Source organism: Gopherus evgoodei, chromosome 2 (assembly GCF_007399415.2).
Source record: "Gopherus evgoodei ecotype Sinaloan lineage chromosome 2, rGopEvg1_v1.p, whole genome shotgun sequence".
In the NCBI taxonomy this organism is placed as follows: Eukaryota; Metazoa; Chordata; order Testudines; family Testudinidae; genus Gopherus; species Gopherus evgoodei.
Window position 1 is genome coordinate 226,511,383 of NC_044323.1, and position 72,089 is coordinate 226,583,471.

The following is a 72,089-nucleotide window of genomic DNA, read 5'->3' on the forward strand; positions in this document are numbered from 1 at the left end:
AAGGCTCGGCACACCACTTCTGAAAGGTTGCCGACCCCTGATGTAATGTCTTATGATATAGTAATAACATGGTACTTACATCACTGAACAGTTAAAGACTAGAGCCAGCTGCTACGATCACATACAACCCTTACTTTGCAGTTTTCTTTTTCTTTTTTAAAGTGAAAATACTAATTGTAACTGTTAAGGATGTTGAAAACTGTATTACTGAAAAAATGCCTGCCTTAAAGCAGACAAGTGCCTGGAGAAAGCTGTGCCAATACCGTAGGTTGAGGAAGACTGAAGTTCTTGTTAGCTAGTCAAAATCCAGGCAGATAAGCAACATAATTCTCATGGCATTTAAAAAAATTACTTTGTTTCATTTTCTGTCAGTTTCCTTCCTGGGAGTGTGAAGATGACAAAGTTAGATTATACCTCAGAACTACAGTGACAGAAATATATAAGTTGTTGCTGACTGACAGTTTTTCCTTCCAAGTACACAGAAACAGCAAATCCTTTGATGGGGAGTGCAAATTATACTTATTAAAAAAACAAAAATCCCCCACATCCTTGAAGTGACTGCTGTTATACACTGTTAATAAAAGCTGGTCTTCTAAAGACTATTACCACACAACTGTTATCTGAAAGTACTTTTTCCAAACACTGACTGTTTGAAGTTTATTTCACAATTATAGAAACAAAGATTTTTACACTTTCCCACTATGGAAGTCATTTCAACAAAGCTCAAGATTTATTACCATAAATGAGTAAACTAAGTAACAACATCTTGATTTTTTATATTAAACAACATCCACTTATATTCTTCAACATAAAGAAAAGCAAAGCGTTAAAATGATTGTTTATAAAATTTAAGATACCCAGGCCTTAAATATATGGCTTCATTATCAACATCCTATACAGTACGTTTTTAAAATTATATCCATTATGCATCAAGTAGTAGCTATATATAAAAGACGCATTTTAACAGTTTAATGAAGTGCAATACACTTCATAGAGAGAACACATTTAACAACTCTAATTACAGTATATAGTATTTTTCAGCAATTCACTGTGTTGTAATTATACAATAATACTTACAAGGTGGGAGGTAAAGACCAAGTCTTCCAGCCCTCACTATGGCAATGTTCCCAGTGGCATCAATAGTTTTGCCTCAGTAATGGATGTAGGATTTGGCCAAAAATGTACAACCCAATTTGTGCTTATGAACAAACTGAATGTATTCAAATAGCAGGTCAAAGGCTTCCGGCTGAACAAAACATTTAATACCAGTCAAATTTTTGGTTTGAACAAAAAAATTAGGCATGTGTTTGAAATTAATTAGTGTCCGGAAACTACATAACTAAAGTCACGGCAAAAATGTAGGTCTCTTATTTCTTGGGGGTAAAATGCAGACAAGAAAAAACATTTTGTTTTCAGTAGCTTAGCAGTGTTTGTAGATGTCTTTCCTCCGTCTGGGAAAGAAGAATAAAATCTAAGTAAACAAAATGAATTCTAGGAACGTGCAGTACTGATATCAAATGTGCAATCTTGATATTTGCTATCCCATAGGTTTAACTTCTATCCCTTAGTAAAATAATGGAACAAATATTGAGAAAAATCACTTTTCTGGGTTCATATTCAACCTAGCACATATGCTAATCCTGGCAGGAATTCTGAGTAGCCATGTCTAACAGTGAAGAGACTCTGGCTGCAAAAACATCCACATAACCTCCCTTCAATCTGAGAGGGTACAAAGGTCTGGCACAGCCCAAGAAGCATGTTGCACTAACTAGGGAGATGTGTTGATTCAAAGGAATCCTGGAAGTAATTTTGAGCATCATGATCCTATTGATCCCCATTGCAATTTAGCAGTCCTCCTTGGTGGAAAAACCTGAAGGAAGGATCTCTTCCTGGAGCACAGTGGGCCAGACTGATGCAAGGTGTAATAGTTTACATTTATTTGCACCAGATTTGGTGAATCTAGCTCCTAAAGCAGTGGTCTCCGACCTTTTTATGCACAAGATTACTTTCTGAATTTAAATGCAACCCAGGATCTAATCCGCCCCTTCCCCAAAGTCCCTCTCATTCCATCCCCCTCTCCCTCCATTGCTTGCTCTCTCGTACCCTCGCTCATTTTCACTAAATTGGGGCACAGGGTTGGGGTTCAGTAGGGGGTGTGGCTTTGGGCTGGGCCTGAGGGGTTCAGAGTGTAGGAGGGTGCTTTGGGCTGAGTCTGGGGCAGGGGGTGGGGGTGAGGAGTGCAGGAGAGAATATATGGTGCTGGCTTCGGGAGGGGGCTCAGGGCTGGGGCAAGAGCTTGGGGTGCAGGAGGAGGTATGGGGTACTGGCTCTGGGGGCAGGGATCAGGAGTTTGGGATGCAGAACGGGTTATGGGGTGCTGACTCTGGGAGGACGCTTAGGACTGGGGTGTGGGCTCCCGACTGGTGGCACAATGGGGCTAAGGCAGGCTTCCTGCCTGCCCCAGCCCCATGCTGTTCCCGGAACATGCCCCTGTGGCCCTAGGGAGGGGAGGGTGCGGGTGCGCACATGCTGCCCCTCTCTGCAGGCACTGCCCCCGCAGCTCCCATTGACCACAGTTCCCCATTCCTGGACAATGGGAGCTGTGGGGGATAGTGCCTGCAGGCAGGAGCAGTGCACGGAGACCCCTGCCCTCCCTTCAGATGTGGGGGCATGCTGGCTGAATCCAGGAGTGGCGTGGAGCCGGGGCAAGCAGGGTGCCTGCCTTAGCGGCAGCCCCACTTCACAACCAGACTTTCAGCAGCCAGAGATCGCGATTAACTGGGAGAGTCTCCAGGATTGATCAGTTGATTGTGATCTACGGGTTGGTGACCACTGCCCTAAAGGGTAACAAGCAGCAGCATAGCATTACTGTATAAAGATAAATCTGGTTAGATATGACTGGATATTTGGACAAAATTAGCACACAATGCAGTAGATCCAATATTAGTATTCAGTTTTAGTAGAGCATTTGATAGTGACAATGTGTTTTAATGGAAAATTAATTCAAGCTGACTTGTACACTTGAGGACAAAAACTGGCTACACATTGTAAACAAAAGTTAACAGTGGACTGTAATGTATAAAGTTGGGGAAAACACTGTGGGATACAACAGGGAACAGAGCTAAAACTAGTCTAATTTTAATATCTTTGTTAGTGAAGTTAACAGCTACTAAACCAGAGGCACTGCAAGTGGTACAGGAAACAACAGGAAAGGACCTGGAGATTAGAAATGTGCACAGACAATTTTGGAAGAGACAAGTTTATACTGAGAAGAATCATTCAACACACATGACAGAGAGAGGGCCAAGAAGCAGGAATAATGGAAGAACTAGGGATTACAGTGGTAAGCAAGCTAAATATGAGTTTGCAATGTGAAACGATTGTAAAAGGAGCAAATGCAGTTTGGGGTCATGTTTCTGAGCTATGAAGTACAACATTTCTCAGTACAATTTGGGGGAAACCAAAACAGGAATATTGTACTCTTCTGGGCACCACACTACCAGAAAGATGAATTGGAGGATGTCTAGAGAAGAATAGTTGGGGGAGGAGGAGTGACTTATGAGCAAGCATTAAAAAGTTAAAATATATGTATATATTGGCTAAGAAGAGGGCATGAAAGTCTCCAAATAGCTGAAGTGTGCAAACATGAAATGGAGAAATATCCTATTTAGTTTGATATGCTGAGATGTATGTAGTTACTGGGGTGAGGGGATGAAATTAAAAAGAAAATTCAGGCTATCTGGAAATAATTTCCCAAAATAAGATGTATTAGGTACCTCACAACATCAGACACTTAAAACTTGATTGAACAAAATACTATAAAGTAAGCTAGGAAGGAATCCTATATTGATCATCCATTTCATCTGTCTGCCAAAATTCTCTTTCATCTCTAGTTTTCTGTTAGCAGGACACCATTTCAGCACAGTTATTCTATTGCTGAACTTGTATCATCAGTTTCTATTATACCATGAATTCTCAAAATTGTAACTTCTGTGAGATATAGAAGTCCTTCTGTTTCAAAGGTTTGACAGGACCCATTTTCATATTCCTAGAATATTCTAGGGCATGTGTGGAAAGTCATACATGTCCTATTTTCTTTTTAGACAGAAGCTGATGTCTCATGATGGACATGCAATGAAAGTAAAGAAAAAACAGTTGGCAGTTTCTCACTATAATGACTAAGTTATTACAATTCCATATTACATTCATACTGCAGCACTTAGGAAATAAAAAGTAGTTAATACCAGTGTTGTAGATGAGTCTGGTCAACAATAACCATAATTTGTGTGCAATATCTGCATTGCTTTTCCAGTTGATTATTCTGGAGCAAAGCAGAAAAATAAAACAAGACACTTGAATTGCCCATGTAAAATGCATTGTCAATATTTCTAAAAAAATTTAGCAAGCTACACAAGACAAAACCCATGAGGGTTCAGTGTGGGAAAAATATGCAACATGAAAACAAGAATTTTAAAATGGAAATGTTATGTACTTTTTTTTAAACCTCAGTTTCATGAGTCGGCATCTAAGATCAATTTACACACTAATAAATGTGAGCTACCACCAAACTGTGATGAGTGGAAAACACAGGTCGAGTGACAAACAGCTGAGTCCCCTTAGTTTCTGTGATGCCAACCCATTTTTGGAGGGAGAGGGCGTATGAGATAGCAAGTGTTTTCTTTCCTGACACTATTTCTAAGGTTAAAAACTACCCTGGAATAAATGCTATAACTAGTCTCATTGATATGTATTCATTTGTAGATGAGAACCACACTCTTCACATGCAGTAGCAATGTTTAAATCATTAACATTTAAAGCTTTATCCTCGCTAATACTCATTCCCCCATCACATGCCTCTTGTGTTTTACATGTACCAGATATATATCAGGATATCTTAATATACTTTCAACAAGTATTAGGAATACATCATATCCCAAGCATACCAATCTGGTCATGTTTAAACAGCTCATTTAACCAAAATGAGTTTAATTAGCCACATGACTGCTTTAAAAATGGTGCAATCAAATAAAAAACAACAACATCTTAAAATTGTATTCTCAGATACATTCTGACACATTATCTAGCTGTTTCATTCCCTATAATCCCACCAGTGTATGATTTACTTGAAAGATTACTGTTTATTGTGAAATATACTACTTAGTCCTTGTACTTGGTATACATCTGCAACACAGTAGGTGTAGAAATAATGCTTTTGAACTGGGCATGTGAAAAGATTAACACATTCTACCAAAGTTGATGCTGGTGTTTTTATACAGAAGGCATCTCAAATCTTGTCAATCAACTGGCGGTAGGTGTTTGTCAACGAACTGCTTTACATCCATCATCTCCTGTTCAAGAACAAAAATTATGCATTAGACAACTGTTCAACTAAGATATTTTTCAGCAATTAGCTATCTTACTATCTTAATACATTAGTATTTCAATACTGCAGTTACTACAAGCAACTGAGCTACAAATTGAGCACATAATTAGACTTCTTATACCTCAATGTAATACTTATCCCTCTGCAGAATTCAACTAACTGGGACAGATTAGTTCATCAAGAGCATAATACTCTTTGAATTTCTTTACTCAGAGGAGGCAAAAGGAGTCAAGGATGAAAGAAAGCTCCTCTCTCCATAAAGTGCTGAGAGAATCTAGCTATCTAGTGTGGTTATAGAGATCCACATAACCTGAAGAATGCCACACACTGTTATTCATTAATTAATCCACCATAACAAAGAGAATCTTGATTAGTGAAAGTTTCCATCATCGAGAGCTGAAATAATGAATATTGTGCTCCCCATTGGCCTGTTGGGGAGCGGTAGCAACCAGAGCCAGAGGGGCCAGAGAAGCAGCCCAGGGAGCTGAAGGCAGAGCAGCAGCAGCAACTGTCCGGAGCAGTCCAGAGCTGGGTGTGGTGAGCAGCTGGTGAGAGTGATGGGGACCCTGGGCAGGGGGCCCAGCACAGGGAGACGCCTCAGCCAAGAGGCTCCGCAGGCCAGACTTGGAAGGGGATCGTAACCCTGACAGGGTGGGGGCAACCCTGGGAAGAAGGGTCCTGCTGCCTAGAGCCTGAGAGCGTGTGGCCACCGCCAGAGCAAGTGTCCAACCCGCAGCATCCCTGCGGCTCAGCCAGGGCCTGAGAAGGAGGCCTGGGACCTACAAGGAACAGACTGAACTGCCCTGACATTCTAGAGACACAATTTGTGATGTTCCCTGCCACAGAGCGGGGTAATGTGTTTCCTTTAACCTTTCCCATTTTTCCTTATTCTTTTTTAAAATTAATTGTTAAACAACTAGTATTTGCTTTAAATTGTATTAAATAATCAGTGGGTCAGGGAGGTGCCCAGTGCAGAGAGTACACCCTGGAGTGGGGACACCCTAGCCCCTGTCCTAGGTGACCACAGAAGGGTTGAGCCCCCCAGAAATCTGGGGCCCAGCCTTGTCAGGCTTACAAAGATTCTGCCAGACAGGAGAGTGGAAGGGGAATCCTCAAGGGCAGAGAGGCCTCTGGGTAAAGGAAGTGGGAGCAAGGACTCAGATCTTTTCGCTAGCTCACCTCACCGAGGTAGCACAGAAGCCAGAAAAGTTCCCCACAATAGCAGGACCATTTCCCCGCTTACATGAGTTTCTGTTGCTGGGAAATAGGGCAGACTCCATGACCTTGTGGCAGCTCTGCTTCTGCCACTGAGTAAAAGAAGAATTAGTAGTAGCCTGAGCAGAGCAGTAAAAGCCTTTAGAAAGACTACTTCTTTTCTGCTTTTTTCATTTTTGTTTTGTAATTAACATCTTTTGATTTATTACTCTTAATTCCTTCTATCCTTCCTACGCCAACTCCCTGAATGGAGGCTAGCAAGGTTTTTTCTCCCAGAATAATACATAGCGTTTACATTGTGAGAATTCAAACCCCTCTTCCAATTCACTTGAAACAATGTAAACAAGTATTCTGCAATCATTCTGGGAAGAAAAATCCTGCTCACCTGCAGGAAAGGAGAGGGAGGAAGAACTAAAAAAGGCCCGTGAGGTTTTTTTTTTTTAAAAAAAAAAAGCATTGACTGTAGGGAATTTAACAACTCATTTTGTTTCCCGTAGTTTTCATTTTTTTTCATTAAATGAAAAACAAGAGTATTTTAATAAATTCATTATAAGAACTGACTGGTGTGGACAACATTTTTGAAAGAAATTTATGTTAACTAACAATCAATCCTGGCCTCATGGTTTGTTCAGCCCAGGGTAATTATTAAATTATAGCAGCATCCTCAAATTATTAGTCACTCAAAAACATTTGTTTTCCTTGAAAATGAGCATTGAGGTTCACCTTTTTTCCTGCTTTGAGGGAACATTTAAAGGAAGAATTCTCTGAAAACAATTCCTGTTTTCATTTAGAAGATTACCTCAATACATGAGCTATGCATCATGCCCGAATAAGTCTTGAAGGTTACAGTGACTGGATTTATCAGACTCTTCAGCTTCTCAAAAGTGAGGGAACCAAACATCAGAGGAACCAAAGGGTCACAGTCCCCATGGCACTGAAGAATAGGAATATCTTTGTTTACACCACTGATAGCACCCTGTCCAAAAAAAAAAAAGGGGGGGGAGGGGCATGAAATCGCATAAGATTAGTTCATTCAAGGTAAAATGAGGCTATAGAACAAACAATATAATGATACTGAGCAGAGTTTGGACAGAAAAAGAAACTGAATGGTCTGCAAGTTCATGTTATTCTAAATTTTATATATCTAATTATCTACCATGTAATAAAATAGAATAATTACAAATATGTTAGTACTATTTTCAAATAATCATTTAATTGATTACAAAATTAGAATTCTTTTAAAGCACAATTTCTGGGAAAGTAAAATATCTTCTAGAACTCAAAGGCAAAAATTGTGTATAGAATAAGTTAATGGACTGTAGGAAGAGAATGGGTGGTAAGGCAGTTCATTTCCTAGACGAACTTGGTTCTATCCTACAGGCTTGACTTATGACACCGGGAAAGTAATTTAAAATCAGAATTTTTGTAGGTGGCTGTCAAGGTTTCTCCCCCCACTTTGAACTTTAGGGTACAAAAAGTGGGGACCTGCATAAACACTTTTAAGCTTAATTACTAACTTAAATCTGGGACGCTGCCACCAGCCAGAATTTAGTGTCTGGCACACTTTTTGTTCCCCCAAAACCATCCCTGGGGAACCCAGACCCAAACCCCTTGGGTCTTAAAACAAGGAGAAATTAACCACCCCTCTCCTTTTCCCCCCAGACTTTCCCCTCCCTGGGTTGCCTTGAGAGGCTTCACACCATTCCAAACTCCTTGGATCTTAAAACAAGGAGGAATTAACCATCCTCCCTCCTTTCCCCCTACCAAATCCTGGTGAGTTCAGACTCAATCCCTTGGATTTTAGGGCAAGGAAAAATCAATCAGGTTTTTAAAAAGAAAGCTTTTAATTAAAGAAAAAAAAGTAAAAGTTCTCTGTAAAATCAGGATGGAAAATGCTTTACAGGGTACTCAGATTCATATAGACTAGAGGGACCACCCCCCCTCAGCCTGAGATTCAAAGTCAAAGCAAATAGAGGTAAAAATCCTTCCAGCAAAAAAACACATTCACAAGTTGAGAAAACAAACATAAAACTAATCCACCTTGCCTGGCTACTACTTGCAATTTTGAAACATGAAAGACTGATTCAGAAAGATTGGGAAAGCCTGGGTGTATGTCTGGTCCCTCTTAGCCCCAAGAGTGAACAACAAACAACACAAAAAGCACAGACAAAGACTTCCCTCCACCAAGATTTGAAAGTATCTTGTCCCCCTATTGGTCCTCTGGTCAGGTGTTAGCCAGGTTTACTGAGCTTCTTAACCCTTTACAGGTAAAAGGGACATTAACCCTTAACCATGTTTATGACAGTGGCACTAACTGTGCATTCCTTATTTCCCCGAGTGCCCACTTAGACACAACCAAGGACCAAGTTTTAGAATTATAGAGTAGTCAACTGCCACTGAAATCGATAGCCATTGAGGATGTTCAGCAACTCTAGCAGCAACGTAATATTGTCTGGAGGAATGAACACTGGAGGGCCTGAGTTGTGATTCTGAATCTGCAGATTAGCCACTTATGCAAGACCACACACAGTGAATATCTTTCTGTCTCAGTTTCCCATCTGTAAAATGGGGATAATACTGTATCTTGCAAAGGAATTAAGATATATTTGTGAGGCACTCCGATACTACTGAGTACTCAGCTTCCCCCCTTCAGGAAGTTGTTTACGATGGGTATCGTATGCACTCACACTGATAACACTATGATAACACTGAACTTTCCAGTATATCTTTGAATTAATGTAATTACAACAGGGATAATGTATTCAATTTACACACTGCTTCCTCCATGCCCCCAAAATATTCTGTACTAGAAGGAATTCAGACAAAATACATACCACTTGAAATGTTTGTACAAAAACTATTTTAGGCCATAAATACCGTTATTTGAAAAGTAAAATTAAGTAATGAAGTAAGTAACAGCTTTAAAAAGAATGTTTAGCAAAAATATTTAATATAAGCAAAACTAAATTGTTCTCAAATGCTGACATAGGCAAGCATCTTCTGGATTGATACCAATATATGTGACGTGTTATTACTCATTACCAATGCAATTTTGGCTCTTGACGCTTAAACTAGTAGCCACCTCATCTGGTAAAGGTTATTTAAATATACACATGCCATTCAATTTTTATAGACTAGAAGCATACTAAAGAGAATACTTCCTCTCCTGCCTGTCCCCATTCATAAACTCATAGGCCTGGTCTACACTAAGCGTTTATACCGATTTTAGCAGCATTAAACCGATATAATGCTGCACCCGTCCACACAACGAGGCCCTTTATATTGATATAAAGGGCTCTTTAAACTGGTTTCTGTACTCCTCCCCGACGAGAGGAGTAGTGCTGAAATCGGTATTACCATATCGGATTAGGGTTAATGGGGCCGCAAATCAAGGTATTGGCCTCCAGACTGTATCCCACAGTGCACCACTGTGACCACTCTGGAAAGCGATCTGAACTTGGATGCACTGGCCAGGTAGACAGGAAAAGCCCCGCAAACTTTTGAATTGCATTTCCTGTTTTCCCAGCGTGGAGCTCTGATCGGCACGAGTGGCGATGCAGTCCCAAATCCAAAAAGAGCTCCAGCATGGACCATACGGGAGATACTAGATCCGATCGTTGTATGGGGAGACAAGTCTGTTCTATCAGAGCTCTGTTACAGAAGACGAAATGCCAAAGCGTTTGAAAAAAATCTCCAGGCTATGATACAGAGTTCACAGCACAGTGCTGTGTGACAAGCGTAACGGAAACCCAAAGAATCAAATGGACACTCATGGAGGAAGGGAGGGGGTACTGAGGACTCCAGCTATCCCACAGTCCCCGCAGTCTCCGAAAAGCAGTTGCATTCTTGGCTGAGCTCTCAATGCCTGTAGGGTCAAACACGCTGTCTGGGGTGGTTCAGGGTCTCTCTCGTCAATTTACTCCCCCCACCCCCGTGAAAGAAAAGGGAAAAAAATCATTTGACTTTTTTCAATGTCACCGTATGTCTACTGCATACTGCTGGTAGACGCGGTGCTGGGGCACTGAACAGCAGCATCCTCTCCCCATCCTACCCCGGTGGCAGACGGTACAGTGCAGTAGGACTGGTAGCCGTCCTCGTCATCATCCCATGAGTGCTCCTGGCTGGCCTCAGGTGAGGTCGGCCGGGGGCACCTGGGTGAAAATAGGAATGACTCCCGGTTATTCCCGGAAGACGGTACAGAACGGCTGGTAACCGCCCTCATCATAGCAACTGGGGGCTGAAGTCCATCAGCCCCCCCACCTTTCATGTCTAAAGAAAAGATTCTGTACTGCCTGGACTATGATAGCAGATGGAGGTTGCCTCCCTCTCATTTTATCTCACTAAAAAGTCAGTGTTTCTTATTCCTGCATTCTTTATTACTTCATCACACAAATGGGGGGACACTGCAACGGTAGCCCAGAAGGGTTGGGGGAGGAGGGAAGCAACGGGTGGGGTTGTTGCAGGGGCACCCCCTAGAATGGCATGCAGCTCATCACTTCTGTGGGATCTGACACGGAGAGGCTGTGCTCTCTGGTTCTCTAGTACACTTGCCCCATATTCTAGGCAGGACTGACTATTTTTAGATACAACATAAAGGAGGGAATGACCCCGGGGGGTCATTCCCATTTTTGTCTTTGCGCCCCCGGCCAACCTCAGCGAAGGTCAGCCAGGAGCTCCCATGACAGCAGCAGATGGTACAGAATGACTGGTAATCATCTCTGCTACCTTGCAAAGGCAAATGAATGCTGCTGTGTAGCGCTGCAGTACCGTCTCTGTCAGCGGCATCCAGTACACATACGGTGACAGTGACAAAAGGCAAAACGGGCTCCACGGTTGCCATGCTGTAGCGTCTGCCAGTGCAATCCAGGGAAAAAGGGCACAAAATGATTGTCTGCTGTTGCTTTCACGGAGGAAGGAATGAGTGACAACATTTACCCAGAATCACCCGCGACACTGTTTTTGCACCATCATGCATTGGGATCTCAACCCAGAATTCCAATGGGCGGGGGAGACTGTGGGAACTATGGGATAGCTACAGGATAGCTACCCACAGTGCAACGCTCCAGAAATCGACGCTAGCCTCGGTACATGGACGCACACCACCGAATTATTGTGCTTTATGTGACCGCGTGCAGTTGACTTTATACAATCTGTTTTACAAAATCTGTTTATGTAAAATCAGGATGATCCTGTAGTGTAGACGTGCCCACAGACTTTAAGGTCAGAAGGGACCATTCTGATCATCTAGCCTGACCTCCTGCACAATGCAGGCCACAGAATCTCACCCCCTCCCCCACTCCTGTAACAAACCCCCAATCTATGTCTGAGTTACGGAAGTCCTCAAATTGTGGTTTAAAGACCTCAGGCTGCAGAGAATCCTCCAGCAAGTGACCCGTGCCCCATGCTGCAGAGGAAGGCAGAAAACCTCCAGGGCCTCTGCCACTCTGCTCTGGAGGAAAATTCCTTCCCGATCGCAAATATGGCCATCAGTTAAACCCTGAGCTTGTGGGTAAGACTCACCAGCCAGCACCCAGGAAAGAATTCTCTGTAGTAACTCAGATCCCACCCCATCTAACATCCCATCACAGACCACTGGGCATACTTACCTGCTGATAATCAAAGATCAATTGCCAAATTAATAGCCAAAATTAGGCTATCCCATCATACCATCTCCTCCATAAACTTATTAAGCTTAGTCTTAAAGCCAGATGTGTCTTTTGCCCCCACTACTCCCCTTGGAAGGCTGTTCCAGAACTTCACTCCTCTAACTGTTAGAAACCTTTGTCTAATTTCAAGTCTAAACTTTCTAGTGTCCAGTTTATATCCATTTGTTCTTGGTACTAAGCTTAAATAATTCCTCTCCCTTATATTTATCCCTCTGATATATTTATAAAGAGCAAGCATATCCCCTATAAACCTTCTTTTGGTTAGGCTAAACAAGCCAAGCTCTTCGAGTCTCCTTTCATAAGATAGGTTTTCCATTCCTCGGATCATCCTAGCCCTTCTCTGTACCTGTTCCAGTTTGAATTTATCCTTCTTAAACATGGGAGTCTAGAACTGAACACAGTATTTCAGATGAGGTCTCACCAGTAACGGTACTAACACTTCCTTATCTTTGCTGGAAATACCTCAACTGATGCATCCTAAAACCACATCAGCTTTTTAAGGGCCATATCACATTGGTGGTTCATAGTCATCCTGTGATCAACCAATACTCTAAGGTCCTTCTCCATCGCTGTTACTTCCAACTGATGTGTCCCCAGTTTGTAACTAAAATTCTTGTTATTAATCCCTAAATGCATGACCTTGCACTTTTCACTATTAAATTTCATCCTATTACTATTACTCCAGTTTATGATATCCCAGTCCTTCTCAGTGTTAGCAATACCGCCCAGCTTTGTGTCGTCCCCAAACTTTACTAGCACATTCTCACTTTTTGTGAGAAGGTCAGTAATAAAAAGATTAAATAAGACTGGTCCCAAAACTGATCCCTGAGGAACTCCACTGGTAACCTCCTTCCAGCCTGACAGTTCACCTTTCAGTACGACCCACTGTAGTCTTCTCCTTAACCAGTTCCTTATCCACTTTTCAATTTTCATATTGATCTCCATCTTTTCCAATTTAACTAATAATTTCCCCTGTGGAACCGTATCAAATGCCTTACTGAAATCAAGGTAAATTAGACCCACTGCATTTCCTTTGTCTAAAAAATCTTACCTTCTCAAAGAAGGATATCAGGTTGGTTTGGCACGATGTACCTTTTGTAAAACCATGTTGTATTTTGTCCCAATTACCATTGACCTCAATGTCCTTAACTGCTTTCTCCTTCAAAATTTTTTCCAAGACCTTATATACTACAGATGTCAAACTAACAGGCCTATAGTTACTCAGATCACCGTTTTTCCCTCTCTTAAAAATAGGAACTATGTTAGCAATTCTCCAGTCGTACAGTACAACCCCTGAGTTTACTGATTCATTAAAAATTCTTGCTAATGGGCTTACAATTTCATGTGCCAGTTCCTTTAATATTCTTGGATGAAGATTATCTGGGCCCTCCAATTTTGTCCCATTAAGCTGTTAGAGTTTGGCATCTACCTCCATATCCTCATTCCCGTTGTCATCCTACCATTATTCTTAAGCTTCTCATTAAAGACTGAAGCAAAGTATTTGTTTAGATATTGGGCCATGCCTAGATTATCCTTAACCTTCATTCCATCCTCAGTGTTTAGCGGTCCTACTTCTTTCTTTTCTTCTTATTTATATGGCTATAGAACCTTTTACTATTGGTTTTAATTCCCTTTGCAAGGTCCAACTCTACATAGCTTTTGGCCTCTCTCACTTTATCTCTACATGTTCTGACCTCAATAAGGTAGCTTTCCTTGCTAATCCCTCCCATCTTCCACTCCTTGTAGGCTGCATTTTCTTAATCACCTCTCTGAGATGCTTGCTCATCCAGCTTGGTCTACAACTCCTGCCTATGATTTCTTTCCCCTTTCTTGGGATGCAAGCTTCTGATTCTGCAACTTTGACCTGAAGTAATTCCAGGCCTCCTCCGCCTTTAGATCCACAAGTTCTCCAGTCAGCTTTGTTCAATATCTTTATTAATGATCTGGAGGATGGTGTGGACTGCACTCTCAGCAAATTTGCAGATGACACTAAACTGGGAGGAATGGTAAATACACTGGAGGGTAGGGATAGGATACAGAGGGACCTAGACAAATTAGAGGACTGGGCCAAAAGAAATCTGATGAGGTTCAACAAGAACAAGTGCAGAATCCTGCACTTAGAAAGGAAGAATCCCATGCACTACTACAGACTAGGGACCGAGTGGCGAGGCAGCAGTTCTGCAGAAAAGGACCTAGGGGTTACAGTGGATGAGAAGCTGGATACAAGTCAACAGTGTGCTCTTGTTGCCAAGAAAGCTAACAGCATTTGGGGCTGTATAAGTAGGAGCATGCCAGTAGATCAAGGGACATGATCATTCCCCTCTATTCAGCATTGGTGAGGCCTCATCTGGAGTACTGTATCCAGTTTTGGGCTCCACGCTACAACAAGGATGTGGAAAAATCAGGAGTCCAGCAGAGGGCAACAAAAAGGATTAGGGGGCTGGGGCACATGACTTATGAGGAGAGACTGAGGGAACTGGGATTATTTAGTTTGCAGAAGAGAAATAATGAGGAGGGATTTGATAGCTGCTTTCAACTATCTGAAAGGGGGTTCCAAAGAGGATGGCTCTAGATTTCTCTCAGTGGTAGCAGATGATAGAACAAGGAGTAATGGTCTCAAGTTGCAGTGGGAGTGGTTTAGGTTGGATATTAGGAAAACACTTTCACTAGGAGGGTGGTAAAGCACTGGAATGGGTTACCTAGGGAGGTGGCGGAATCTCCTTTCTTAGAGGTTTTTAAGGTCAGGCTTGACAAAGCACTGGCTAGGATGATTTAATTGGGGATTGGTCCTGCTTTGAGCAGAGAGTTGGACTAGATGACTTCCTGAGGTCCCTTCCAATCCTATGATTGCTCATTTAATGTTGTAGTTATGTTCCTGAAAAATGTGAATTTATGCAAAACAATGTTAAGTTAATCCAATTTCCCTATAAGAATTAATGTAAATGGAGAGTGGGGGGCTAGGTTCCAGGGAAAAAAATTTTGCCGGACAAAAGGCATTATATACATGTACAGTATAAGTTTTAAACAATTTTAAACAAACAGTTTAATATTGTACACAGCAATGAATGATTGCGAAGCTTGGTTGAGGTGGTGGAGTCAGAGAGTGGAATGTTTCCCAGGGAATGCCTTACTGCTAAATGAACTAGCACTCGGCTGAGCCCTCAAGGGTTAATATGCTGTTGTTAATGTAGCCTCACACTCTACAAGACAGCATGGACTGAGGCAAGAGGGCGGAAACACAACAGATGCAGGGCAGTAGCTGCAAACACTTCCCTGCAAAAACTGAACATGATGATGAGCCCACGCTATCCAGCTGGAGCGCACCACTCCCTCCTCCTGACAGCACATGCAGGGCTGCACAGGCGCTGACCTTCCAAAGTGCTCTGTGTGTGTGTGTGCACATGAGTGAGTGAGAGAGAGGGAGAGAGACGTGCGTTGCCCCTGCAAATACGCTGACCCTACTTCAAGTACATTGCCCTTTTAAGGGGATCATCCAGTTCAGATGGGAAGCAACAGCTTCCAGCAAGCTCCCTCCTTTCTATTCCAGAGCCCTGTCCCCCTCCTCCGCTTTGGGAAGACAGGTTACCAGCGGGGTGGGGTGGGGGCAGAGGGACATCCCGATATCAGCACCTCTCTCCCCTCCTCCCCCAGAAAGCAGGAAGCTCCAGGGAGCAGCTCCAAGGCAGAGGGCAGGGCAGGAGCAGCACGACAGTATGGGGAGGGACAGCTGCTGAGACACATACCTTACAGGGAATTTATGGGAGCTGAATGGGGACGGGGGGGGGGGGGTTGCCGGACCCCTTCCCCAGTTCTAATCCCCACAAGGAGGGGCTGTTCTTCCAGAGAATCCTGCAAGCAGTGGACAAAGCAGGCAGTTGCCAAATGACATTATAAGGGAGCACTGCCCAACTTTAAACAAGCATGTTCGCCAATTGTTCAGCAACATAACAAAATAATAACGTTAACCGGGACGACTTTAAGTGAGGAGTTACTGTACTATAGACCTTACAGTGGCACTGCTGTACTGCTGCAGCTGCACCACTGTAAGTAACTGCTATATGCCGGCGGGAGAGCTCTCCCGCAGACATAGCACTGTCCACATTGCCACTTTTATCTTAAAAACTTACATCAGTCAGGAGTGCGTTTTTTCACACCCCCGAGACACAAGTTTCTCTGAAAAAAGTGGTGGTGTAGACAAAGCCTTAGTCTATGGACATATTTAAAGAATTACCGTACATAATTTCTATCTAGTAGGGGATGGGGGTGGGAGGGGTTAGTCTGTGGATACAGTGTAATGAAAGTGAAAAAATATGTTCCAATGTTCAACTTCAATTAGCTCACTGAAGACTGAGTTATGTTTAAGAAAGTAGTACAAATACCTGTGGAAGAGAGGTCCGTAGTGGAAGCCAACTACTGAGTGCTATGACTCCTGCTAATTTCTGATGTGTTGTAAGAGCTGTATACAACGACAAGGCACCTCCCTAATCAAGAAATATAAAAACTATTACAATGGTAAAGTTAAACATTTAAATTAAATATTTATCACCATTACTTCAGAATTTGTGGCCCTTTATATTTACAAACAATATTTTCCAGTTTCAACTGATGGCTCTGAAAAGTACTTCCAAAAATATCAGGTGACTCCATCCTTATTGTGTTTCAACTATTCTAGATCAAAATCTGTTCTGTTTACAAGTAAAATGACAGCACTGTTCTAACTGATAATTGCAAACTAAATCTGAAATCTTGTATTCTTTCTGACTTGTGGCAGCATCATTTCTGTTGTTGTTTTAAAAGGAGACTACAGAACAAATTTGTTTAATTCCCTTGATGATATGCAAGCCAAAAGAAAATTTCACTTCCTGTGATGACAGTTCTCTCTTTCTTAGTCATTTGTCTGACCTAGACACTTTATTGCATTATATGGTTTTAAGGTACACGACACTTTCATTCCTCTACCTGTTAGCATCTGAAGGCAAAGGAAAAGGAAAAGCAGGACAGCTGCTTTGTTCACATTAGTTTTCGTATATTCTTATTAACCAATTTATCACAGGACAACAAAAAGTCTACCGCAGACCTTTGACAACTCATTCAGGAAATAATCATTCCTTCCTTCTGAAGTTCAGATCTTCTATTAACTACATAAAATAGAGACTCAGATTAAAATTTATTTCTGTAATTTGGAATAAAAAAAGCAGATGCCATACAGAATCAAAATGACATGGAAATTTTAGAACTAATCCCTGAAGTTACTATTCATCTTAAACTTAAATTATTTTAATATTACTTTATAGTAGTTTTGAAGTATGTAAACTCATTTTTCACTAAGTCGATTTTTAGAGTCAGAAAAAAATTACTTTTGTGGCCTTTTGGAAGTAAGTAGAAACTAAAGGCCTTATTTTCAGAAATGACTAGCACCATCTGCTCGTTAACAGGATTTCCCAGTTGCAAGGAGACCACCTCAACTTCCCTCAAACAAAGAAACTACAACTCCCTTCCTGACAAGTACCTTACCTGAGAAAAGCCTCCCAAAATTATTCTGTTAGAAGGAATTCCATTCTTCACTTCCTGATCTATCAGTACTTTAACTGCAAGTCAAATGAAGTCCAGTAGTTAATATGCAGCAGTTCTGAGGGGAGTTCAGAAAAAAGTGGTATAGGTGGTAAAAGGCAGTATTAATCTCTCCTGTGTCAAGGGAAAGCTGGCAGAAGGGAAGTTGATGGAGTATTGCCCAAGCAAAAACACTTTGGACCAAAGGTTCAAGGTCAAGAACTCTGGTGCTGTAGACACCAGCAGTTCATGCAAGGTCAGAAGTGCTGGTACAAACAGAAACTGTTGGGTCAGGGTCACACAAAAGTCCGAGTGCAGAATCGGTGGTGACTTCTGAGCATTTGGAGTCATAAGCATGCTTGTGTTGCTTCAGTGGGCTGTACTTTCTAGAAGGTTCCTAATTTAGTGGGCGATAGGCATGCATGTGGGAATACAAAGGCTGATAAATGAGCCACTAAATTCACCCACACAATTCAAGAAACTTAAAATTATTTGTTTAACAAAGCCATGTACCATAAGCGACTTCACCATTTTAAATCGTCATTTTAAGTCAGTTTCTAAGTTGGCTAATGAGAAAACCACTGAAAATGAAGTAATTTCATATATGTACACGTATTTTATACATTATATATATCATCTGGCAAACACCCATTTAAAAAAATTGGAAGATACATTAAAAATACTCATAAATATACCATGCTCTGCTGCTTGCTTGATCCCAGCTTCATCTTCCTGTGCATCTGGCGAGAGTCCAATAATATCAAACCTTAAAAGAAAAAACACAATTATATAACTTTATTCATGAGGGAACTAACACACCTTTGTACCCTGACATAACCATTCAAACAGTAATGAGAAGATTTACTAATGATCACTTTTTACACACTTTGTTTTATCATCCTATAGATAATTAAGAATAGGCTCAACCTTGTGTTAATCAGTTTACACCTTGAAAACAGTAGTTATGCAAGTATTCACATATCAGAGCCCAGAAATGACTGATCTTAAAAGTTTAAGCATATTTAATTTTATTTATTTCTTTTATTTACTCTAATCGTTTATGGCACAAGGAATTAGATACTCAACTATACAATTTTTATTTTAGTGGCTGGACTATATAGTAGAGCTGCACCTGTAATTTATACTAAACACACTGAGAAATCTTTTAGTGGGAATTAAAAACAAACTTCAACTTCTCAACCAACTATAATCTCAAGAATTTTGCCCTCTTCTATCTTGTCAAAAAAAAAAAAAAACAGTTCAGTGTTTTGATATTTAAGAGGCAGGCAATACATTCTTTGTAATATTTTTGTCCAAATATTAGCAGGCATATGCTGAGAATTAAACAATTCTTTCAGCTAATATAGAAAAGCTAAAAAAATTGAAGAAAAAAATCAAGGGAAGATTTACATAACATTTCACATTCTCACTTTAAAGTAAAAAAATATGGGTTTTAATATGAATTTTCTATTGGAGCTTCCATTCTAAAAGAAATCAGAGACCACTTTTTTGTAAAGTTTAAACAGTTAATTGTCCACAAAACAATACCACCCATTACTAGTAGTAAATACTAATTCCAGGAATTTTTGTTCCTGTTTTCACAACAAATAATTAAAGGAAAATTACTTAACTTTTAGTAACTGGAGTATGAGTTGTGGTGTTTACATGTGTTCTATTTCTGATGTTTATGCACTCCATGTGCTGGAGATTGGAACATTTTAATCAGCAAGGTCCACCGGCGGCATCTATTCCTTTGATGACCTCAAGCCCTGTCCCTTCCCCGCAGTACAGAAAGGGGGCAGAGCAAACAACCAAACCTCACTTCCCATGCCAGTCTCAAGCCCAGGCTGTTAGACTCAGCAGTAGCGGGTCGTGAAACACATCTCAAAGAACTCCTGTTACTAAAGGTAAGTAACTTTCCTTTCTAGTTTGAATGCTTGTTTGTGTGTTCTGCTTCTGATGACTCCCAAACAGTATATAATGAATAAACTCTAATGCTCTCCTCTAATAAAATAAAGACTGCAACGTAGCCCTCTCAAATGGAGCATCTGAACAAGGTACCTGAATGACAAAGTAATCACTAGGGAAAGTATGTATAGTATTCCAAATAGAAGCTCTACATATATCAGCGATGGGTATTCTCCCAAAAAGAGGCTCCAGAAGTGGTCTGTCATAGAATATTAGCTAACATGGCCTGAGTTCCAAATTGACCACCCCATAAAGTAACTTTATGCAGTGTCATACTCAGTTAGAGATTCTCTGAGTTGAGACTGCCTGACCGCTGGAGCTCTTGACAACAGAGACAGACTGACTAGGGGAGTGCCTGAATGGTCTTGTTGGAGTTAAATAAAAGGAAAAATCATAGACATCCAAAATCTGAAACACAGCCTTACCCTTGGATGAATGAGGCTTTGGGGATACTTAAATTAATGGACTTACTTAAATGAAAATTAAGGGATTACTCTGAGTAGAGATGTAAGGTGAGGCTAACATGTAACTTTATCCCTGTGAGAAGTCATATACTGTGGTCCTGGCATGACAGATCCTGAGTGTTAGTGTGACTGCAAACAGGAATTCAGTCTTCAGACAAATGGAATAACGAGCACAAGGCTAATGGTTCAAATGGATGGACCCATCAGGATGGTAAGTAACAATACATTAAATTTCCAGCATGGAGGGAACTGATTTAATAAAAAGAAATCCGCTTAAATCTTTCACAAAAACTTTTAAACTGAAGGATGAACAAGCTGTATGGGTCCTGATGGTGAATACTGTGCTGAGATAGCAGCCAAATGGGGCAAGGGATAGCTCAGTGGTTTGAGCATTGGCCTGCTAAACCCAGGGTTGTGAGTTCAATCCTTGAGGGGGCTACATAGGGATCTGGGGCAAAAATTGGTCCTGCTAGTGAAGGCAGGGGGCAAGGCTGGACTCAATGACCTTTCAAGGTCCCTTCCAGTTCTAGGAGATTGGTATATCTCCAATTATTATTATTAACATGGAATGAACTTAACAGCTAACCAGAGTTTAAATATAACAGATACTCAAAGAGATGAGGGATTGATGTCTCTTGGAGAAAGATTATATTGGCAAACCTAGAATGAAAAACACTTCCATTTTGCAGCACAAGTTGTCCTCAGACTGCTTTCTGCTCTGCATCAATATGCTCTCTACACCACCAGAACAATTCAACTCTGTTACCCTACAGTTTCTATTTTATGAAGTGTAGTCATGACACATCTGAATGAATAGTTGTCCCGTTGTTCTGGGTAATTAAGCCTGGTAGAAGAGACAGAGATACTGAAGGTGTTACCAAGAGATTTCTTATTACCGTGAACCAGTACTGTCTGGGCAAATCTGCTGCTACTAAGATGAATGTGGCCTTGTTCTGTCTGACCTTCTTTAAATCTAAGATCAGAGGATTTGCGGGATAAGCATACAACAGGCACTAAGTCCAAGGGATTAGGAAATTGTCTCCTTGAGAGCCCAGACTCTGTCCTCCCTTGGAAGAAGACACTCTGCATTTCTTGTTCTGTTCAGTTGCAAACAGATCCATAAGGGGAGCACCTCACTGATGACAGAATCCTTTATGAACCATAAAAGTGTTTGAGAAAAATGCCTATTTAGATGTCTGTTGGCGTGTTGTGTAGGACTGGAAAATAAAGGTGCAGATAGCTGTATATTTTGCCTTCAGACTCCATAGGATCCAAGAAGGATTGCTTTCCTGCATGAGAGCATTGATCTGGTTCCTTCTCATTTTGTTGAACAGTCTGAGCTAGGATCGCCCAAAGTTTCTGTCATTCTGTGGACCAAATCCTGAAATTACTTATCTAATGACGATGCCGGAAGAGGAGCCACATGTTCACGCTGTGAAGATGTGGATGGAATATGCTCTAGGATAGTTTCAGAAACTTGTTGCAGAAGTACATGTTCATTTAGAGTCTGATGTGGAGAAGAGTCTGGTTCAACAATATTTACAAGATCACTGTGATTGCTTTTGCATGACAGGTGGATCCTTAGGTAATCCTGGAAAGTGAAGCTGAGGAAAGTTTTGATTTAGGATATGGCACCAGTCAAGTGAAGCAGTTGATCCACATGGATGAAGTGAATGTGGCCAGGGCAAGGGGTACTACCTAGAGGCTTTTGAACTACCATGCCTGTATATTTACCCTATATATGACCTGACTCTCAAACATATGAGTCATAAAAAGTTACTCCCAAAGGGTAGGAGGGTAAAACATCCTCATTATCAGAAAAGGAATACCCATCCTTTTCTTCTAAGAGGATGGGGTGCTGCTCATGAGGGATTCGGAGAAATAGCCACTGATGGGACTTACCACAATAACCCCCAGGTGACTTAGAAAGCATCCCCTGATTGACAAAAAAAACATTTACTAAGGGGCAGTCAGGCTCTGAATGAACAGACACAGACAAGTTGCTCCTCTCAGGCCACCTGAGGAAGTCAGCACTGCAAGGGGCTGTAACTGAATCAGCGCCAGAGCAGCATGCTCAGAACGAGCCCATGCCGCAGACAACCAAGAGAGTTGTCCTCCATCGGAGGATGCTCAGAATGGACTGGTGCTGAAGACAGATGAAAGAGCTGACCCAGTGCCCAGAGCAGATGGTGCCAGCAGCAGACTGACAGCAGCCAGCAGAAAGCTCTGCTCCAGTACTTACAGACACCTTACAGGCCTTCTGGGCTGCCTCCTGCCAAACTGATGTATGAGGAGCTGCTTTCAGAGATCCCTTCATCCCAGAGACAGTAGAGAGTGAACCAAACCTCTTCCTTGTAAGATCTTCCTCTGCACTCCTGAGAAGAGTGATACCTGTTACTGCTCGCAGCTGCCGACACAAAAGCAGCCAGACCCCTGGAGGTTAAGGCAGTTACCAGGACATTTTTCATTGAGGACTGTCCCAGACTGGGGGATTCTATATTCCACCTGCTTCAGAGACCAGCCTCATATTTTTCTCAAAAAGGAAAAACTTCATCCTGTTGTCCTAGATATAGCTGCCCTCTTGGAGAGGGTATTACACTCCTTATGTTTTTCTTTTACATATCCAGAACCTAAAAAGTAAAGACTACTGAAATATGTGTCATGCATGGGCATAGCAGCCCCACAGGACTCAAAATGTAAAGCCTGGGGTTTCTGTCCTGACATAATATCAGACCCTCCCTTTAAAGAGCAGAAAATAAATCTAAACAAAGCTAAAACTACTAAAAACACTACACTAAATGCCTTGTCTAAACTATTTACACAATCCTAATAAAATAGCTGACTGATAAAGTGAGTGGGGACACTGCTATTTGGGTCCACCTCATAGCCAGGAGCAGCTGAAAGGAAATGAATGTCAGTTGGTTGTTCCACCCCCTTTCCACCTTCAGGGAGCAGGGCTCAAGGTCATGAAAGGAACAGGTATGACCAAAAGACAGAGCTGACTAAATCATTCCTAGCTACAGCACATGAGGCACATGCACACCAGAAGTGGAACATAAGTAAACAAGCACACAAAGAATACAAACTTTCAAGCAGATTGAAGGCTATTATGTATATTATGCATTTGATGTTTTCAATTTTAAAAGTGCCTTTTCCTTGTCTGATAACTTTTCTCTCTTCTCAGAGCTAGTATTTCTTTTTTTGCTTCCGATGAGACAGTTTGACATTATTAATGAGAAGCCTGTTAGAACGTTTGCTCTGCATTTACAGTTAACTAAAGCTAGCAATTCAAACTCATCTTTGGAGTTAAGTCCAATCAATATAAACACTTAGGACTTTATATATGATTATTTCTAATTCAAAAAGTACTTACCAAGATGGCATGGCCATATTCATGTTCAGAGAAACTGGCATAACTGGCCTAGAAATTGAGAAATAATATTGGTATAATTAAATACAAAGGTTTATTTACATAACACTACACATCAGATAACTATTCTGCATTGCTGCAAGATTTCAGGTTAAGTTGTAAAGCTAGATGTTTCCTATATTTTCATCCCATTTTTAAAGCATGACCAGTGTCAGCTCTCTCATTTTAAAACTGAAGGTAAACACGAATGAGACCAATTTTGGTCTTTTAGCAGAACTACAATGGGTTTTGAGGCAGCAGATGAAAATAATTAGTTGACTTCCTTGAGAACAGAATGAAAACCCTGAGAGACTATGAAAAGCACAGACAATAGAATCCTATGAATGGTACAGAGAAAACAAATTGGCTACTTTTATTTACATGCTCTCATGAAAATAATGGGCACGTAGAGCAGATATTCAGAAGCAACAATGTCAAAGGACCACAATTATTAGCACAAGTAACTATTGGTCTCTGCTCATTCAGACTTATGGGAGTCTAGCAAACAGCAGAACCCACAGAAAAGTGATTTAAAAGTTCTAATTAAATATATTCATAGATCCCTGCAAATGCGGATATCCACAGAACATTTTTGCAGACTGGATGCGGATACAAATTTTGTATCTGTGCAGGGCTCTGCAGATTTAGTCTCCCAAAGCAAACATCAAACTGGCAATTTGAGAGCAGTGATGTATAAATGGATGTACAGAATGCCACAAAGTAGCTCTGCTAGTAGCTTACGATGGAAACATTATGGAGGCACATCATTGATACTTTTGTCCTAACAGATTGAGTTTTAAGACCCTGAGGCACTCTCACCCTAGCTGAATCATAACAGGTCTCATTGTACAACCTGTTTCACTTTGCAACTCCTAAAGTGGAAATGGCATGCTGCAAGAAGTCTGACTTCCTAAAGTCTTCAGTTCTAGCTATTTATATTATATCTATTTATCTCAAAACCCCATTTACATGGGGGTGTGGAGCCTTGTTTCCTCCAGAAAATAATGAAGTTTTGGAAAGAACTATGAAACTGTCTGATTCACACAGAAATCTCCATTTTTTCTATATATTTGAAATGAATTTGTAAGAAGACTATCTCCGAAGAATATGGTGAAAATAGGATCAATTTTTAAAACTCGTGCAACTCTCTCCTCACAGAGTAGTCATGCTGTCTTTAGTAAAAGATTTTAAGGGCTCAAACATGAGTCCATCAGCTTTGTTAATAACAAATTAAGATTCCATCAAGGAACTGGTTCTTTGACCCACAGGAAGAAGTTAGGATACCTGAAAGGTCTGGGCTGCAATAGTGCGACACCTGAGAGACAAGCTGAGATGGCAGGTAGATTCACTTACTTGAACACAAACTGATGGCCCTCCTCCAAGCGAAAAGTTCAGCAACAGCAAGGGAGCAGCTGCAATAGTCTGTTCCAAGAATACAAACCTTTTTGGTGCCAAGAAATTCTCCAGCCTCAATAGGTCAATAGATGCTTGATTATTACCAAGTTTTTTAGACACCTAGCAATCTCCAGCCATTGAACAAAGACATAGACCAAAGAGTTCCTTAGAAGCCAAAATCAGCGTAACTATTAATGAAATTCTAGCACCAAAAAAGCTCAATTCTTGGCCTCAATGAAATCTTCCAACTGTAAGAGTAAGCAAGCCACCAACCCCCATCTGGTACAGAATTCTCCAGTGCTGGGGTTGCATCTGACTTGCCTGGCAGCATACTCTCTTCCAGTGCAAGGGTAGATAGCCAGTCATAGGTCAGATCCAAGGATTTGATACTCAGGACTCATCAGCCAAGGCCCAGGGCCTCTGCTGCCAATTAGGACCTTCACACATCATTCCTGCACTACTTCCAAACAGTAGTATGAGGAGTGGGCTTGCCCAGCCTAAAAGAGAGCTGGTGCGTATATCCACCTCTATTTACATGGAGAAGCACAATATACAAAGTTTAAATCCCATTCTTTATCAACCCCCCGGAAGCCTGTTCGGCTAACAGCAAAGCGCCCAGAAAAAAAACTAACTATAATATAGCACTAACACTAGAAATGAAGAGAGTCTTGGATCTGAAACTCAAAATTCACTCTGGGTATGGAAAATAATGTCCTTACATCTGAAACTATCTAAAGAAAACAAGAAATTAGGGACACATCCATGCTCTTACAAACTTGTCTCCAAAAGTTCAATTTCACATGAAGTACTTATGATGTACTGGTTTCCATAAAGTTTCCAAAGCTCGGAACCACAATAGGAGCATTCCATTGGCAATATGTAGAGGCCACCTCAGAAACAACCAGGGACACTAATGTAACTGAAAGGCATCAAATTTTAAACTTATGAGGATGATACTGGTCAGATTTAAAAAACAAACAAACAAATACCATATACTGCATAATTTAGCAGTGGACTTAATTGTCACAATGTGTCATGGCCAAGTGCTGAATTAGGCATTTATAAGCATGAGAAAATACAGTTGTTTCAGACAGGTTATACAAGTGTTTGCAGAGGACAGACATCTATGTTTCAGGAAATAAGCCAGCTAACAATTTATGTGTGCAGACTATATCTTAATTGTCCATTATGTGGATTCTTCCACATTCCTCTGAATAATGTGGTAGTGGCAACTGTCAGATAGAAGAGGCTATTACAGACAGCCCAATGATCTGATCTGATAAGATAATAAAAACTGCCATATGTTTTACTGTAATTTTGGGTAAGTTGATTCCCTCTCATCCAAATTTTGCTCTTCTGTGCCATGCTGCACCTCACCCCACCACATGGGATGCCTCTCTACTACTTTTGCCCTAATGAGGCAAGATGCTCTTCTTCCCAGAAAGAACAGTTAAGTCATAGGCTGGACAGACAATCTGAGTTTCTCTTAAAATAGACCAAGATTGGTCTTTTACCCATCCTGATTTTAAGTGTTAAAGAGATGCTAGCTATAGTTTAATGCCTTGTTTACTGGGTAGAGTCCTGTTACTCCTAAGTGAATTCATATGGCCTGCATTTTTTTTCCTGTATCCCCTACAGAAAAATGCAAAATAATAATAATAATAATAATAATAATAATCTGCCAGGGGACATGTGCCTGTTCCCTGGCATCCCAGGCAGCACATCTGGAGCAGTCTCAGAGATGGGGAGAGGGGTTGGGCGTGCATGCCTGTGTGGTTGATCACCACCATTGGGCGGGGGTGGTGGGACTTGGCGTGCATGCATGCCAACAAGCAACCGAGAGAGTGGGGGTGGGAAGAGAGAGTCTGTCCCTCTCTTGCCACTGCAGCTTGCTGGCATGGAAGGGTACAGCTTTTTATTATGCACGAGGCAGGCTAGAGGCAGAAATGTAGCAGCCTGCCTGTCAATTAATTGATCTCATTCTCTGAAGCACAGAATGTACCACAAATGCAGCAGCCTGACTGTGTAGTAATGTTGTTAATGTTCCTATTGTTAGTTAACTGTTCCCATTCTCAGTCAATTCCCCCACGAGCATAAAACCTGTGAAAGTTTTAAGGCCCCTATGTTGCCAGAGTGATATAAAGGAGCCTTATTATAAATGACAGTGAGGGAATCCTCAGGGTATGGCTACACTTGCAGCTGTACAGCGCTGGGAGTTAAACCTGTCTTCCTACAGCTGAGTAGGGAAAACACTGCAGTCTGTCCACACTGACAGCTACCAACGCACTGTCGTGGCCACATTGGCAGCATTTGCAGCGGCATTGGGAGTGGTGCATTATGGGCAGCTATCCCAGTGTTCAAGTGGTTGCAACGTGCTTTTCGAAAGGGAGGGTGGGGTGGAGTGTGACAGGGAACGTGGGGGAGAGAGTGGATTTTTGGAGCTGACACTGTCAGCAGCTGCCTTGCAAGTTCTGACCCTCTCCCCAACCCTTCTCTCTCTCACTCACTGAAAGCAAACAGTAACTTTTTTTTCCCCCTCACAGACCAGATAAGCAGACACTCAGAAACAGACCCCCCCTCCCTCCAGCCCGCTGCGCTGCTTCTCTCCTCAAGCCCCTCACTCCCCCTCTCCTCAAGCAAACACTAGCTGTAGGCATTCTGAAGGGAGCCCCCTGCCTTTGCTCATTCACAGCAAACAGGAGCTGTGTTTGTTCTTCTTTTTGATAAGCAGCTCCGGGAGCCCAGAGTTCACAATAAAACAAAGAGAGTAATCTTCACTTAAAAGCATTATGGGAAGCTTCCGGAGGTCAGTCACAGCCTACTAAGATTATTCCCTGTTTACACTGGCACCACAGCGCTGCAGCAGCAGCAGCGCTATACTCTTTATTCCTCTCGTGGAGGTGGAGTACAAGGAGCACTGTAGCCACGAAGACAGGGCTGTATGTGCCTTGCCAGCATGGATGTGGAGTGAGTTACAGCACTATAAAGCCACTAACAGAGCTGTAACTCTCAAGTGTAGCCAAGGCCTCAGATAGGAAGATCTATGTGCTTTCTCACTTTTTGCTGTGCCAAAGTGGCACAATGGGGTTAGATTACACCTCAAGATTTATTTTACTCACCCATTTAAAAAAAAAAAAAAAGGTTTTAAAGGCAAATAAAACATTTACCAAGCAGTCAATAAAACATCTGGACAATCAGAACCAAGCACTTCCTAAAGTACCTAGCCAGGTCCAGGACAATGATTAGTACAGGAGTGAGCAAACTTTTTGGTCCAAGGGCCACATCTGGCATGGAAATAGTATGACAGGCCACGAATGCTCATAAAATTGAGGTTGGAGTGTGGGAGGGGGTAAGGGTCTGGCTGGGGGTGTGGGCTCTGGGGTGAGGCCAGAAATGAGGAGTTCAGGGTACAGGAGAGGGCTCCAGGCTGGGGGGCTGAGGGGGTCCGGCTGGAGGTGTGGGCTTGGGATGGGAGTGGAGATGAGGGGTTTGGGGTGCAGGAGTGCGCTCCAGGTTGGGACAGAGGGGTTTGGAGGGTGGGAGTGGGATCACTCTGTGGTAGGGGGTTGGGGAATGGTAGGCTGTGGTAGGGGGTTGGGGCATGTGGGAGTGGCTCCGAGGTGCAGGCTCGGGGTGGCACTTACCTCAAGCAGCTCTCAGAAGCAGCAGCATGTCCCCACTTCAGCTCCTATGCGAAGGCATGGCCAGGTGGATCGGCTGCACGCTGCCCATCCACAGGCACCGCTCCTGGTGGTTCCTGGGCAATGGGAGCTGTGGGAGCAGCGCTTGGTGCAGGGCAGTGTGTGGAGCCCCCTGGCTGCCCTACATGTAGGGCCCAGAGAGGGGACATGCCACTGCTTCTGGAAGACACGCAGAGCAGACCCCGACTCTGTTCCCTGGCTGGAGCGGGGCAAGCCTGAGACCCTGCTCCCCAGTGGAGGTTGAGGGCTGGATTAAAACAGCTGGCAGGCCCATAGTTTGCCCACTCCAGGATTAACAAAACTGTATGACTCATGTGTGAAAGTCTGAGCAATTTAAAATGACATTCCACATTTTTTTTGTTTGGTTTTTTTGGGCTGTTCGGTGTTCTGTAATGTAATTTAAATTAAAATCCAGGATTAGAACTGGAATGCAGGCTATTAGTTACCAAGTGTTTGTAACTTAACTTTCATGTGTTTAGAAAATGCTGAATAGTTATTGTGACTTTTTTCTGTATTGTAGTTAAAGTAAATTACCAAAAAAAATTGAAACTGGTTTGATTATGTTGAATTATTTTGACAAATAAAATATGCAGAACGTTGCAGGATTTTTTGGTGCAGAATCCCACCAGGAGTACCTGATGCTTGTTATCAAATATTTTAGTTGTCTTTTAATGCAAGTTAGCTGCTGGAAATAAGCAAGAGAGTCAGCTTTGTATGACTGCCATCTCTCCAGACTCCCCAAAAAGGGCTTTGCAGAACACAGCAGTGGCCCATATACCAACATTTGAGAACCTTTATACTAACTACATGAATAACCAACAGTGTGCATTTTGTATTACAAAGGAATGCATACAATTCAGAGATAAGTAAATATCAATTCTTAAAATTAGCTTCTCACAAATATTCATGCTGAGTAAAACTTGGCCATTTGAAAGCTTGCAGAAAGCAGAGACTTACACAAATAGTCAAACTGAAGTTAGTTGTGGAATTTGAACAATTTTCCAATAATTTTCTATTTATTCACTCAGATTAAGTTATTTGCAACAAAGCAAAATATGAGTCAAACCTTGGTGTGCTTAAGTAATTTGTATCAATACTTCTTAAAAAAAATGTAATAAGCATATATCTGCATGTTTTCAATAAGCAGATAGCCAGTAGTCAACCGAAGTGATGAGTACCCATAAATCTCACTGACTTCATCTTCTCACATTTGTCTAATGGCCTTACGAAATATAATCTACATAGTAGCCTTGCATTAGAAAATAGTAAAAAACCAGAAACAAAATAGGTATTTTCATGATGTTCACTCTATAATATGGTAACACTCTCTTAAACAGGAATATCTGATTAATATATATTATTCCTGTATGTCTTGAAACAAAAGCTAAATGTTGTAATGATTGTTTTGTTTCTGATATTTACATGGCAAGTAACTGTAAATTTGTTAAAACTTCCTAAATAAATAGTTAAATAAATGAAAAAGGTGAAAAAACAAGTTATATACTTACGCATGTGGGCAAATATATTTTACATGTGGACTTCTGATACCTGCAAATGCTTCTGCCCAGCCATGTCTGTTGGAGAAAAGTATGTTAAATAGCATTTTAACGTGCTAGTTTAATTCTGTTAACTTTAATAGTTAAGCACTGTTGCCATAATAATGCTAAAATAAGAGGGAGTGTAATGTCATTACAGGTGACATTTCTAAAAGAACCTAAAACAAAATGCATTACCAATCTTAAAAGTGAAGTCCTTCCTTTGTAACAAGTAGCAAACCCATCTAAAGAAAACTAGTTTCTTGTCCAACAGTAGTTTCTCTAAGAAAGCCTCTGCTATAAGCCTGCCAATGATACATTTACTGTGTCAATCTATTCAAAGACACAAGGTCACAAATTCAATTGTTTTCAAACTTTTTTGAATATTGCTAAAAAACCACTACGCTGCATAAAAACAACACTAACACACACTTTTAACAAATGTGGTTCTCCAAGATGTTTTGTGCTCTCACTCACGGTGTGGCTGAATCTCTTGCAAAAGAATTCCAAAACTTCAAAAGCAGCATCAAAGAAGGGCACATACGTGACTCCTGCATGTCCTTGTGCCCCCTCTTCCAAGGGCACAGAGGTACCATGACTCTGGTCACCCCCTCAGGTCTCTCTCACCACCCAGAGTCTCACAATGTGTCTGAGCTGTAGGAACGGAGGATGGATCGAGGGATTCACATGCACAAAACATCTAGAAGAACCACAGTTACTATTAGTTAAGTAACAATTCTTTGAGTTCCTATGCACATGGCTTCCTGTCATGATTATTAACAAGCAATTCAGTGACCAAGGGGGTGGGTGCTAGGACTCATCTTCCCCTTGTGTATCCGCTCTGGAAGCGGATACCAAGTAGTAATGACTAGCATACATATACAAATTGTTCTGCAATTTTTCACAATTGGTATCCTACTAAAGCACATTTCTGAGGCAGGTTGTATGGAATGAAGACAGTTAGGACATGTCATACTTTCTCATTCCCCAGCATTCTGCACTATGAAGTAGTGTTGAAAGTACGCAGCTCTGATAAATCAGTATCAGTGACAGTGGTGGCGGATGTGAATACAAATATTTAAACTCTTTAGGGGAAATCTGATACTTGCATTCAGTTCTTTAAGGTTGCTGAGAAAGATTGTGGAGTAATCCATAATTCCTTTGCAGGTTACAGAATTCCCTCATTAATAGGAAGGGCTATTCTGTCATGAACGGCAGGTTGCAAAATATCAAATAGTTTATCTGCCTTGTCTTGAACCATTTCCAATGGAATATTATTCTTGAGGGAATTCTATGCCAAAAACTTATAAAATTCTACACACATTTTAAAATTCTGTAAATTGTATTTGTCAATAAATAAACGTCGCTCCAGCATGGCAGTGGGGAACACAGATCACTGGCTACACTGGGCGATCACTCTGAAGCCCCCACCTCCTCCAGTACAGGGACTTGGCTGTGAGGCTGCACCTGACCCTGAAACAGTGCAAGGACTGGGCATGACCCAGAAACACCTCAGGGCCCTGCCCCTCTGTGCCAGGCACACCAGGTGTGGCTGGGCAAGCTCAAACCCACAGGATCCAAGTGTAGAGGAGCTTATTGTTGGGGGCTCCAGGTGTGGGGTAAGAGGTTTCTGTACGGAGCAATCTGAATGCAGGCAGCTCAGATCTGGATACACAGGGGCTCATTGGGGGTTCCAGATGCAGGGGCAATGGGACTCTGCAGGGGATCCAGGTGACGGTGGTTGGGTTCAGCAGGGGGGTCCGGAGATGGGGTTGGGGGGGCTCAGTGAAGGGGTCTGGGTGCTGAGGTGGAGATCCAGATGCAGCTGGTTGGGGCTCACTGGAGTGGGGGTCTGGTCAGAGGGGTCCAGGTGTAGGGGGGGTGGGCTTGTCAGGGTGCAGGTTTGACAGGCCTGCTTAACGGAGGAACCCCAGCTGCTGCTGAGGGGGGGAGCCGGAAAAGCACTGTTGCTTCCCCCTGCAATTCCTCTATCCCCTTTTCTTCTTCATCCCCCTCTCCTCCTCCCAACGTTCCTCTCCCTCTGCTATTTCACCCCCCTTCCCTCATTTCCCCCATCCCTACTACAGGCACTCACTGTTATACAGAAAATAGTAGGGCTCCCAACACAGAAAAGGGGAACACAACTGGAACTAGGACCCAGGATGCTGCATTCAGCTGCAGTCAGGGTAGCCAGAGACCTCTGAGCTGGGCAGCTCTGTGTTTGCAGAAATGGCGGGGGGGGGGGAGGGCAGAGCAGTGGCATGTAACTCTGTGTGCTCCCCATGCCTCGCCTCTGTTTGGGGGGCAATCCCTCCCAAAAACTGCACACATGGTCCCACTCCACCCTCATTAAGGGTGCGGAAGTTTCATCCAGGGAAGGAGGAGAGAAAGCACTGGATGAAAGTTCATCTTACACCTCTTCATCCTCTCCCCCAGAGAAGCTGTGTTGAGTTTCTGATATCAGAATGACTTTGTCACACTCTGACAGTTCATCTGAGGAGTCTGAATGGAATCTCTGATGAAAGCAGAAAAATGGTTGGTCGGTTCTGAATGCTGAAACCAGAGGGGCCAATACATCCAAGCCTGAAATCCATAAGGATGGTAGTTGTCCAAGGGAAAAAAAAATCTTAGGTCTTGAGATAAAGCCCTGAAAGTGACATCCTTAGCGTAGTCCTTTTTATAGTGTGACTTTTGAATCAAGATGGAGTAGGCAAGAGTGGCCAAATGTCTGGTGACTGACTCCTGCTAGTTACCTGAGAAGATGATCCTGATGAGAATGAAGAATCCTCAGAAGGAATGACATAGACTGACAGCTATACTGACATTTGTGAAGCAGACTGCCCATCATGTTTTTGTATAGGGGAGCCCTGTGAAATGTTTATAACTGGCAACCTGGGTCGCTCTAATGGCGATTTAGATTTAGGCCTTGGCTACACTCACACTTTACAGCGCTGCAACTGGGGTGTGAAAAAACACGCCCCTGAGCGCTGCAAGATACAGTGCTGTAAAGCGTCAGTGTAATCAGGGCAGCAGCACTGAGCGCGCGGCTCCCAGCGCTGCACGCTAGACCCGTAAGGGATGTGGTTTACATGCAGCGCTGGGAGAGCTCTCTCCCAGCGCTGCCGCTCTGACTACACTCACACTTCAAAGCACTGCCAGGGCAGCGCTTTGAAATTCCAAATGTAGCCATACCCTTAGCTGAAAAAGGACAATAGTGCAGTAAAGGAGACTAAAGCGCAGGAGTTATCCTGATGTCTGCTGCTTTTCTTAAAAAGAGTGCTGGATAGGTTCCCGGAGCCTCACCTGTAAGAGGGGAAGGCTTGTTCAGTCCTGTAACTGTTCTCTGCCCCTTATAGAATCATAAAATATTAGGGTTGGAAGGCACCTCAGGAAATCATCTAGTACATCCCCCTGCTCAGAAGGAAGTGCTCTCAATGCCACCAAGACTGAGGAAGCAGGCTGCTGGTGTTTTGGTGCAGGACCATCTGACCATGCTGGGGTAGGTTTAGATTGCTTCCACATTACCATGGAAGCCCACACCAAGGAAGTTTTCAATGATCTCTTAAGATTTTGGCCTGAAGGAAAGGCAGATCCTTTTGGTACCATGCTCTTCCCGTGAGAGGATTTTCTCCCTGCCCCATTCAGCAGCTCCTTGGATGCATGGAATTCTGCCCTCCTCTTTTGTTGTACCAGGAAAGATGACATCTTCCTTGTGGGAGATCTTAGAGTGGTCTTTAACTCCATGAGCAGCAGGGATTACTCACTGCTCCAACCGATAAGCCCGAGAGCACTTAAAAGAGCAGTGCCTCCTAGGGGTATCAGTTACCTCCCTAGTTTGGGAGACACTTACAGGCTGGGTCCCAGAAAGTGCACCCAAGGATCCCTGAAGCTGCTGCAGTTCAGAGGTCTTCTTGATTTCTCCATGAGGAACAGCCTCAGACTATATTCCCTAGATTTACGAGTGTGTTTTTAAAAGTCCTATAAATAGCACACTTTGATGGAAAATGAGCTTCTTCTAAGCCAAATAGGGAAAGGTCATGTATATCTGTGACAAGAACAACTCTCTGACCCGCACTGACTTAAATCCTGGTAAATGGGGATTTAAGGCACTATGTATGGAATCCTATCTAAAATGCTTTTTAAAAAAAATAGCTAACAAATGAAACTGACTATCCTCAGTCCTTAATCCTTAATCAATTTAATCTGTCAGCCTCCTATCAGGAACAGACTGACAAATGAAATTGACTGACTAATGTAATTAGCTAAATTAGTAACAAACAAGGAAACTAAATTACCATACACTAAGAAACAATAACGAGCTAAAGCGGATGGTACTCTGTTGTGACTCTCCACCAAAGGGCAGTTAGAAGGAGCTGAGTGGGATCAGGGATATGCTGCCCTTTATGAAAAGTGCATGCACAACACCTGCTGGACATTGCTATTGAAGTTCCTTAACACCTGTGCAAAGGACACAATCACACCATATATGGAAGCCATATGAACAGTAATTTGAAGGAGCTAGGAGATCTGAAACTCCTACTGTTGTTTCTATAGAAGTATATGTCTACATACAGTGGATGATTCCACACACACCTAAGGTTGCAGTAACTCAAAACAAAAACAAGTTAATTAAAGATTCCTTGCATTCAAGTAATCCAAATATCTTTCCCTTCAACACCTCCACACAATGAGGGTCAGTGAAAAATTAGAGTAATTCTACATTTTAAATTGGCATATAAAATACAAAATTCAGTTTTTGATGAGCTGCATGTTGTTCAGTATACTGAACATAGCACTGAGTTTCAGAGCTTTCTTATTCCTCCAGCTATCACAACCCCTGATGGCATGGATGTTGTAGGCTCATTTAGTAAGCCCAGCGCTCATTAGCACAAGTCATGCAATGTTAAATTTAATAGAACTAATCCTAAGCAAGATGAAAATAATCAGATAGAAGCTCAATACCTGTGAAAGTAAAAATAATTAAACAATGGAAAGGTTTTGATAAGGGAAGAAAGTAAAGTCCCTCTATGAAGCAGTGTGGTTGTAATTTGACAGATAAAACCTCTTATTAATCAATCATTCTCCATTGGTGACTTGGTCAGCCAGGAAACTGCAGAATGCTGGCCTGGCTGCTTGTAAAACTGAACACAAGATTTAAGAGTTGAGTCTACAAAGACTTATTCATGCAAGTAGCAGTCTTAGTGAAGTCAGAACAACATGTCTGAGTATGGCTTTGCATGACTGGACTCTTGGTGGCGAAGGAGGCAAAAAGTAGTATTATTTACCTGTAACTAGTTCTTTGAGGTGTACACACCACGTCAGCACTTAAGTCTAAGTGCTAAAGGCAGCTCTTAAGGATGCCTTTGAACTAACCTACCCTAAAAAGGGCACCATCTTAAAATGCATCATCCCATATACACCAAAATATGTATGTTCCACCACTATTATTTTCTAATTTGTTATAACATTCACAGTAATTTACAAGATAAAATCAAGTAACGTGTTGGTAATGAAAAGGTTTTTTGAAGCAGAAAGTATATTTTTGTTGTTGCAGGTAAAAACCAAAGCTAGGAGTGCTGTTTATTAACACTTGAATTTCAAAGGTCAGTTTCAATAAAAAAAAATCCCATCCAGCTTCAATGTGAAGATTTTTTTTCAGGCTTCCTATGACCTTCACAAGGCACAGAAGTCAGAGAGAAATTTAATTGACTACAACCATTGCAAAGTTATTAACCAGTTACAAGAGACTTCTAATCAGTATGTAAAAGTCTGTATAACAGAGATGAACAAATTCTGCTCAACTCTTAAGCAAATTTGTTTTCAAATGCGTAGTTGCTCCATTTTTTTTTTTTAAAGGAATGTTTCAGAGCATGCTTAACATACTGAACAAGTGACCCTGATATATATAAAAGAAACCAGTCACTGCTGGAAGCAGCTTTTTCATGGAGAAAACTGTAGAGTTGTCAAGCTTTAAATATGCTGCTCATACTATAATTCTAAATGTATATATATATATATATATATAAATTAATTATATATAAAATCTTGAATACTAAAAAAGATTTTTTTTTTAAATCAGCAATCAATTTTCCCTGAAAGATCTTAACATTTAAGCAGATAAGTACAAGTTTGGGATAGAAGAAATATTAAAAACACCATTTTTATTTTTAAAACAAGTAAAAAAATGAGTTATTAACGTAAGGCCTGATCAGGCGGCTATGTAAATTGATAGATTCCCACTGACTTCATCAGGCTTTGTATCAGGCCTATAGAATACAGAACTATAACAACAGCATGGTACTTCTAACTGGAAGAAAAAGCTTTCTTGAAATGATCTAAATAAAAATTTATATTGGAAAAGAGGAGACTAAGGGGAGATATGACAGAGGTATATACAATCATGTGAGGTGTAGAGAAAGTGAATACGGGAAAGTTATTTACTTGCTCCCATAATATAAAAACTAGGGGTCATCAAATGAAATGAATGGGCAGCAGGTTTAGAACAAATAGAAGGAAGTTCTTCTTACACAGTGCACAGTCAACTTGTGGAGTTCCTTGCATTAGGAAGTTGTGAAGGCTGGGACTATAACAGGGTTTAAAAGAGAACTAGATAAATTCATGGAGGTTAAGTCCATTAATGGCTATTAGCCAGGATGGCTAAGGAATGGTGTCCCTAGCCTCTGTTTGTCAGAGGGTGGAGATGGATGGCAGGAGAGAGATCACTTGATCATTACTAGTTGGGTTTACTCCTTCTGGGGAACCTGGCATTGGCCACTGTCAGTAGACAGGATATTGGGCTGGTTGGACCTTTGGTCTGACCCAGTATAGCCGTTCTTATGTTCTGAAGTCTTAACCCTCTCAAAAACCCTAATCCATTAGGGTTCTGCATGTGTTCATTTGAGGAACTGAACATCTGATGGAAGATCACATAAATAAAAGCCTCAAGTCTCCTCTATTCCTTCCACCTAATCAGACTCCATACTATAGGCTCCAAAGTCTAACTCTACTTAAGCTTGAATTAGCATTTAGTTACTACTTTCTCCTTATTGTATTGAACCCCTTATTTTGGAAACTAGCAGTACTAACAAGTCAAAAAGAAACTGTGTCTGAAGAGAACTAATTAAGCAAGGATTCTGAGATTCTTTCCAAATGGTCATCAGAACTGCCAAGTTAAAAAAGAAACCTTGCATATATATACACAGGTGTATATTGAAATCTTTATAGCAGCTGTATATATTTCTTCTGCTCCAATGATGAAAAACAGGAACCTGACTACTGACTGCCTGTGACAAACATAACAAAAATAAAAGAGCTCCAAGTCCCCAGAAAAACTCCAGTTTGAAACCTATGAGACATTTTGGAAACAAGCGAGGATGTATTGAACATAGTCTAGTCTAATGTAGCTTCAATACAGTCTGGAAATCAAAATACAACACCAAAACCAAATTTAAGATTTATCAGAGCTGCATACTTTTAAATCTACTTTATAGTACATAATACTGGGTAAAGCCTTGCGCAGACACATGTGCAGTGGCATTGGGAGCAGTACATTATAGGCAGCTATCCCAGCATTCAAGTGGCTGCAATGTGCTTTTCAAAAGGGGGAGGTGGAGTATGACAGGGAGCATGGGGAGAGACAGAGTGTGGATTTTTGGAGTGCCGACACTGTGTCAGCATCCCGCACTGCAAGTTCTGACCCCGCTCCCTCACTCACTAAGTGCAAATAGCAGCAGTTTGTTTTTTCTCACAGACCAGATAAACAGCGAAACTGACCCCCACGCCGCTGCCTCTCTCATCAAGCAAACATTAGCTGTGGGTCTTCCAAACGGAGCCCCCCTGTCTGCCTCTACTCATTCACAGCAAACAGTAGCTCTGTTTGGTTTTTTGAAAAGCAGCTCCCGGAGCATCCGGAGTTCACAACAAAACAAAGAACGGCATCACAACAAAACAAGGAGAGGAACCTTCACTTAAAAGTATTATGGGGAATTTCCAGAGGTCAATCACTGCGTAATAAGATTATTCCCGATTTACACTGGAGCACCAGCATCTCAGCCACTCTGCATCAGCTGTTAATCCTCTCAGGGAGGTGGAGTACCTGCAAAGCGGTAGCCACTGACACACAGAGCTGTATGTGCCTTGCCAGTGTGGACGGGGAGCGAGTTACAGCGCTGTGGGTGGCTTTATTGTGCTGTAACTCTCAAGTGTAGCCAAGGCCTAAGCATATGCTTAAATTTTTTCCATGAATGAGGCTTATGAGTGAATATCAAGTTGAATTAAAAATAATTATAAATGGGCATTCCTGCTTCCCCCACACAAACTTTTAGGAAAGAATGGGAACAAGACAGCTAGTTCAACTCAATGATTACTTACAGATGTAGGTAATATGTTTTTAATAGGCTTTAACTGATTTAGTTTTTGTATTACATTAAAACCACAAAGAGACAGAAAGATATTTTGGCTTGTAGTTTTTGTGGGAGTTTTTAAAAACTAGCATGGCCATCTCTTCAGCATTTGTCATAAACTCTGCAACTAGTGCCAGTGTAGTTTGTGAGAAACAGCAACTGAGTTTCAAACACTCAAGTCTTACAACCCAGAAATCTCAAACTGTAAGATAAGTTTGATACACATCAGTAAACCATTATACCTACCCAGTATCTCCCAATCCATGAAGAAATATGACCTAAAATTAAAAAAAAAATGCAAGAGTTAAAAATAGTTGTTTCATGTCTAATTCCCTTGTTTGTTTTTTCTTTAAGGAAAAAACAGCTGTGACAAATTCAAAGATTCTAAGGCCAGAAGAGATCATTATGAGTCTGGTCACCTGTACAGCACAGGCTACAGAACTTTCCCAAAATAATTCCTAGAGCATATTTGTTTAGACAAACATCTGATCTTGATTTTTAAATGGGCAGTGCCACCATGACCATTGGTAAATTATTACAAAACTACATACTATAAAATCTGTGCAATACCAAGCGCAAGCATTATTTTGGGTAAAAGTTTCTCCAAGCCCTAATAAAATCCCTCACTGCATTTTCATCCCATATTTCCTTCCCTAAAAGCATCTCCCTGCAACTTAGTTTATTAGGTTGCTGCCATAACCACCAAGTTAGACCAAAGAAGTCATTTTGCTTCTGCTAGTCATCTCTCTCTCTGATTTTGGAGGTAAGGTTTGTGACAGATCTTGATGGCTTGCTCATTCTTTTCATTAAAGGGGGTAACTCCAGATACTGTCCAGCAATTCGTTATATTTGCTTTCTTGCAAAACACGCAATTTATTAAAAGAAACGACAACTAGGGACATTTGTCAGTCAAATGACATCAACAACCTTGGTCTCATCCAACATCTGAAGTTAATTTCACTAAATGAAACATCAAACAAACAAAACACAGTGCCTAGCACCGCACAGCTGGCAAGGCAAGGCAAGGCGGCAGGGAGAGAGCCCCTAATATCACTGCACGTGGGTAGCACTTCCCCGCACCCCGCCGCAGAAGACAAGCCGGACGAGGCAGCAGCAGCAGGGCCGGACGAAGACACCGCACCAAGCGCACCTATCCACGCGGCTGCCAGCTGCCGCGGCCAGGACGGTGCGGTTTGCCGCGGAACTCCGCGCGTGGAGGGGCCGATCTCCGCCGCTCCCCCGGGGCAGAAGCCCGGCTGGCTGTGGGGGAGCCGCTCAGGGCAGCACCCCGCCGGTGCAAGTCAGGGGCGCGGCCCGGCTTCCCGAGGCGGGCAGGGAAAGGGACCCGGAGCACGAAGGGCGCGCACACGGGCCCGGGCAGGTACAGCCGGGAACAGAGACCCGCAGGCCAGAGCGCACCGCGCGCGCCTCGCCCCCAGGACGGAGCCGCTCAAGCCCTGCTCCCCCGGCCCGCCAGGCCCGGACTCACCGCGGCGGTTGCCTTCCTGGCGGCCGGGACGATGGCGGGGAGCGGCGCGGACATGTTGTTGCCGCACATACACCGGGCTCCGGGGCAGCCAGCGGGACACACTGGCCGGGAGGAGGGGCAGGCACCGGGCCAAGGGGAGGGGCGGCAGCAGGGAGCAAAACGCAGCGAGTAACAGTCAGAGTTGGAGGGCGGGGAGGGGTCGGGCTTCTGTCACCAACCCCTTCCCCCCATCCCCCATGCGTAGGCACGCGCATGGAGCGGCTAAACACCAGCCGTTAGGCGGCGCGCGGCAGGTATCAGTAGTCTCTTCAAGACACGCCCATTGCTGCCCGCCAGCCCTATTGGCTCTCAGGCGCAGAGGATCCTCCATCTCCGATTGGACTCTCCTCTTGTCATTTAGTTCCCTGACGACGGGGATGGGGAGTGAGGTTCATACCAGGACGCATGCGCAAAGGAGTATTTCGGGTGAGGTGGGAAGTGGCTGCTTCAGGGGCCTGAGCCTGCCCCTCGGGGTCATTGGGACCCGCTCTCAAGCCCTGGCCTCTGTCTAGTGCTGGGGGAGGGGGGATTCTGAGCCTACAAAATAAAAATTCTGCCAATTTTATTTGTCAAAATAATGCAGTGTAATCACTTGTTTTGGTAAGTTAGTTAAAGCACAATAGAGAAAAAGACACAGTAACTGTTCAGAATGTCCTAACCGCATGGAAGTTGAGTTACAAACACTAACTAATACCCTGCATGCCAGTCCTAATCCTGGATTTTCATTTAAATTATATTACAAAACACCAAACAGCAAAAAAAAAAAAAAAGAAAAAAGTGGAATGTTATTTTAAATTACTCAGAGTTTTACGCATGAAAGCATGGGCAGCGTGTGAACCACTGGCTGGGAATAGTATCCCCCAGCCCCAGCCCTTCCACCGGAGGGCCTACCTCTTCCACGCCACCCCCCGCCGGAGTCAAGCCCCATCTTTCATCAGAGTCCAGAGCCACACCTCCCCCCAGGCAGGCACTGGCCTAGTCCCATAGTTAGACCTCCCCCAGCCCCAAAGGAGCACCAGGAGGGCAGGTGACATGCAGCCCCAGCTCCTGAACGCGGAAAGGCAGGGGGCCCCAGCCTCCCCAGCTCAGGGGGGAAGGTGGCCACAGGCTGCAGTCTCCACAGCTCCAGAGTGCAGGAAGGTTGGCAGTGCACACCCCCACCCCCAGCAGAGGACTGGAGCTGCACACAGCAAGTGGTCACGCGAAAGGGTGAGGTCACAACTGGCTGTTTGAGGAGGCAAAGTCTCCCCCAGCCTATGCAACCCTTCTGCTCATGCATGAAAGGCATACAGTTTGCTAATCATTGGCCTGGACCTGGCTGGGTACTTTGGGAAGTGCTTGGTTCTGATTGTCCTGACATTTTATTGACTGCTTGATAAATGTTTTATTTGCCCTCAATGTCTTTTTTTTTTTTAATGGGTACGTAAAAATCTAACCCCACTGTGGGAGACAGAGTCTCTCTTGCTTGTTGGCCAGCCCAGCTCCCTGACAGGATCAATGTCTCCACCACCCGCATGCATGTCTAGCCCTGCCCCCGCCCGCCCCCCAGGGTTTTGCATCTCTGAGGCTGCTTCTGGCACGCTGTAACTAGGCTGACGAGATAGCAAATGTGAAAAATCGGGATGGGGGGCTAATAGAAGCCCATATTAAAAAAAGCCCCAAATATCAGGACTGTCCCTATAAAATCGGGACATCTGGTCACCCTAGCTGGAACAGACACGCTGCCTGGGCTGGCAGGGAAGAGATGTGTGTTCCCTGCCCTCCCGCCCCCCTCCAGCAGATTTCTTTTGTGTTTTTCTGTGTGGGAGACACAGAAATGTGCAGGCCATATGAATTCTGTGCCATCTGTCAGGAGTAGTCTAGCCCAAGGCAGCAGAGTGACAGGCCTTGGGCTGATGGTAGCGTTGCCAACTTTCTAATCACACAAAATGAAATGCCCATGCCTTGCCCCTTCTTTGAGGCCCCACCTCCCACTCCCTCCATCCACCCTCCTGCCGTCGCTCACTCTCTCCCACCCTCATTCACTTTCCCTGGGCTGGGGTAGAGGCAGGACCGGCGCTAGGGGGTTGATTTCGCCGCCCCATGCGCTGGTCCCGCTGCTCCGGTGGAGCTGCCGCAGTGGTGCCTGCAGGCAGTCCACCGGAGCCGCGCGAGGAGCCGACCGTCCGCAGACATGACTGCAGCAGCTCCACCGGAGCCGCAGACCAGCGGACCCTCCGCAGGCATCACTGCGGCAGCTCCACCAGAGCCTCCTGCTGCCCCCTCCGGCAAAACGGTGCCCACCATTTATTCTGGCGCTATAGGCGATTGCCTAGGCTGCCTAAATGGTAGGCTGGCCCTGGGTAGAGGGTTGGGGTGTGGGAGGGGGTGAGGGCTCCAGCTGGTGGTGTGGGCTCTGGGGTGGGGCCCAGGATGAGTGGTTTGGGCTGCAGAAGGGGGCTCCGGGTTGTGGCCGAGGGGTTCAGTGTGTGGGAGGGGGCTTCAGGCTGGGGCACGGGGTTGGGATGTGGGAGCGGGTGCTGGCTCTGGCTGAGGGTGTGGGCTCTGGGGTGGAGCCGGAGATGAGGGGTTTAGGGTACGGGAGGGGGCTCAGGGCTTGTGCAGGGGAAGGGGTGAGGGCTCCAGGAGGGAGTTTGGATGTGGAAGGGGGCTCAGGGCTGGGGTGGGGAGTGTTGGAGGAGGTGAGGGCTCTGGCTAGGGCTGTGGGCTCTGGGTGGGGCTGGGGATGAGTGTTTGGGGTGCTGGAGGGGATTTGGGGTGGGGGAGCGCTCAGGACTGGGACGGGGGTTGGGGTGCAGGCTCTGGGAGGGAGTTTGGGTGTGGGAGGGGGTTCCAACCTGGGGCAGAGGGTTGGGCTGCGAGAAGGGGTTCGGGGTGCAGGCTCCAGCCAGGTGGCATTTACCTCCAGCGGCTCCCAGAAGCCTCTGGCATGTCCAGCTCCTAGGCAGAGGGGCGAGGGGGCTCTTCACGCTGCCCATGCCCGCAGGTGCCACCCCCTGCAGCTCCTATTGGCCTGGTTCCCCCATGACTGCCCCTGTGCCTAGGAGCCACGCAGAGCCAGGGAGCCTGCCTTAGCCCTGCTGCACCACCAACTGGACTTTTAGCAGCCCAGTCAGCAATGCTGACCAGAGCTGCCAGGGTCCCTTTTTAACCTGTATTCCAGTCGAAAACCGGACACCTGGCAACCCTAGCTGAGCGACATGTTGCCATCTCCTGTACTGGGTACTACAAGCATGTGGCTCAGGCCTGGGGCTCCACCCTGGCACCTGAGTGACACCTAAACACTTGTGAGCACCCTTAATCCCAAGTCCTCAATGGGGATGGTGGGTCTGAGCTTCACTGTGCGCATGAGCTTGCGGCAGGAGGACTGCCAGGTACAGCAGAAATGGTCAGTCTGTCACGTGAAAGGTGTGCAGCTTGGTTCTTTTACAGCAATGGCCAGAAATTACACTGCTTCTGACTGGCCAAAGGCTATTTGAAGCTTTAGTTTTTGTTTCCAGAGCCTCCCTTCTACTTAGGATGCATCTGCACTGTTAAAAAAAGATGTGTTTTTTCCACCTGTTTAATACCAAACAGTAATTAACAGGATGTAAAATCCTAGTGAAGACAAGGAAGTATGTAATTTTCACACATTAGCAGGTTGAGATAAAGGGAGCCTAAAGTTGACTTGGACCAGCAACATGAAAACTACAAAATGCCTTGGTTTTCACTAGAATTTTACCTGGTGTTAGTTACCATATGCGAGCTAACGTAATATGCACATATCTTTTATCCTAATGAAGACAGGTTGGGAATCAACGTGTTAAGGAATAGAAACAGACACACACTCCCTATATATCTTCAGTGCTGCTGTATTTTCCTGTTAAATGGCACATGCTGCAGAATTGTTAAGTCAATAGGTTTCCTGTGACGTGGGGGGGGGGGGCTCTGTACACCTTGACCTTTAGAAATGGAAAAAGTGTAGCAACTGCATTCCAAATAAGGAGCAAAGAATTGAAAAGCATAACAGTTCCATTTGATATCTCACACTTTTATTCTAAAATCTAAACATGTTTGTGTTTTGAATGTTTTGATAAAGCTCCCAGTAAACTTATTTTATTAGAATTATTTACAGCTTGTTTTAAATTATAAAAAATAACCATAGAATTTCTAAATGGGTAGATACTAAATGGTAAACAGCATGGGAAATGGAGAACTTAACCAAAAAAATCAATAAAAGCCGCAATCTTATTAAGATATTATTCAATCTATTTGTTCTCTGTAATGATATTCAGATGTCCCTTGTAGCCTTCTTGGCTGAATTAAAGAAATCCTTTGGCACAGACTCAAAAAATTAATGCTCCCTATTCATCTTGATATCTGTTATGCCATTCAGGCTCTTTATTCTGAAATTACTAACGCAGGGGTTCTCAAACTTTGCTGCACCATGATCCCCTTCTGACAACAAAAATTACTTCATAAGCCCAGGAGGGGGGAATCAAAGCCTGATCCTGCCCGAGCTTCACTGCTCCAGGTGGGAGGGCCAAAGCTCAAGCCTCACTGCTCTGGGCAGGGGGGGCCACAGCTGAAGCTCAAGAGGTCCAGCCCCAGGCAGGGGGCCTGCAACCTGAGCCCTGCTGCCCTCGGGCTTTGGCTTCGGCCCTGGGTTGCAGCAAGTCTAAGCCAGCCCTGGTGACTCCATTCAAAGGGGTTGTGACCCACTTTGGGGTCCCAACTCACAATTTGAGAACCACTGTACTAGAGGATTCCAGACCATTCTGAACATTTGTATTAGCTCTGTATAAATATGGCAAACTTTACTATCAATGTGAAACAGTTTGTTCATTTTTCTTCTGATCAATAAATTTGGAAAAAATAGTATGTGATCATGTAATTAAAGACTGTGTCATAACGCAGATGCACAGGGCTGGGGGCAAATTAATGTTGCACAAGCTGCCTTAATTCTGGCATTTCCTAACTTTGGAGTGCTCGATTCTCCACCATAATGTTCTTTTAGCAGAGTTTGTTATGTGTAATTTCCTAGATTTTTTAAAATGAAACTGATCTTTCTTCACCCACTTCCCCTGCAAAATTGCATCATGTGGTATCATATTGACACCCATATGGCTTATTAGTAGTCAGGTTGAAACCTTTAGATCCACCACATAGATTTATGCCACCTGGGGCTTGTTTATTCTAGAAACACAAGGGAGGCACAGCTGCAGCTGTGCTGCTGTAGCACTTCAGCGTAGACACTTGCTACAGTAACGTGGGGTTCGTCCATCAGCGTAGTTAATCCATCTCCTCCAGAAGCAATAGCTAGGTCGACAGGAGAATTCTTCTATTGAACTAGCACTATCTACACTGGGGATTAGGTTGTGTTAGCTATGTCAGCCATGTGGGTTTTTCACATCCCTGAGCCATGTAGCTGGGTCAGCTCAACTTTTGAGTATAGACCAAACCTTGAGCTAACTGAGTAGCTGATGTCAGCCTGTTTTCCTCTATGTGAACCAGCATTAGAAGGGGATGGGACACTTTTGCCAATAGGTTTCACAGATATTTGCTGACAACAGAGAAATGGTTAGACTCAGGAATCTTGGGTTCCCTGTTAGGCTCTGGAGGGAAGTGTGCTGTAGTGGGCACAGACTTTTCTGTCCATTTCTCCCCAAGCCTGACCTATCCCTTCTGCCCCATCCTCTCCTGTTTGTTCCTGTCCTAATCCTCACTCTGTTCCTCATCTCAGTTCCATTCTCCTCACCTAGCCAATCCCATTCTTCACTCCTGTAGCTTCTCATTGCAGACTTTGCTTCCTTACCCAGAAAGTCCTAGTATCATCCTTTCAGTCTCTGGGTCCCAGTTACATTCTCCTCCCCTGCTCTGCTAGCCTCTTTCCCCAGCCAGTTCCACTCTCTACCCAGCTTCCAGAGCGAGTCTCTTTGCCTAGCCATTCCCATTTCCAGCTACTTGTTCCCAATCTCCATGTCCAACCAGTCCCAGTCTTCTTACCCGGCCAAAGCCAGTCTCTTTGCACCCCAACTCTCAGTTTCCGTCTCTCACCCCCCTGGCTGGGAGCAGCTGCAATTGCAATTAAAGCCCTGCACAGATCCAGGATGGAATATGCCCAGTGTGGTCAGAATGTTTAGGGAAGTTAGCTGCTACAGTCTAAATCTCTGCTGAGAAAGTAGGAATTGTTATTTTTCAAAGGTAACTGTGCCAAATTTGGGCAGATTTTCACAGGGACAGCAAAAGGTGCATCACTGACACAATGGCCATCCCCCTGCCAAATTTCAAGCCCCAGCTCCAAACGTGGGGATGCTAGACCTTTTCAAAGATAAGGTGGCCAGAATTTTTAACAGGGACAAAACAAACATATTTTCCCCTAGATTAGTTCTCAGAAACAGATAAGTCATTTTGGCTGGAAAAAAAAAATCAGTTGGAGGCAGACATTCAGCATGAAAAATTTCAGCCCAAATAGTTAAGTTTTGCGAAGTTCTAAGCAAGTGAAAATAGGGTCTTGTAATGGGAAGTTTGGAGTAACCTTGGCAATAGGCAGAGCTATTAGCCAGTATGCAATTTCTCAGTGGTAGCCTCTATAACAACCCCCTTATCTTTCCTCAACGAATCCTACACAGTGCTTCTCTTTTGGAAGAAAATAATTTCCAGCAGACTCATCATGCTGGCTGAAATTCTATTCTCTGGTTATAGAGTAGGCACAATTTCATTAGATAAAGTAAATTACATGATCAAGGAACACAACAGCATAAGTGTAACCCTTCTGCCCCTCTGAGTTGGCAGCAACAAGGGCCGGGTTCAGTATCCAGGGGTTCCATTTCAATAACACAATGCAAAACCGGCTCGAGCCCCCACCCAGTGACCTGGGACAATTACATACCATCCCCCTGGGCGCCTCTAGGAGGCAATACTTCCCCACTTGCAAGCACGGAGTCTGAGTATAGCAAAATCCTTTTAATAAAGGAGGGAAACAATGCGGCATCACATTGGAGAAACACCACAAACAGGATTATAACACAAACCATAAGAAAAAACCCACCTCCAAGTACGTTTGGCAATGTCCTTTCCCCCTTAGGGTCTTAAGTCCAATCACCCCAAAGTCCAACAACCTGAAAGTCTCTGGTCAGTGCCACCCCAGAGTTCAAAAGTTTATCTGCAGAGTTTTACCCCCCAGCCTGGGTGGAAATGGGGGGGGAGGCCCACACAGGGTGTTAAGGGGCACCTTACGTGGGCCAGGGCCAACTGCTCTGCCTCTCCGTGGAGTTCTGCTGCAGCATTCACCACGACCAGCTCCACTACACCAGCTGTGCCGCCACTCCAGCCGACCCGTGAGCCACGCCAGCCATCCCCACAAAGCGCTCCACTCCGCTCACTGTTCCATGGGCTGCTCCAACATGCTGCAAACTGCTCCGCTCTGCCCGTCACTTAGCAACAGATCTTCAGGCTCACCCACTAGTTAACACAGCACTCAGTGATCTCAGCTCAGTAAGCTTAGCTCTTTTAGTGATTTCAGCTTGTAGTAGGGAAGCCCCGGTGTTGGTATACCATTGGCCCAACGTGAATTCAGCTCGGCAGCCTCTAGATGGACTCCTAATGGAATCAAAATTAGCTCTACTCTTCAACAGTGGAGAGAGGAGGATGTGCAATTGGTGTTCCAGGCCCTCAAAAGGGGCCCATACCATCAGGTACACAAACCAATCCCCAACCTCTCTCATTTCAATGGATTTTGGCACCCATGTCCCTTGTCCAGCAAGTGCTACTTAATTGATATTGAGACATCTCTGTCATAAAGCAGTCTCATAGTTCCTCATTCACATAATCAGGGTGACAACACTTTATTCCTCCTGCCCCAATAACAAAGAAATTGGGGATCCCAGAGCTGTCAAAATAACCATCCCAGGCTGCCATGGGCTATGCTAGGTGGGGTGGGTGTGCCAATGCAAATACCTAAAATTCCTTTCCACACTCCCCATAATTCACCACCAGATGTCAGGGTAGAGCTCATCCTGACTCTGCTTACAAAAGGAAAGTATTGTAATAATAATGCACAAAATTTCCATAAGAATAGTAGAACAAGGGAAAGGGGTTCTGCAACTCCCGGGCATGTGAGCCACCGCTGCCCCTCCTGGAGCAGGATCAGGGCCCGCGCCAAGCGGTGGCTCACATGCCCGGGAGACGCAGAGCCCGAGCGCAGCGAGGGGGGAGCTGGGGGCACATGGGGGCTGCCACCCACATGCATCCACTGCAGCCTGCAGGAGCTCCTGGGTGGGGGAGCGCTGGGCCACAGCCCGGGCAGGTGCAGCCCCCAGCTCCCCCCTCACCGCACTCAGGTTCTGCAGCTCCCGGGCGTGTGAGCCACTGCTGACCCTCCCAGAGCAGGCTCAGGGCCCCGCGCCCTGGTGGCGGCTCACATGCCCAGGAGCTGCAGAGCCCTAGCACAGTGAGGAGTGAAGCCGGGGAGATCACAGGGGCCAGCACCCACCATGGCCACCCAGTGGATTCAGGGGGCCTGGGGCAAAGCAATTTTGGGGGCTCCTTCCATAAAAAAAAGTTGCAATATTATAGTAACATGTATTTTGAAATGTAAAAAATAACCAGTGAACTACATTCAAAAATTAATTTTTAATAATTTGAAAATACACAAAATACATTATTTAAAAACATTAAATGTTTTAATGGTATGTATACATTTGCAATTACATCATGATTCTTATGAAATCATTTTTTTACAAATTGTTCTGAACATTAATTATACAGCTGCAAATTTTTTCCTCGCTTTCATTTTGGCGAACTCATTAGTAATGTCATCAAAACTTATGTTTTTGGCCATTTCATATTCTATACTCAAAGTGAGCAAATGGTTCAGCCTTTTTTCCCCGGTGGCTGAATGCAAACGATTTTTAATCAATGTTAGCTTACTAAATGCACGCTCTCCCGATGCTACCAACACTGGCAACATTGTTAGTAGGCGTAAACAAATACAAATCTGTGGAAACACATTTTCCAACCCTTTTTTGAAGAGAGCATTAAAAAGTGTAAGTGCAGAGGTTATATGTCCATCAACTCTTAAGTTGGAATCTTCCTTTATTTTGTAAAAGATTCAAAGTTCCTCTTTAAGATCTTCTCTCTGGAGGTTTTTTGGATATGCTGTTGCCAAAGTGTCAACGAAATTTTCTGTAGACGATTCATCCACTTAATCTGACAGACACAAAATGGATGAAAATAAATTTGAGACTTCAGCCATTCTTTTGCCAAGACCTCCTAGCTCTGACAGAAGCAAATCCATTTTCGGGAAGAACACCCATACTTCGAATATTGGGAGAGTCAAACGTATAGTCTGCATACCCTGTATCGTCAAAGAATCGCTTGTTCTTCCGGATCCTTGAGTCACATTTCATTTTTGGGTCAATCATGAGGTTTGAAGCGACTTGTCTGGCTTCTTAAAAAAAAATTAACCAAGGTAAGCAAGGTAAAACAAGGTAAAACAAGGTAAAAACAAGGTAAAAACTTTAAATAAATACAATAAATTAATTATTTTAACCCTTCAGAAATGCAACAGCTGGAATTATTCCTAACTTTCTTGAAAATATGGTTGCCAAGCAACATAAATGCACTCTCTGCTTCTAATCCTAACCACTAACTAACATTTGAAACACGGGCTTTTCTTATTTCCATACAGAAGTGCAACAGCTGGAATTATTCCTAACTTTCTTAAATATATGATTGCCAAGCAACAAAAATGCACTCTCTGCTTCTAATCCTAACCACTAACTAATATTTCAAACATAGGCTTTTCTTATTTCCATACAGCAAAGTTTTAAAATAATGTTAAATATAAAGTAATGCAAAATTCCTTGTTACCAAATTAAGACAATACATTTGGCAAATATTAATATATTTTTATCAAATTCATGCTACAAGTTTTAAATAAGGTAATAACTTGTTTATTCAAATGTTTAACCCTTTTTACTTTTTATTTTTGGTGGTGTTATTTTGTATAGTTATAAATAGAATTCTGGCGCCATTTGTTTTTAATTGTAAGTTTGTCCTGTATGTCGTGTGTGTGTCTTGTGTCTATGTTGTGTGTGTCACAAAACTATTTTTTTTTTAATTATTTTTATTTTTTTTGTTGCAACAAAAGTCAATTTTATACCCTTTTAAAAATATATAAGTATATGTGGTACCACACTATTTTAAGATCATGGTTGGGGTATAATCATAGTATTATTAATACCAATTTTTTGTGCAAAGTTCAAAAAGGTTTCAGTTAAAAATATATGTACATATATTTCTGCCTCAACAAATAATGCAATTGCAAACAAAAATAATTCTCTTTTATCAATCACAATTTTGTTTTTTAATTTTTTTTTTTAAATTGCTATTCAGATAAAAAATGTAAGGGGAAACCTCAACATTAAGGTAAAGATCATATTAACAAAATGTCAATTTCTTGTGTGGGCTATAGTTATAAGAATGTCATAACCAATATGTTTTAAAATAACAATTTATGCATAAGCTAACCAAACAATTTCAACAGGTTTCCACATTTTCAACAGGTTTCCACCTTTGGCTCCCAAACATAACAAAGCATCTTGAAAGTATACCCTCAAATACCCTCAAGGTATTTGCATGTATCTGTATTTAAAATTTATTTTGGTTTAATGTTATACAGTTGGTTTAATTTTATATGCTTTTCTTTTGTTATATAATGTTAATGGGAAGCAATGGTTGTTAAGGTTTGTGCTTCTAAACAGTTAACAAAAGTGAAGTTGGTATCACAAGCAAATTAACTCTAAAAAGCTGGTTAAAATTATGTTACTAACTCTTTTGCTGAAACAAAGTGTTCAGCAAAGGAAAACAATATACCTTCTCATGGAAGATTATGAGCATTTATTTTAGCCGTTAAGCAGTACATTTAGTATAAAATATTTGTAATGCACCCTAAATGAAAATGAATGTCTATACAACAATTGCAAAAGTATAGGTTGTGTTATAAAAGACTTGGTCCCTATTACATCGTTCTTATTACATTGTAAACAAACTAAGTTAAAACTGTGTATTAAGCTTAGGTTACTGAAAACCAACCAACAAACAAACAAACAAAAAACTTTACTGTTAACTAACAAAAGTTGTTTAAGTTGCATCCCACAGACCAAACACCAGAAAATATCACACCCTGAAAACTCAATATACAGTGAAAAAAACTCCAAGCATCAAGAAAAGAAAAATAAAGTGCTTTATAAATAAGAGACTGGTCAAATACACCTCTATCTACCATATATGGACAATTAAGTTAACAATCAGCTAAAAACCACTAGCTGGACCAAAAAAACTGTCATTTAATTTCAACTTGGTTACTGTGTAAAAACAACTGTATTATTGCTGTACTACTGTATTATCACTGTACTGCTGTATTATTGCTGTACAACATGTACAATGTGTATAACCTTGCTAAATTGTTTAACCAACACACAAGTAAAAATCAACAAATGAATGGCAGCAAACAATATGAAGGCCAAAAAAAAAAATTAGTAAAAAAACTAAGTTACATAGTAACTACAAATGGGATAAAGAAATTGCCTGTTAGTACGAGTCATAATTTGGGTCAGTGATATTGCAACCTAACTGAGGTATATGTTATTCAAAACAATCTTGTTCAGTGTCTGGGTACCAATATTAAATCCTGACACAGCAATATTTAATAAATTGGTTACTGTCTGTTCAGTAGGTTATCTGAAAGACAGCATCCATAAGAAATAATTGGATCTACATCAACCAATGAAACAGAGAAGCTACCCACTTCTGTTTCCTGCCCAGTAAAGCTTACCCAAGGGTGACAACTAGCAGCAAGGGTAACCTGTAACAGGAATGGACAGTACTGTGTAGTAACTAATTACAATATATTTATATATAAAGGCCTCAGTGGTAGTGTCACTACTCCAAATTTCTGTTTTACTTCTCATATACACTGTGGAACACACTATCACAATCCCTACCCCAGTATTTTAAAACACTCAGCCTACTACTAATGATGAGACAGGTAATAACTGGAATTGCCCTAGTAAAAGTGTGGTTTCTATCTGTGTCACCAAAGTAAAAGTGCCAAAGTACACCAGCAGACTGAAAAAAACATGGTTATGCTTGAATATAAGGTGGTCTTATAGGTACACATACATACTATACATATATGCCCATATACACTACAAATATATATGCCATATCCATATAATTCTTATATATTAATTATTTGGAAGTGCCTCTAAGGCTCAATCATAATATTACATTCCTCAGTCATGGTCCCGGGCCTAACATTCCCAGGCCCACCGTAAGGGACTGAAAAATAATTGGATAATAAAATCTGCCTAACAGTCGTACAAGGGAATGTGCAGACTAAAAAGACAGATGGGGCATGAGTGTATGGATGGTAAAATAAGGTAACCACATAACAGTGTTTAGCCCATTGGGTTACCTTTAGTCCATGCATTATGCTTTTCCGAGACGATGGGCAAACATCCTCCCCATAAAAAGACAAAAAGTGGGGGAATGTAGTAAGAGGAGGCCCTGAGATATAAACCTTGGTATCAGAGGCCTGGTATGAGGCCTAAGGCCTGAACTAAAGTAATGATCAAGACTTTGCTAACATAAAGCAAAGTTAAGCTGTGAGCCAGAGGCAGGCCCTGCTCACAGAAGCTGGCAAGGAAAGGGCTGATGCTGCAAGAAGATACGTACCTAAAAGGTACTAAACACTAGATATCAGAACATTCACATACTTGTACATTCCACACAGATAACAAGAAACAGACTGACCCATCCCAATGACAGGGGCAAAAGGGTAATATGATGGATAGAGTTGTTTTGTTCAAACCAACATGTACAAGGTGAGAGGCAGCACCTTACTACGTAGAGAGGTTGTACCTTGCAACATAGAAGGGTTGCACCTCAATACGTCAGAAGTGATGTGCAACTTGTTTGTACCTGTGTATAAGAATGCATCCTTGGGGCGGTGTCTTTGTCCAGCCAAGGGGGCAGTGGAAAGTCCCGCCACTAACTGAGCTGAGTCCATTGCCAAGGGGCACATATTAGTAGTATGCCTTGTACTAGAGTAACAATCTAGGGGAACTATCATTGTGTCCATACAGCAATAAACCTGGCCGATGTGCCTTCGTACCTTACTAGACTCTGTGGTCATTGGGGGTTCTCTTCGGGTCTGCTGTGTCAGCTATCTGCAGGGCTGGGACAGCACACAGAGAGAACACACGCATGCAGCCAAGTGATATCAACATTAAACAGAGCAGAGCACCACACCGGTAGCATCTGACAACACAGCACATTTGTGTGATTTTTGATTAGGGGGCGAACAGCATCAACTCTTGTGCTCCACCTAGTTTTAGATACAACGTGAAGAGAGATATTCGCAGTGGTATGCAACATTTTTCATCTCGCAGGGCTAATAGCAAATACTTTATAGAGTTTCTGAACATTTCCAAAATATGTTTTTACCTCTACATTGGTTTCCATAGCAAGGGTGCCAGAGAGGTTCAGTGTGTGAGCACTGCATGGAGAAAAATAGGCTTGGGCATTTTCTTCCAAAATTCTTGTCTTTATTCCTTGAAATTTTCCTGACATGTTAGAGGCATTGTCATATCCCTGCCCTCTGCATCAAGATAGTTCTAAGTCACATTCTTTTAAAACCTCTTTATCTATTCTGCTATATCTGCACCAGTCTTCTTTTCAAAATCTACTAGTTTAACAAATCTTTCATGCACATCCCAATTTCTGTTTTTTTGCATCACATATCTGAGAATAAAAACTAACTGCTCTGTGTGTGAAACATCAGGTGTACCATCAACAACAATGCTGAAATATCGGGCTTTTTTTACTTCTTCAAGAATAGAGTATAAAACTTCCTCTTCACACGGTTTCAAAACCTCATTCTGACTATGCCATGACAGGCATTGAGCCTGCATTCTTCGACCAGACTCTCTGCACTGAGCTACCATATTTAGATGTTGTTTCACCTCAGTATTGTACCTGCCCACAAGCTTCAGTGTTGACAAGAAAAGCCTACAGTCGTCATAATCAGCAGTAGAATGGCTACTGTGAAATGGCAGATTATTCTTTGCTAGGAAAAGAATTACGTCAACAATGGCAGTTAATATTTTATGCCATTTTCCCTCCTCCTGTTTAATACTATGCTGTAATGTTTTATCAATGCCTCAATGTCTGAAATAATTCCTTTGTGCTTAATGTAATTGCTCAAATGTAAAGCATTTTCTTCATGACTTGATTTTCTCGTAAATCTTTTTCCAATTATTGGTAATTCCACCTTCAACAAATTTTGAATGATGTAATTGGTTATTTTGAATTTCACTTCTGTAGAGACTGCAGGGAAAACAAAATATTGCTGCAGCATCTTTTCTCCACACCGACCAGTCTCTTTCAGTACATTCGCCATTACTCAGATGTTTAGAAAAAAATGTTATTTGCAATTTCCTGCCAAAAGAATCACGAGGAAAGTTTTTGGGTTTATGTGGTGGACCCTTAAACAAAATTAAGATCTCTTTTCTTTATATCTAGGTACTTTCAAGAGGCTGGGTCATTACTGCACAACTCTTCTTCATCATTCCGACCTACAGCAGCAGGACTAATCGACTGCACCAGTTTCTCAGTTATAGCAGTGTTACCGCTGTGTTCTCCATTGTCTATCCAAAGAGGCTGGATTTCCTTCTCTTCCTCCGCAACAACCATAACATTATTTTCTGAATGTGGTAATATTTGGATTCCTCACACGCCAGCTTTTCTTTTTCTCTTACAACACTACTTTCACTTCTCACCTCTGAAGATCCTTGAATGTCAGCATTGCTCAACTCAGTCAACTGATTTGACTTGGACTGTGCCTGAATAAATTTGTGAAGAGTTATTTTTCCCTTTTCTTCTTGTGTCTGTCTCACTTTCTTCTGCTTTCTCTTTTCCAATCGTGAAAGATACGTACATTTAATTTTTCTAACCCCTACAATTATTGACTATGTGATGATACCTGCAAACAAATTAATTCCCTTGGTATCTTTCATTTTGTTAGGTAGTGTGACGCTGTACTCCATAATGCTTTATGGGAATATGTCATAACTGCTATCTGATCTACCGAATCTATCTATGCTACATATGCTATGTAACATATCTATATAAAGGTTATGATCTACTGAATCTATTAATCTTGTCTGCATGCATGTATCATTTTTTAATTCAAAGTTATAAATATTGGCTGTGTACTGGCTTGATTTCTAAATAACCTTAGCAGAGCATTTGGTCAGTTCCTGGAGAAAGGAATGTTGAAGTTAAGTACCTAATCAAGAGACACTTAAAGGACAATGAATCTTGGACCGCTCCAATCCACATAAGAAGTCTACTTGAGGATGTTCAAGGTAGCATGTAAACAATGGATGCTATCTGTAAAAACTGTGAGTCATGCATAGACATGTGACTTGCCCAGGTAACTCCTAAACTCCATCTTGGAGCTGGGCTGTGCATAGGAATGAGGAAGGGGCTTCCACCCACAAGAAAAAGTCTAGTTAAACTCCTGGAAGACCCCTCCATGGTGGTCTTCAGCTGGCTAAAGAGAGAGCCTCTCTACCCCCCAGGATACTTGAAAGAAACTGGAACAAAGGACAGTGTGCAAGGAGTGTGAGTGATTGCTGGACCCAGGCTAAAAGGAGATTAGTCTGTAAAAGGGAGCATTCTGGAACTGGTGAGGATCTTATCTGTATTCAGTTTTATTAGACATAGATTTGTGCATTTTATTTTATTTGGCTTGGTGACTTACTTTGTTCTGTCTGTTACTATTTGGAACCACTTAAATCCTACTTTCTGTATTTAATAAAATCACTTTTTACTTATTAATTAACTCAAAGTATGTATTAATACCTGAGGGAGCAAACAACTGTGCATATCTCTCTAGCAGTGTTATCAAGTGCGAACAATTTATGAGTTTACACTGTATAAGCTTTATACAGGGCAAAACGGATTTATTTGAGTTTAGACCCCATTGGGAATTGGGCATCTGAGTGTTAAAAACAGGAACACTTCTGTTAGCTGCTTTCAGGTAAAGCTGCAGCTTTGGGGCAAGTAAGTCAGACCCTGGGTCTTTGTTGGAGCAGACCGAAGTGTCTGGCTCAGCACCACAGGGTGCTGGTGTTCTGAGCTGGCAGGGAAAGCAGGAGTAGAAGTAGTCTGGGCATATCAGGTGGCAGCTCCCAGGGGGTTTCTGTGATCCAAACCGTCACAGGTAATTTGAAAAATTCCTTATGTACCTCGTGTATTGCAGAACAATTTGACCTGCAACAGAAATTAAAATAGACGTTGAAGTACCTGTCACACCCATCGTGCACAGGAGGGAGAATATCTTGCAAAATGTATGCTCTAAATTTTACTTTATATCACTTCGTTATGCTTTGGCAACATCAAGAAGCATTGCCCACATAGGCGTGCGCAGCACATTTCATTAGGGTGTGTACCCAGGGAATTTTTTTTTTAAATGTGAACATTTATTGAATACTCAATCATAAAGGACATTATTTTTATTCATCAAACAAACTAAAAAAACTAAAATTTAACTAAGCTTATTTTTTTTTAAATTAACAACTAAACTTTACTTAAAAAATGAGACATGAAATACCAATTTTTTGCTGTAGTGATAACCAGGTGTATACAAAGATACAGTTAATTTTCATAATCTTTATCTTTAACCAGATAATGAGCTAACCCAAACTGACCAAAACAGATTAAGCCTTCTTCATCTTCCTGTCCTAGAGAATGAGACATTGCTCGCTAGGTATTATGGACTTAAATTCCTCAATCACATAATTGTAATTAACTGACGAAGCCAATTCTTGTTCAATGTATAAAATCATGAGTGAGTCGAGGCGCTGTTGGGACATTGTACTTCTTAGTTTGTGTTTTACGTGTGCTAGTTTCGAAAAGGCTCTTTCACATGAACAGCTTATCTGCTCCTTTTCTTAACAACGAACGGATCCATATTTTAAAATTAAAAGGGGGTATCATACGATTGAATTAAAACATAAAGCCATGGGTTTGTTATGCTATTTCAGTAGAGTACATGCAACAGATATTACAAACACTGTAAATACACCTGACGTGGCTGCTTATATAGGTCAAAGAATTTTCTAGAATAGTAGTCGGAGGGGAGGGGAGGACCAATGGTAATGCGGCGCCGCAGTAGTGGGGACGCATGCTGCGAGCGAACGCGGGCTTTCTGTATAGAGCGTATCATACAATTAAATTAAAACGCAAAGCCACTTTTTTTTTCAGACATTAGGGCAGGCATGGGCAAACTTTTTGGCCCGAGGGCCACATCAAGGTTCCAAAATTGTATGAAGGGCCAGATAGGGAAGGATGTGCCTCCCCAAATGGCCTGGTCCTGCCCCCTATCCAACCTGCACCCACTTCCTGCCCCCAACTGCCCCCATCAGAATCCCCAACCCATCCTGCTCCTTGTCCCTTAACAATCCCCCCAAGACTTCCCCAACCACCACCCCGGGACCTCCCGCCCCTCCACTCCCTGTCCCCAGACTGCCTCGACCCCTATCCATCTCCCGCCGAGTCCTGACAGACCCCTGAAATGCACACGATCCAACCCCCCGTTCCCTGTCCCCTGACCATCCCCTGGAACCTCTGCCCCATCCAACTCCCCCTGTTCCCTGTCCCCTGACTGTTCCCTAGACTCTCTGCCCCTTATCCAACCCCCTGGCCCCTTACCATGCCGCTTACCCTCACCTCCCCCCTCTCCCGGAGCTTCAGCGAGCCACATCCAGGAGCGGCCCTGGACAGTGCTGCAGCGGTGTGGCTTTGGCGGGACCTGAATTCCAGCTGCTCGACCTGCCGGAGCTCGCAGCCCCACTCCTTTACCATGCGGCTCTGAGCAGGAGGAGCCCAGGTCCCACCGGAGCCACGCTGCTGCAGCGCTGTCCAGGGCCACTCCTGGACATGGCGTGCTGAGGCAACAGGGGATGGGGAAAGGCGGAGGCAGGGGCGAGCCTCATTCTCGTGGTGCCAATTGCCCCACTTGCCCTCCCCCCAGGCAGCCCTGGAACCCACATGCATTCACTGCAACCTGCAGGAGACCCCAGTGGGGCCCAGGCCGCAGCCTAGGCAGGAGGGGCGGGGGTGCAGCTGCTCCCCGGTAGCAGTGCCGCCACCTTTGCAAGGCTGCTGCCCTCCTGCCCCATGCTGGCTTACCCCCTCGCCACACTCGGGCTCTGTGGCTCCTGAACACGTGTGGCTCCTCCCTGCCGAGCTGCTGCAGCAGCCCAAGCCTGGCAAAGCCAGTGAGCGGACTCAGGGCAACGGCCACCAGGGTGAGGAGGGCTCGTGGGGGGGAGAAGGGGCTGTGCACACTCCAGGGGTGTTCACATGGCAGGGAGGGGGGCTTTTGGTCTGGGGAACAGCCCCTGGGCACGGCTGACCTCTGGGACTTCTAAAGGCTCATTTGGATTTGCCCTCAATGAACCGATGTGAAGGGGGGGCGGGAAGCACAAGGTGAATGTTTCGCCTAGGGCACAACATATCCTTGCAATGGCCCTGCCTGCCCCCAAGAGTTTACAATCCAAATATGAGACAAGAGACACCATATGGTTACAAACAGATGGAGGCGGGCAAGGAAACAGTGTCTGCCAGCATGCCAAGCAGTGGTAAACGCCCTTGTGTTCACTATTTTATCCCTATTATCCCAGGAAACGGGCACAGACACACCCCACAGAATCCATGGACACACACTACACCACGCGGCATGTAACCCGGCCACCCCTCCCCCGCTCCCCACCCGCATTGTCTCAGCGCCCCGCCCGGCCTCCCCGACACAGCCGCGTCGCGACAGTTGGGAGGGGGAGGGGGTTCCGGCAGCCGTAAAGCGACGCGCTGCTCACCGCCGCTTTTGCCCTTGCAGGCCGGGTGTGTGCGGCAGCGGGAGCGAGCGGCCATGGCAGCCGCGTCGCGGGGTGGTGGTGGCGGCGGGCCCAAGGCGCTGGAGCTACTCCGGGCCCTGCCCAGGGTCAGCCTGGTTAACCTGAGACCCAACCCCGGCGCCAAGAAATCGGTGAGTGCCGGGCGCAGGAGACCCGGAGCGGGCTCGGCCCGGGCCTTGGCGCTCCGATAACGGGGCTGGGCCCGCTCCCCCCAGGTACCCAGGCGGCCTCAGCTGCTCAGCGCTGATCCCCGGTTGTTGCAGGATCCGCTCTAGCCTGGACCGGCTCCTTAGCCCCGAGACCGAGCGTCTCTTGCGGTTTGCAGGCTGGTCCAGAAGCCCTTTCGGTGCCGTGGGGCCTTGGCGGTCAAAATCATGAAGCTGGCGTAGAAAATTATGGCTTCTTTTGGCCTTTAGGGTTCGTGCCCTTTTGGGTCCTTTCCTCAGCGATGAGACTGTGTATTCGCCCCCAGTGAAAGCTGAAATTCTCCTGTATTGGCTTGACTCCAGGATGTAAAATGCTAACAGATAAACGTTAAAGATGCTAAAGACGTTTGCTGGTACAGCTTCACACGCCTGACCAATATAGTTATGCCAACAGACGTCTGTAATGTAGATGTAACCATCTGTGTCGGTTTTAGAAAATTGCACACTTGAAACTGCATCACCAGTGCAAACTCTTAATGTAGATATTTTCCTCGACTGGAGTATGCCCACAGCAGAGGGTTTGGATTGATTGAACTACCTCAATGTAGTGCATTGGTGCAGACTTTTGAAACCTTTCCTAATGAGGATGGGCACAAAAGCCTCAATCCTGAAATTGGATCTTTGTGGGTGAACCCCTTTAACTTTTATGGGGTTGCGCCCAGGGAACCGTTTGTTTGGATCCAATTGCAGGATTTGAGTCAAGCGTTTTAAGATAAAATTTATAAGAAGAGCTGCACTATTAACTTGACTGTTCCCTCATGTCTCCCCACCTGTTCTGTTAGTGCCCCTTAATTGTGTGTATGAGGGGGGATGACTTACAAAAAGCTGAAGTAGGAAGTCTAAAATGTTGGTAGTTTATGTATTTGAAAATGTCAGATTCACAGTTCTCAGATGGTTAGGGATCGAGGAATATGAAACGGATCTAAAGCCCCAACCCTGCACAGTGTTCTGTGCAGGAGTCCAATTATGCAAAGTAGCTGATTTTTACAGTACCTAATGTTAGGTCATCTAAACTTATTGAATAAAAGTACAGTGAAAATACCAACTGTGTCATTTAATGGTGTCTTATTTAAATTGCTACTATCCTGACTACTATTCACATTATTTAATACATTAAAATAGCCTGAATTAACTAACAGACACCAAATAAAAATAGCCAAATGTTAAAATAAAGGGTTATGTGGTTCCCCGTGTAACAAATGCAAACTGAGAACACAATGAAAGGTAGTAAGAGAATGTGAAATGAATGACCAATACCTATGGTAAATGAGCTATTTTATAAATAGCATTTCTGGTGTAAATAACTCCAGTATTAATAAACAGTGAACAGCAAGTCAGTGACACAAGGGAAAATAAGGTTTAAAATGAGTGACATTCCTTATGATGTGCAGTTAATCAGATTATCCTATGAAGTAGAGGGTAATTATTCTTTTACACTATGTATAAAAACCTTGCTTTTAAAATAATCCTACGAAGTCAATGAGGGCATGTCTGTACAACACATCAGTTCATGGCAAGCTGTGGGGTAAATGTACAGCCCTCCACCCTTCTGTCCACTAACTGTCTTTGTGGAACCTGCTGCTGCACACCAAAAGTTCCTTCACCCAAACAGCAGTGAAAACTACAAACTCTTGAAGCAGTCTGATTCCGATCGGTCACATTCATGCTAATACATATATACAAAATTATTTTCTTTTCTTTAACCTCTTATTTTATTGTGAGATGGAATCTCTTCCTGCTCAACTTCCAAGTAGAATTTTCCTCACTCAGGCTTGGCCTACACTACAGTGTTAGGGGTAAAAGACAGGCTGAAATTGACAAGAAAACCAGCTCCCCAGCTGGGCTGCTGCAGGATCTCCATCCAAGCCAGGCTGTTGCCCGGGTTCCCTGCTGCACCCTCAGGATCCTGGCTCCCCACTCACCTCTGGGAGAATGGTAGCCAACCAGACTCTGGGCGCGGATCACCCTGCTGGAGGTGAAAAGTCCTGGGTGGTTGTCCCCTCCCTTCCTAGAGGGGAGCTGTGCAAAGCTGAGAGCCCTGGCTCTCATGCCCCCACACTGTCCCTCTTCAGTTGGTGGAAATGGTCTTGGTGGGAACATGCACCACTGACAGAAGGAGGGTAGTGTGGACATCAGCCATTGCAGTAATTATTATGGTGGCTTCAAGTTGACCTAACATAGGTCAATTTAAGATCGTAGTGTAGACATGCCCTAAGTGGGTGAGAAATCTCAGTAGGTTATCATTCAGGAGAAAGTATCTAACTCTCAGACCTACAATAATACCTAATCTCTTTTTATATAGCACTTTTCATTTGTTGATTTCAAAATGCTTCACAATCTTTTGAATGTATTTATCCTCATAATACCTCTGAGAGGTAGGGAAGTACTATTATCCTCATTTTACAGATTGGGAAACTGAGACACAGAGGCTAAGTGATTTTCCTAAGGTCACATAGGAAGTCTGTGGTAGAGCAAGGAATTGAAGTTGGGTCTCCCAAGTCCTAGACTAGTGCCGTAACCACTTAATCATCCTTGATTGATAACAAAATATTAGAGGTGAGAGGAAAATATAGTACTATATGGCTACACTACAAAACTTACAGCTCTGCTAATGCAGACGCTCTAAGCTGATAGGTGAGAGGTCTCCCATCAGTTTAATTACTTCAGCTCTCCCATCTACATTGCACTATCCACACTGGCACTTTGGCTGGTGTAACTTACGTTGCTTGTAGGGGGGCATGTGGCTTATTTACACCCCTGGGTGACATAACTTATACCAATGTAAGCTGTAGTGTGTACATATTCTTACTCTCACTTTGCACATATCCATGTAGACTTTCAAACCATTTGATTGGTAACTATCTAGAATCACATTTTGTTTAATATTCTCTCCTTTAATTACAGAAGTGGAAATGCTTAACTTTTCTCATCAATCTCCCCAAATTCATTAGAGAACAGTTTTATATTTCCTCAGAATGTACATTGCCAGAGCTTATGTATCTATAGTGTAATTAACTGAATTTATGAATTATTGCTTTCAAGGAAAAAAGACGTGGCCGTGGAAGACATGGAGGTAAGAAAAGTGGTCGAGGTCATAAAGGACAAAGACAAAGAGGAACTCGCCCCCGATTGGGCTTTGAGGGTGGCCAGACGCCATTTTACTTGATTATTCCAAAATATGGGTATAATGAAGGACACAGGTAAGTTTGCTTTCTAGATTTATTTCAAGTGGAATGTCATTTGCTTTTATCTTTCTTCTGATGTGGCAGTCGAAATCTAATTTTGTGAATGCAGCCTGAACATATGAGACACTCTCCCCTTTGTTCGTCATCTGTTTTCCCCAAAATTTCCCCACCCTCTCTCCCCCTTGTCACTTTCTGTAACTTTAAATCCATTAAAAGCAGCAAAGAATCCTGTGGCACTTTATAGACTAACAGACGTTTTGGAGCATGAGCTTTCATGGATGAATACCCACTTCCTCAGATGCATGCTGTTAGTCTATAAGGTGCCACAGGATTCTTTGCTGCTTTTACAGATCCAGACTAACACAGCTACCCCTCTGATACTTTAAATCCATTAGTCTCCCTCACTTCTCTGCCACCTTCTGAACGGCTCTCCCTTCATTTTCTACTCTCCATATTGATGACTTCCTGGTTACAACCTTCTACCCTCTTTTCCACACTTGACTGCTTTGTCTGTTTCTATCTTTCATCTGTATCTGCCCCACTACTCCTCCTGCTCAGCTCTTGCTCTCTCTCCACCTTTATTATTTTCCTTCGTGCACTCACTTGTCTTAATCTGAAGCCTTTTGAAAGACTCCCAAGGACCCTCATGGGCTTTGGATCAACCCCATTGGGTTCAACATCTCTACAAGATCACCTGCTCTTCCTTCAGCTCTTGGCCAACTAATCCTACTTACTCACTTCCACACCTCTAATCATGGTAAGTTTTTTCCATCTTTGATGATATACTCAAATGGTATAGTAGCTCCAGGGACCTTGAGAGATCATCTAGTCAAGCCCTGTGATGAGGCAGGATCAAGAATACTTAGACCATACTTGACAGATGTTTGTCCAGTCTGTTCTTAAAAACCTCCAGTGATGGTGATTCTACAGCTTCCCTAGGAACCCTGTTTCAGTGCTTAACTATCCTTACAATTGGAAAAGCTTTTATGAGTAGCTAACCTAAATCTCCCTTGCTACAGATTAAGCCTGTTATTTCTTGTTGTTATACTATCAGTAGACATGGAGGACAATTGAGCATCATCCTCTTTATAACAGCCCTTAACATATTTGAGAACTATTGTCTGGTACTCCCTCATTTGTCTATTTTCAAGACTGAACATGCCAAAGTGTTGGCTTAAAAAAAATAATAATAATAATTTCCCCAGAGGTTCAGGTTGTCTAAATCTTTTTATTTTTTCATTTTTATAGCTCTTCTCTAGGCTCTGTCCAGTTTTTTCACATCTTTCTTGAAGTGTGGCATCCAAAGCTACACATGCTACTGCAGGTGAGGCCACACCAGAGCCAAGTAGAACAGAACAGTTACCTCACGTATCTTACATAGTACACACCTATTAATGCACCTCAGAGTGATATTAAGCTTTTTCGCAACTGCATCTCATTGTTGGCGCATATTCAACTTGTGATTCACTCTAGCCCCCAGAGCCTTTTCAGCAGTACTTCCACCTAGCCAGTTATTTCCCATTTTGCTATTAATGCATTTGTTTTTTAGTTCTGAAGTACAGAACTTTGGACTTGTCTTTATTGAATTTCATTTTGTTGCTTTCAGACCAATTCTCCAACTTAACAAGGTCCTTTTGAATTCTAGTCCTGTCCTCCAAAGTGCTTGCAACCCCTCCCAGCTTTGTCATCTGAAGATTTTATAAACATACTCTCCACTCCATTGTCCAAGTCATTAATTAAAATATCAAACAGTACTGGTCCCAGGACAGATCCTGTGAGACCCACTAGATCCACACCCCCACGTCCCCCAGTTTCACAGTGAACTGTTGATAACTACTCTTTGAGTATAGTCTTTGAACCAATTATGCACCCACCTTATTGTAACTCAATCTACATCACATTTCCTTAATTTGCTTATAAGTATGTCATGTGAGACTGTGTCAAAAGCTTTACTGAAATCTAGATAAATCACATCTGTAGCTTCCTCCCTATCTAATAGGCCAGTAACCCTCTCAAAGAAGGAAATTTGGTTAGTTTGGCATGGTTTGTTCTTAAAAGATCCCTGTAGCTATTATTTATAACCCTGCTATCCTGTAAGTACCTACACATTGTTTAATAATTGATTCCAGTATCTTTCCAGGTATCAAAGTTAGGCTGACTGATCTATAATTCCTCAGCTCCTCTTTTTTTATTCCTCTCCTTTTTTTAAAGATATGTATTATGTTTGCCCTTTTCCATCCCTCGGGGACTTCATGAGTTCTCAAAGATAATTGGTAATGGTTCTGAGGTTCCTTCAGTTAGTTCCTTAAGTACCAAGGATTAATTTCATCAGGCCCTGCTGACTTGAATACATCTAATTTACCTAAATATTCTTTAACCTGTTCTTTATCTACTTTAGCTTGTCCTCCTTCCCCCCTTGTTAATATTGTGTTGAGTATCTGATCACCATTGACCTTTTCAGTGAAGATTGAAGCGAAATAGGCATTAAACTCCTCAGCTTTCTTGACGTCCTCTGTTGTTAGTTCTCCTTACCTGTTAAGTAGTGGACCTACTGGTTCCTTTGTGTTTGTCTTGCTCCTAATGAATTGATAAAGCTTTTTATTGCCTTTTATGTCCTTGGCTTGGTGTAACTCGTTTTGTGTCTTGGGCTATGTCTACAGTAGCACTTTTGTCAATAAAACTTCTGTCTGTCAGTAGTGTGGAAAAAAAACACCCCCTGACCAACATAAGTTTAATTAACAAAAGTACTAGTGTGGACAGCGCTATGCCAGCGAGAGACACTCTCCTGCTGACAAAGGCCTTGGCTACACTTGCGAGTTACAGCGCAGTAAAGCAGCTCGGGGCACCCTAGTTCACTCTTCATCCATGCTGGCAAGGCACGTAGAGCGTTCTGACTCCACAGCTACAGCGCTGTTGGTACTCTACCTCGGCAAGTGGAATAATGTTTGCTGTGCCCTGCTGGAGCGCCCCGGTGCCAGTGTGAATGAGGTGTTGCGTTACTGCGCTTCCATAATCCCCTTAAATCAAGTGGCCATTCTTGTCATTGTTGTGAAATCGGCTGCAGGAATGCAGAAATGCCCTTTCAGAGCTCCCTTTCGGAGAAGCTGGAGCTGCTTCAGCTCCGAAAAAAGCATTACTGTTTGCTGTGAGTGAGTGAGTGAGGGGGAGAGAGAGAGAGAGAGAGGCAGGTGGGGAGGGAGGGGGGGTCTGAACATACAAGACAGCATGCTGACACACTCTCAGCACCCCAAAAACCCACACTCTCCCCCCACATACACGAACACACTCCCTGTCACAGTCCACACACACCCCCCATTTGAAAAGCATGTTGCAGTTACTTGCATTGTGGGATAGCTGCCCATAATGCACTGCTCCCAATGATACTACAAGTGCTGCAAATGTGGCCATGCCAGTGTACTTGAAGCTGTCGGTGTTGACAGACTGCATCGCTTTCCCTACTGCGCTCTATGAAGGGGGATTTAACTCACAGTGCTCTACATCTGCAAGTGTAGCCATGCCCGTAGCTACCACTGCTCATAGGGGGGTGGTTTAATTGTGGGGGAGGGATAGATCAGTGGTTTGAGCATTGGCCTGCTAAACCCAGAGTTGTGAGTATAATCCTTGAGGGGGCCATTTAGGGATCTGGGGCGAAAATCTGTCAGGGACAACACTTGGTCCTGCTGTGAAGGCAGGGTACTGGACTGAATGACCTTTCAAGGTCCCTTCCAGTTTTATGAGAGAGAGCTACAGCTGTGCTGCTGTAAGGTCTGTAGTGTAGACATAGCCTTAGCCTCTCTGATTTTGTCCATTCACACTTGCACTGTTATTTTTTTACTCATCCTTAGCAATGTTCAGAACCATTGTCCTTGTTGACTTCTGCACCCTTCTGACTGCCCATAGTCTTGCTAACTTTCTTAACAGCAAAATTCACTGGATTCAGCTGAAGTATTCTACTCCATACTTTTTTCATTTCATCTTGCACTCTGTGCTCTGCCTATGCATCCTGCTTTGCTTCCTCCTCCCATTGGAATTTGTGTGCCTTTTCCATAACTGTCCTTGCTTTTGGAACACCCTTCCTCTTCTAGTGGGGCAATTGACCTCAAACTCTACAGATACTTTCTCATAATCCATGTCTGTCAGTCATTGATCTGCACATCACTGCTATCTGTTTTGCTCCAGTTAAAAATAAATCAGAACTTACAGGTTTCATGCACAACATGAAAACCATGTTTCTCCTTGTCTGTCATCATTTCTTGTGTAATTTAGTGTGCATGCTGTTTGGGTCCGTGACTTTCTTTTAATTCTGTAAAGGGTAATGCAAATTTATGGCACTAATATTTGTAATAGTGGCAAACATATACCACAGTTTTAGCCATTAAGAGCCACGTGATATATTGCATGTGTTGACCTCCTTCACCCTTGAGCTGTTTCTAATCTATGCTTGTGTATAAAGTCTTACTAAATATGTAGTTTGGTGTTTGTTTGGTTTTTTTTTAATGCTGATTTCGGTGAATATCCATATGTATGTTTCTGTTCTGTGGAATGAAGTGTAGGTAGCAGACTCGTTTTCATTACTAAAAGTTTTCTGTGTATATGCCTAACAACTAAGTGAATTTAATATGCGGTTAGTAGTGACATTTGATTAGAATTATGAAAACTTTTTTTAAGCAAGTTGCTTTCTTAATTTTTATTTCCAAATAGTCATCTCCCCCATCTTAACTTACCTTACCATGAAAGTGGATGAGCAGCACTTTCCACAGGTGGCTAGACAGAGACTTCCTGAATCAGCAGTCCAAAACAGGGAATGCTGAAGAACATCTAAAAACTAGGAGTTTCTCATTAATGTTAAATGTATCTAGTAAACTGCCTTTTTAATGAAAAATGATCCAGTCTTCTACAGTGACAGAAGTTTCACAGTAACTTGTGTTGTACAGTAAAACAATAGCAAAGTAAATTAGCAATGTGGTAAAGAGCCTGTTGTAACTCTACAACTGTTCCAAGAAACATGTCCTGTACTTAGAAATATAAATTTTGCCAAAATACAGGTAAACGGCCTCTTTGTAGCTGTGATTAAAATACATTTACCTCATCTGTGAATATACTCAACCAAATGGTATTTTGTTATCTTGTGTAAATGTTGATATTTGCTTAAATCCAAGCCCAACCTCTTGGAAAATGTCTGTCCAGTTTATTCTTACATGATAACAAAGGCCAAACATAGTTTAGTGTTTGTATGTGTTTATGGGTGATATACTTACTGTGCATATGTAATCAAACAAAATTTCCATCCCATATTTACAGTATTCTTCCTATTCTTAATCTCTGTTTTGGTCCCCGTGTATAAAAACAAGTGAAAATACTTCCAGGGCTTGAAAAATGTATGCCGGTTAGCGGAAGTCATAGCCTACTAGCCATAGAGAAAAATATTTGTGCACTAAAAGAGTTGTGTATTTTAAATACTTTGCTTCATTTAATTGTAATACTCAGCTTTCTATTTCATTTGGTTGTTAGAAATATAACTTTCTACTATGACTGATCATATAGCCAAATATATTATTTAATGAATTTCACAGGTATTTAAATACATCCATTCCAGTATCTGACTAATAATACAACTCACTGGATAACAGAGGCAAGTATTTGAATAACCTATTTGAAAGCTAGATTTTCACCTGTGATTCAGCCAGCCTGCTTATACTTTTTCCCTTTTTAGCCCCATTCCTTTTTTTAAGCTGATGGCTCTTGGCTGCAATCTTCCTGCTCCCCTTGAGTGTGTAGGGGAGTAGACTTGGCAAGCTGGTCAGTTGATTAGTTGTATAATGTCAGTGGTCTGATTAACTGATTACCTATTATTTGACTTGTCAGATATTCCAGCAAGAATGCCCTGATATAGTGGCTTGGCCTACTTCTTTGTGTCATGGTGCTGTTCTTCAACTTTTTTGAATTTCATTACATTGTGCGTCACATTTTTATGAATAAAAATAACTGAGTTAAGTAAGTTGGGTTTTTTTTTTGGGGGGGGGAGGGGGATGTAATTAGGTATATGTATTTATGTAAGGCTAAGCTTATTGGAGACCACAAAGTCTTACTCCTTTGTTACTGTTGTTATGGTAAATTAGTGCTTTAAAATATTTGACCTTTTAAAAATATATATTATTTGACAAATCAAATACCCAGCCATATGGGGGAGTGGATATTTACTCGGTATTTCCTTACCTTGCAGGGTGACATGAGGGATAAATCATTAATATTTGTGAGGTGCTTGCTTACAATAAACACAATAGAAAAGCAATTAAATAAAATTGTCAACTAGACATAAGATGAGAAAGAGCTCACATTGGAGTAGAATACTGAGGATTCTTTGCATATGCTTGTATGTCATTGAGTCAGATTCTCATGTGTCAACAAGGCTGCTGAGTTAAACTCATAGGAGAAGTTGTTGTCTAAAATCTTAACTTGCCAAAAAGCATTCAAACTTTCTGATTTCCTCTTCAGAATAACACTTAGCCTCTCCCTCTAGAACCCAGACAGTCTGGGCAAATTAAGCTGACCAGCTGCTGGGGATGTTACTTTGATGTGAATTGAACCCAGTGATAGCCAGTTATAATGTTTGGTTTCCTATTTTATAAAAGGGGAATAAAATGTACTTATGGATGGGCCTCTTCTTAAACAAAATTGCTTGGAACATTTAGGAAAGGATGGAAAACAGAAAAAAATTATTGTATCGTTTATTTGTCTCTTAACCCACTAAACCTGGAAGCTTGTTTCACTCTAACTATACTGAATTTCAGCTTCATATTTAGAAATTCTAAACTTCTTTGCTCTTCTTTGCCTTTTCTCCAGCCGCAGGCGCCAGTATCATCCCCTCAGTCTTCAAAAGCTGCAATACCTTATTGACTTGGGTAGAGTGGATCCCACTCAACCGATTGATTTAACTCAGCTCACTAATGCCAGAGGTGTTACAATACAGCCACTCAAAAGGGATTATGGTGTCCAACTAGTGGAGGAGGTATGTCTGAAATACACTATTAGTCTACCGGTAGTGTAACGCCTCCATTTTTTGTTTGGTTTCCCCTCTCTCCTGGAAGCATGACTACTTTTCTAAGCCGCAGTTTTATGTATCCAAATGGAAGACTAATTAAATTTATAATACCAAATCCACTAGAGGGCACTATATATTCATGAAAAGCTGGACTGTTTTATGATTTGCAAGCTGTTATTTTTTTCACTTTGGAATAGTAGTTAAAATTGTTAGAACATGTAATAGAATATTGTAGAATTGTGACCCAGCTTAGTTTTTGTATTTCACATTTGATGCTCTGTAGAGATGGATAAATATAGCTACCAGAATATTCAATTAACATTTAACTAATCTAAGCACATGCTGTAACTTACAGGGTGCCGATATCTTTTCAGCAAAAGTAAATATTGAAGTACAGATGGCATCTGAGCTAGCCATTGCTGCAATTGAAAAAAATGGTGGTGTTATTACAACAGGCTTCTATGATCCACGGAGTTTGGGTAAGAATTTCCCCTCATCTCCCCACTTCTTTTCTTTGGTGGAATGGAGTTGGTTTTTAAAAATCTAAATCCTAAATGTAGACAGCACTGGAAAGAGTCAATCATCTGTTCTTTTTGAAGATCCAGTAGGAGCTCTGTTAAATCAATGCAGCCTAATAGAGATCTGCTAGACAATTATTCTCCCTCAAAAGCAGTACTTGCTGAGTTTTCCATTATTTACTGTTTGCTTATCAGCCCTACCCAGTTAGTGATGCTATATAAATTATTCTGTTTAGGGAAAAAACTACATTTAAGGAGTTTGCAGATTTGGAGTGCAAGGTTGCTTTAGTAGGGGTCGGGAGGAACATGTTAAACTGGCTGAGTTCTGCAGGTTTGTTTGTTTTTACAATTGTATCTAATGAACATTATGTCCATTATTAGATGTAGGGAAAATATTGACAGTGAAAGTTGAAGTGCTTGAACGCTTTTTTTTTTTAAACATTCATAACAAAATGCAAAAAATAACTGAGTTAAGTAACTTGGGGGTTTGTGTTTTTTTTTGTAATTAGGCGTATATATTTATCTAAGGCTAAGCTTATTGGAGACCACAAAGTCTTACTCCTTTGTTACTATTATGGTAAATTAGTGCTTTAAAGTATTTGACCATATTCCTGGCACTCCTCTTCTAGGAAAACAGTCCATAGGGCAGGAGAGGGGAAAAGAGCCAATTTAAAGCAAAATACAGATTTGAAATGTATTTTTTAAATTGTGGTGATTTGTTTTGGGTTTTTTTTGAAATAGCCATTTTATTAGGAAAACAAAATTTGAGGAGCGTGGAATCACCTTTAAACAAAATAGCTATCACTTTTTTACAGAGTTTCATTGAAGAGTGTGGTTTCTGCTTGGCTTGAGTCTGTGCATGTGAATGTTGGGCAAGATATAATCTACTGTATTAATGGTGGTTGCATGCATGAACTGGAGGCCAAACATGATCCTTATTAGGGCAGTACATTTGAGAGAGTTCTCCATGAGCTGAAAATAAACAGCTCTGATATATGAAGTGGTGATGTAGCTGTGTCGGTCCCAGGATATTAGAAAGACAAGGTGGGGAGGTAATGTCTTTTATTGTACCAACTTCTGTTGATCATCCGTCATGTGTCTCTAGCCCTGATATAACAGTCCTAACCTACAAGCAAGGCCTTTAAGTACATGGTAATCTTACAGTTTACATTATTGTACCATATCTTTCTTTCCAAAGCAGGCATGCTATACAGTAACTCCTCACTTAAAGTCGTCCCGGTTAACGTTGTTACATAGCTGATGAATTAGGGAACATGTTCATTTAAAGTTGTGCAGCGCTCCCTGCTAACATCGTTTGGCAGCTGCCTGCTTTGTCCACTGCTTGCAGGAAGAGCAGCCTGCAAGGAAGAGCTAGCTGGTGGGGGCTTGGAACCAGGGTGGACTGGCAACCCCCTATCAGCTCCCTGCTCTCCTAAGTTCTGTGTTCTGCACTGCCTTGCAGGCTATCAATCAGCAGTTCAGCTGTCCCTCCCCCACTGCCATGTGGTGCTCCTGCCCTCTGCCTTGGAGCTGCTCCCAGACTCCTGCTTACTGTACAGGGGTGGGGAAGAGGGAGGCTAATGTCAGGGTGTCCCCTTCCCCCCTGCTCCTGCCTACCCCTTCTCCATATAGAGCAGGGAGAGGACAGGGATGGAGAGAGACAGAGTGCCTGGGGCAGTAGCTGCTGTCTCAACTTCCTGATCCATTTAAAAAGACAGTGCATTTAAGAGTGGGTCAGCTTACTTAAAGGGACAGTGTGCCTCTCCCCCCCCCCCCCCAGGGTGTGTGTGTCTGTCTCTGCTATGCTGTCTCCCCTCCCATGTGTTTGTGCTGCCTTGTGTGAGAGGCTACATTAATAACAATGTGTTAACCCTTGAGGGCTCAGCCAAGTACTAGTTCATCATTTAGCAGCCAGGCATTCCCTGGGAAATATCCCGTTCTCTAACTTCACCAC

At 42.8% G+C, this 72,089-nt stretch overlaps 2 protein-coding genes across 3 annotated transcripts in view; one reads left to right on the forward strand and one right to left on the reverse strand.

The window, feature by feature from the left end:
* Positions 1 to 643: 643 nt before the first annotated feature.
* Positions 644 to 40,324, reverse strand: LYPLA1 (lysophospholipase 1). Of its 2 annotated transcripts, none has more exons than XM_030553093.1 (10): positions 40,178 to 40,324; positions 38,935 to 38,966; positions 30,260 to 30,325; positions 23,620 to 23,667; positions 18,510 to 18,580; positions 17,779 to 17,852; positions 16,644 to 16,745; positions 7,398 to 7,574; positions 5,249 to 5,348; positions 644 to 1,451 (listed from the first exon to the last, which is right to left on the reverse strand). In XM_030553093.1, exons 1-9 carry the CDS (start codon positions 40,244 to 40,246, stop codon positions 5,295 to 5,297), a joined length of 693 nt encoding a protein of 230 aa, XP_030408953.1. In that variant the 5' UTR covers positions 40,247 to 40,324; the 3' UTR covers positions 644 to 1,451; positions 5,249 to 5,294. The 2 variants fall into 2 exon arrangements, with proteins under 2 accessions (XP_030408953.1, XP_030408954.1); XM_030553094.1 differs by adding an exon at positions 30,831 to 30,986 and having other exon boundaries at positions 644 to 5,348; positions 40,178 to 40,234.
* An 18,824-nt stretch (positions 40,325 to 59,148) lies between these two features.
* MRPL15 (mitochondrial ribosomal protein L15) overlaps positions 59,149 to 72,089 on the forward strand; it is a 14,095-nt gene continuing 1,154 nt past the window's right edge. Inside the window, exons 1-4 of the mRNA XM_030553092.1 lie at positions 59,149 to 59,315; positions 62,433 to 62,590; positions 69,419 to 69,584; positions 69,973 to 70,096. Coding sequence (XP_030408952.1) covers positions 59,199 to 59,315; positions 62,433 to 62,590; positions 69,419 to 69,584; positions 69,973 to 70,096 — 565 coding nt within the window. The 5' untranslated portion in view covers positions 59,149 to 59,198. The remainder of the gene's footprint in view (positions 59,316 to 62,432; positions 62,591 to 69,418; positions 69,585 to 69,972; positions 70,097 to 72,089) is intronic.

What these genes read in the sequence shown, in the direction of transcription:
- LYPLA1 (XM_030553093.1), bottom strand. Translation starts at nt 40,246, where the DNA reads ATGTGCGGCAACAACATGTCCGCGCCGCTCCCCGCCATCGTCCCGGCC. An exon ending in CAAGCAAGCAGCAGAGCATG is followed by an intron (nt 17,853 to 18,509) that starts GTATATTTATGA and finishes TTTGACTTGCAG; the next exon opens with TTAAAGTACTGATAGATCAG. An exon ending in TTTTGGGAGGCTTTTCTCAG is followed by an intron (nt 16,746 to 17,778) that starts GTAAGGTACTTG and finishes TTTCTTGATTAG; the next exon opens with GGAGGTGCCTTGTCGTTGTA.